The sequence below is a fragment of the Zea mays genome, chromosome 5, assembly GCF_902167145.1.
Source record: "Zea mays cultivar B73 chromosome 5, Zm-B73-REFERENCE-NAM-5.0, whole genome shotgun sequence".
NCBI lineage: Eukaryota > Viridiplantae > Streptophyta > Magnoliopsida > Poales > Poaceae > Zea > Zea mays.
In genome coordinates, this window is record NC_050100.1 from 80,880,322 (window position 1) to 80,951,324 (window position 71,003).

The window sequence follows — 71,003 nt, forward strand, 5'->3', positions numbered from 1 at the left end:
CTTACATGGTTTCAAGTCAATATTTAATCACATAGATAAAAACTAGAGTTAAGAATAGGAGCCTTTTCTCCTTTTATTAATACATCATTGTGTTGCCTTCTTGATGATGAACCTAGCTTGACCTTGGGTGCACTTAGCTTATCAAGGTTTGTCGCACAAGCATTCATATCATGAAGACAAGTTATGCATGGAATTTACAACTTAGTGATCCATTTCAATGTGAAGCATATGGATACCGATTTAAGTAGATTTCTAAGATATGAAAATACGGGTTTCCAAATTTTAGAGAGAATGGGTCACTAATTGTACCTTTTACAGTTTAAAAATCATATCCATGTTAGTGCATATGTATGTCATGAATATCAACAAAAAGATTCTTATGCACTTTTAGATTTAACGATAAGGGAATTTTAAACTGCATCAAGAGTAGCTATTTAGAAAACAAAGATTACAATCCATATGAATGAGATACAAATTTACCATTTTGGATTGTCTTAGTATAGTTACTCAAGGGAAACTTATTCTCTACGACACAAGATATATATAATATGCTCCCACTAGATATGTGCATCAAGTATTTGAATGACTTATCAAATGCACTTTCAATTCAATGAAGATTCTCAAGAGGAGTACATTACATATATTGGTCAAGGCATGAAAAATTTGCAATGAATTAACTTATGCCTAAGAATACTTACCACCATATAGAATGTACCATTTGTTATATCAATTAAAAGATCTTACTATATGAGATGGTGTCATCTAAGTATTCTTCTTTTCTTCAATGGTGGAGACTTCCTTCTTTAGCTTGTTATCTCTTTTCCTTTTAAAACTAGTAAAAAAAGCACTTTGAAAAGAGGTATTAGTAGTACAATGAAGTATTTAATGAATGATGATATTTATATATGAATGTCAAATAAATCATCATTTATGAGGCATAAAGGCATAAATTAAATTCCTTTTAAGTTAATGCACATGGATGAGTGAATTAACAATATGCACCAATTTACAAATTTAATCCAAAAAGGAATTTAACCTTCATATTGACATTTCTTTTCATAAAATAGATTATTACTAATTGAAAGTATGCCACTTGAAAGGAACTACTATTGATCAACTACCAATTGAAGCAATTACTTCCATACCTTTGCCTTGAGCATTCCTAATCTTTCTTTTAGGTGAAGATTAACCTTTAAAGCTTGTGATTTTACCAATTGGAAGAGCACAATCTCTACTTATGAATTTCATGAAATAGCTTAAAAGAGATTGCATTAGTAACACAAGCAATAGTTTCCTATTTAGCAACCTCTAGTATATGAATGACAAGAAGGTTACTAAAATAAGGAAACCCCATGATATGAACTAAATTACCCTTACAAGCATCATGCATAACATCAATTGAAAAAAGATGAAAGTAGCATGATTATTTAATTAAGTTTATAGGGCAACTCTAATTCATAACATGGTGAGTGATTAATGGAGAAGACTCAAAACCAATTTAAACAAGAATGAATACATCACATAGTATTGGTTCGATCTTCTTTGAATGTTGAATGGTACACTCCATTTGGGAAACACATTCTCATGTTGTGAGACTACATAAACACTTAGATAGAAACATTAGTCTCACAACTCTAGTCATATAGAGAATTCCCCATTTGGTAAGTGCTATAAGAATTTGAATTTCTTACTTAGCACTCTATTCATTTAAGAACATGGGATAATCCTCTTTATGTCTAGGTCATGGCAATAACACGATAATTAATTTGAAATATGCCACAAGATACATATAATCAATTTAAAGCATGTAGATTGTCACAATATAAAAATATGAACTTGCAATCTACCATATAATTAGATCCTTTCCAAAGCAAGGTAAAATCTCTTAAGTTCATTCTCAAGTGCTTCATTTTTCCTATGTGGCTACAAAAGACACAAAGGAATATACCAATTAAAAGCAATGTGCACTTAAGAATTAATTGTTACCATCCTTTGGATATCACTTGGTTGTAGGCCTTTTGCTTGATTCCCACAAAGGTTAATCCTTATTCCCTACAACACAAGTTCTTGCTAGAGATAAATATGAAGTTAGTGATATAACAACTCAATTCATCTCTGGGTCAATCTTAAAGGATAGACAATGTAAGATTGATAGCTTGAGATAAGAATTGAGTTAAACCACTCAAGCACCCCAAAGCTTCATATCATCTCTGGGTACCTGCAAAACTTATTAAGTACATTTTGGTACCCATTTTTGGATGGGTCCACCAAGGTTAGCTAATAAATACTTAGGCACCCAAATGGCCTTTGTGCTAGTTTTAGGTGAACTAATTACCTTTCTAGCACAAGTGTCATTTTTGGGTCTCCTAAGTGAGTATGAATGAATTGACATGGTAGGCTTAGGATACTCACTAATGGGACAATCCTTGCATAGGTGTCCCTTTCTTCGGCAAGTGTAGCAAATCTGATTTTTAATTTTGCAAGACTCCTTTTTGCCTTGCTTCTTGTTTGCTACATGGTTAGTGAGCCTCTTTCTTTCTAAAGTTAAGCCATTATCCTTTGTGTAGGGACATGACTTAATCTCATGTCCCTTCTCATGACATTGATAACACTTTCTAGTGCATCTTCTCTTATTTGGAAGAGTGACTTGTTTGTTACCTTGTGTGGAGCATGTGGAGGCGTGGTTGAGGCACTTGTCATGAGCTTTGGCTTTCTTCTCTTGATGTTTGCTCATGTCCTTCTTGGAAAGCTTGATATTCTTTTGAAGGGGTTTTGTGCATGCTACTATTGTCCCCTTCTCAAGCTTTTTCACCATATTATCACGGTTATCTTGAGAAGGTTGAGCATGACACTTTCCCTTCAATTGAATCAAGCTCCTTTTTAGCCTCTCATTTTCTTCCTTGAGCTCATTGTTTTCTTTTGCATAGGAAACATTACTTGTTCCTGAAAAATCTAGCTCAATGGAAGATTGGCTTTCTTGAGAGCAACATTTGTTAGCACATGATAATATAGTTTCTATTTGAGTACATGTGCATATGTGAGGTTGGTATGATTTCAAATTAGTTAACATAACCTCATGAGCCATTTCTAACATGATATGTGAATCCATAAATTTATCATGAGAGCACACAAGCAAATCATGTTTTTCTTGCAAAGCTAGATTTTCAATATTTAGCTTTTCTATCGTGTTCTTGAGCATAGCATTTTTATTTTCTAATTGAGCAATATATGATGAATTATTAACAACTTTAATTTGCTCAATTGAAATGTCTTCATACCTTTGGACCAAATCATCATGAGAGCACTTTAGCTTCTCATGCTCTTTGGTCAACTTCTCTAAGTCTTCGATTTTTCTGATGAGGAAGTCTTCTTGCTTATGAAGCATTTCTTTTTGTTCTTCCGCTCTTTTCATGAGTTTGAGCAAGCTCATCCGATGTTTCTTGCTTAGCTGAGCGAAGAATTGTTGAAGATCATCCTCATCTTCACTATCACTTTCTTGCTCCTCCTCATCCTCACTTTCGCTTTCACTGTCACTCCCATTAGCAATAAAGCACATATGAGAAGTGGATTTGAAAGACGAACCTTGTGAAGAGGTGGATTCGTCGTTTGGTCTCCATCGATCATTTTCTTCTTCAATTTTGTTCTTCGCCTCATCTTCCTTCATTTTGAGGAACATCCTTTCGGCGATTTTCATGGCAAGATCTATTGCCCTAGGATCAACATCTGCACCAAAAGATAAAGTCGAGGCAACCTCAACTTTTTCAAGCTTAGAAGCACTTTCGTTTCTTAGTCCCCCCGACATGATCTTTCCTCACGCGGTTAAGCGTTAGAACGAGGATTAGGCTCTGATACCAATTGAAAGTTGCCTAGAGGGGGGGGTGAATAGGCAAGTTAAAACTTTTTCAACAGAAACTAGAAGCAAACTGGGTAAAACTGAATTGATCTCGAAATTCACCCAGTTAACTTTGGAAGTGAGATGTTCTAAATGATCCACAGGGTTCAAAGTAGTAGATCTGAGAAGGGAACTTCTCAAAATCCACACACCAAATATATATAAACAAATCTTCCACGCAATGGTGAGAGAACGAAGAACACAAACAAACACAATGAGCAAGAACACAAGAGACACAAGATTTATCCCGAGGTTCGGTCACACCACCAAGGTGCCCTACTTCCTCGTTGAGGCGCCCACAAAGAGCCGGGTCTCTTTCAACCCTAATCCTCCCTTTGCCAACCACAGAGGTCAAGCCCACACAATAATCTTTGCTCAAACAAGCGGGTAATACAAACTTTCTTGTGGTCTTCCACAAGATTTGGAGACTCACAAGAGACACCTAGTCGTCTAGGAGCTAGAAGCTCCAAGAGTAATGAATCCACAAAGAACTCGATGTAGTACCAAAGCTCGAATCAAGAAGAGCAAGAGAGATTTGGAGATGAAGCACAAAAACTGCAGCTCTCAAACTCACTCAAAGATTTCTCTCCAAAGATTTGAAATGGGAGAGGCAAGAGGTGTGTGAGAGAGAGTGGGAGGTGTTTCTCAGGTTGGGAATGAAGTTTTGTGCGTGCTCTGCTGTGGGGAAGAGTGTGGGAGGTGTATATAAAGGTGCCCCCAAAAGCTGGTGGCCGTTGGGGAAAGTTGGCCAAAAACCGGTTGAACCGGTTTGTAAACCGGTTGAACCGGTTTCCACCAGGAAGAACTCGGTTCACTGACCTACTCAGCCGGAGAGTCAACCGGACTCAAAACCGGTTGAGCCGGGCTCAAATCCGGTTGAACCGGTTTTCCCAAAATCTGCACACGACTTTTTCTGACAGGACTGACTGGCAGACTGGCAGTGACAGAGCGGAACAGTGCAGAAACCGGTTGAACCGGTTTAAGGTCCGGTTGAACCGATTTTTGAACTGCTGCACAGATTTTGAGAAAACAGACGTGAAACTAGGGTAAAATGGAAGTTTTAGATCAAGGATTTTGAGCTTTAGTACCAACACCAACCTTCTTTTTGGATCCCCCTTGATAGTACGACGATTCCTATACTCAAGTTAAATAAAATATAATTAAGTAAACTCCTTGAGTCATTGGTGTCTCAAGTGTGATTTCTCCATGGTGTTGCTTCATAAGGATCACAAACATCTTTGTCTCACCTTTTGAAGCAAACACAAATCGAGCCTATGACTTGTGCCATTTCACCATATATGAGTTCAAATCATGGCTTCAAGTCACCTTACTGATGCATCAACATGTTGTAACTCTTCATAGCTGATTAGTTCATCGACTTAGTGCAAGTACTCTCTTCTTCACCTTAGCCTTGGTACCTCGGTCTACAAGCCGTCGCTTGGCCTTCACCTTCGCTTAGTTCCTCGAAGCCCTTTCCTTGCTATCTTCACCCTATCAAGCCATTCTTGAGTCACATCCTATTGAGCAACCATTGAGAGAATCATTTCTTCAATATTGTGAACCTTGCTTGAATGTCATCTAGATATAACTGCTAAGATCAATCAAGCTCTAGTTTGATTCTCATATATTCATATATGGACTAATAGTAATATGGTCAAGCCAATTCACGATTCCTCATATCTTATTCACTTTGGCTTGACCAATCCTCTTAATCACTTCAATCTCCATTATGATCATATTTATGCATAGTGATTTCTCAGGACTTGTCCATATATTCAAACCAATATAGAGACCATATTATATCCATTTGCATTGTCTCACTGGTTATTTGACCTTGTGTTGAGCCTTGTTCACTGATCATTATACACTATTCAAGTATGTTCATCATACTGAATTTCCTGTTCAACACTTAGCAAACTTGTTAGACCTTTAAATGTGTTGTTATCCAAATCACCAAAACTCACAAAAGGGATGAATGCACTTTCATTGAGGATTTGGCGGAAGCTCTTGATGACAAGCGCCATTTCCTCATTGTCGAGCTTGGAGGCGTCTATTGGTTGTCGACTTGGTGTAGACTCCTCCTTCTTCTCCTCCGTTGCCTTGAATGCAACGGGTTGGGCTTCGGATGGGTCGCCAAGCTCGTTGATTTTTCTCGAGCCTTCTATCATGCACTCAAAACTTACAAAATGCCCGATAACTTCCTCGGGGGTCATTTTAGTATATCTAGGATTACCACGAATCAATTGAACTTGAGTGGGATTAAGAAAAATGAGAGATCTTAAAATAACATTTACCACTTCGTGGTCATCCCACTTCTTGCTCCCGAGGTTGCGCACTTGGTTCACCAAAGTCTTGAGCCGGTTGTACATGTGTTGTGGCTCCTCCCCTTTGCGAAGCCGGAACCGACCGAGCTCCCCCTCGATCGTTTCCCGCTTGGTGATCTTGGTGAGCTCATCTCCTTCGTGCGCGGTTTTGAGCACATCCCAAATCTCCTTAGCGCTCTTCAACCCTTGTACTTTGTTATACTCCTCTCTACTTAGAGAGGCGAGGAGTATTGTCGTTGCTTGAGAGTTGAAGTGCTCGATTTGGGCCACCTCATCCTCATCATAGTTCTCATCCCCTACCGACGGTACCTGTGCACCAAACTCAACAACATCCCATATACTTTTGTGGAGCGAGATTAGATGAAATCGCATTAAATCGCTCCACCTAGCGTAATCTTCACCATCAAAAGTTGGTGGTTTGCCTAATGGGACGGAAAGTAAAGGTGTATGTTTGGAAATGCGAGGGTAGTGTAGGGGGATCTTACTATACTTCTTGCACTCTTGGCGCTTAGAAGTGACGGAGGGCGCATCGGAGTCGGAGGTCGATGTTGATGAAGTGTCGGTCTCGTAGTAGACCACTTTCCTCATCCTCTTGTGCTTGTCGCCTTTCCGATGCGGCTTGTGGGAAGAAGATTTCTCCTTCTTCTCTTTGTGGTGAGAAGAGGAAGACTTTTTCTCCTTCCGTTTGGAGGAGTCCTTCTTCTTCTCCTTCCTCTTGGTGCGGGACTCTTCCGATGAAGTGCTCCCGTGGCTTGTAGTGGGCTTTTCGCCGGTCTCCATCTCCTTCTTGGCGTGATCTCCCGACATCACTTCGAGCGGTTAGGCTCTAATGAAGCACCGGGCTCTGATACCAATTGATAGTCGCCTAGAGGGGGGGTGAATAGGGCGAAACTGAAATTTACAAATATAAACACAACTACAAGCCGGGTTAGCGTTAGAAATATAAACGAGTCCGCGAGAGAGGGCGCAAAACAAATCCCAAGCGAATAAGTAAGTGAGACACGGAGATTTGTTTTACCGAGGTTCGGTTCTTGCAAACCTACTCCCCGTTGAGGAGGCCACAAAGGCCGGGTCTCTTTCAACCCTTCCCTCTCTCAAACGGTCCCTCGAACCGAGTGAGCTTCTCTTCTCAAATCAAAGCCGGGAACAAAACTTCCCCGCAAGGGCCACCACACAATTGGTGCCTCTTGCCTTGATTACAATGGAGTTGTGATCTCAAGAACAAGTGAGAAAGAAAAGAAGCAATCCAAGCGCAAGAGCTCAAATGAACACGACAAATCACTCTCACTAGTCACTAGGGCTTTGTGTGGAATTGGAGAGGATTTGATCTCTTTGGTGTGTCTAGAATTGAATGCTAGAGCTCTTGTAGTAGTTGAGAAGTGGAAAACTTGGATGCAATGAATGGTGGGGTGGTTGGGGTATTTATAGCCCCAACCACCAAATGTGGCCGTTGGGAGGCTGTCTGTTCGATGGCGCACCGGACAGTCCGGTGCACACCGGACAGTCCGGTGCCCCCTGCCGCGTCATCACTGCCGTTGGATTCTGACCGTTGGAGCTTCTGACTTGTGGGCCCGCCTGGGTGTCCGGTGCACACCGGACAGGTACTGTTTGATGTCCGGTGTGCCAACATGGGCGATTCTGACTTCTGCGCGCGCAGACGGCGCATTAAATGCGCGGCAGAGAGCCGTTGGCGCGGAGACGACCGTTGCTTCGGAGTCGCACCGGACAGTCCGGTGAATTATAGCGGACTAGCCGTTGGCGTTTCCCGAAGCTGGCGAGTTCCTGAGGGCGACCTCCCTTGGCGCACCGGACACTGTCCGGTGTACACCGGACAGTCCGGTGAATTATAGCCGAGACGCCCTGAAAATTCCCGAAGGTGGCGAGTTTGAGTCTGAGTCCCCTGGTGCACCGGACAGGTACTGTTCACTGTCCGGTGGCACACCGGACAGTCCGGTGCGCCAGACCAGGGGTGCCTTCGGTTGCCCCTTGGCTCCTTTGTTGAATCCAAAACTTGGTCTTTTTAATTGGCTGAGTGTGAACCTTTTACACCTGTATAATCTACACACTTGGGCAAACTAGTTAGTCCAATTATTTGTGTTGGGCAATTCAACCACCAAAATTATTTTGGGAACTAGGTGTAAGCCTAATTCCCTTTCAGTTAGAGTTATAAACTTTTAGAATCCTTCAAATTTAGACTATTTATATAAGAGGACTATGTTAGATTCTGATATCCTGGCCCACGAGATGGTGATATTCTGGCGCAAGGCTTAATAGAATTAATAGAGTATCCATACCAACAAGGTGTATCTTCTTTTTCGGAAGCCTGTCTCGAAAGAACCTCCAATTTAAACGTGCTTGGCTTAGACCAATTTTGGGATGAGTAGCCGACCAGAAAGTTTCTCGGGTGCGCATGGGTGAGGACAAACTACGCACAAAAGGCTCGTGTTGGTCTGTGGGGATAATATATGATCCTATAGAGTTGATAGGAGTAAGTACCGCTGGTCTAAGGATTGGACGGGGTGTTACAAGTGGTATCAGAGCTGACCCTCGCAGTTTCACGGGCGTGTGTGAGTTAGGAGTTCGGGTATATGGCGCATGTTGGCCCATAGTGGTCGCAAGGCATGGCATATGACGACATTAGACACATAAACGTGGCTAAGAGGGGAGGTTTCTGGATTGTGGTTGATCGACGAGAACGTCGGTCTTATAAGGGGCTGGATTGTGATATCCTGACCCTTGGGATGGTGATATTCTGGCCCAAGGTTTAATAAAATTAATAGAGCATTCATACCAACAAGGTGCATCTTCTTTTTCGGAAGTCTGTCTCGAAAGAACCTCCAAGTAAAGCGTGCTTGGCTTGGAGCAATTTGGGATGTGTGATCAATCGTGAAGTTTTCTCGGGTGCACATGAGTGAGGACAAAGTGCGCACAAAATACTCGTGTTGGTCTGTATAGACAATATATGATTCTAGAGAGCTGTCAGGAGTAAGTACCGCTGGTCCAGAGATTGGATGGAGGTGTTACATAGATCTAGAGAAAAAATCGTGGATTGTGCCATACTGCCTGGCGTGCCTAAGAATGACTCTATGCATTAGACATATGAATGGCAAACGGGTAAGATATACCCGATAGACACACAAAGCAATAGCCATACTGACTAGGGAAAAATACCCCATACTCGTACATTCTCCTACGACCATACACACCACAGGTAGCGGGTAGCCATACCCACCAATATTTAAGTAGACATAATCATTTTAATCATAGTATGTATGAAATATAAAATATTAGAGCTCCATACCTCATCAATAATGAAAGATACTAAACTATCATATTATATTTGTGTTTAGCAGGACAAAAATCATCGAACCAACATGCCATAGGATATCGGGTTTTTTACACAATTTCGCATAAGGAATTAGGGTTTGAGTTTTGACATTTTTTTATATGGAGCATTTTTAATAATCAAGACTCATATGACATAGGTTAGAGGACCATTGAGGTAGCGGATAAATGGTAGGAGAGAACATATCTGTGTCCATTGTACCCGATAGATATAGTAAATTCGTGGATATAAAAATTCGTTATATCCATGTCTTCAAGCTGTTCTACTGTCTTCTTTTGAGCGCTGCAGCAGTAAAAAATAAACTAGACTACACTGTATATATATAACTGCAAACAGCTACAGTCGTGATCAGTCGAACAGCTTGTTTCGGTACCATTGCCTTCTCACATATCTAGCGCCGGCTACCCTACGACTGACAGGTGGCGACATTTGGTTCGCACGCGGACGCGGCACGCCTCCGGCTCCCCTCTCGAAATTCGGTTCCGATTCGGTTCCCACACCAGACCGAACCAAATACGCGCTCTCGTGCTCGTGCGCGCGCGTCGCCTCCCACCCCTTCGTCCGCCGTTGCCGCCCGCACTCTCCCTTCCGCCGTCGTGGGCGCGCGGCGACGGGGAGAGAGGCAGGTGAGGTCGGAAGCGGCGGCGGAGGCGGGCCCCCCTCCGTCTACTCTTACTCACGCACACCACGGCGCCCGCGAGCTAGCGCCCTAGCGGAGCGGAGGTAAACGCAAACGCCTTCTCATGCTTCGCCGCGTTGTCTGATCCGACAGGGTGCTCCATGCAACGAGTATTATCCCGTAATTTCGTGCGCCTGCACGATGCAGGTCGAGGCGGGAGAAAGGCGGTTGGGGCTCCCCGGTGGGCAGGGGGGGGGGGGGGGGGGGGTCGGAGGCGGGGATGGGGCTCGACGGCACGGTCTCGGGGGTGGTGTCGAGGAAGGTGCTGCCGGCGTGTGGTGGGCTCTGCTGCCTCTGCCCTTCGCTGCGTCCCCGCTCCAGGCAGCCCGTCAAGCGCTACAAGAAGATCCTCATCGACATCTTTCCCGCGGAGCAGGTTTCGCAAGTTCCCTTTCTTCCGCACGTCCGTTTATGTCAGTTATCAGTCCTATTATTCTCCTTGCTCGCCATCAGCTGCATTTTCGTGGGATTTTACCCGTTACGAGCTGGCATTTTTATGAGCATTTACATTGACACTGGCGCATTACCCGTTATGAGATGAGCTGCCTAGAGCCCCAATTAACTATTTCTGTCTCCATCACTGGAATCCTTCAACTGTTCACTAGATCTCCCCAATAAGGAGATGTCAACGGCATATATAATGGCCATCTTTCTGTTTGTTCACACAGCTCGGTTACTTTTAAACGGGCTGTGGTTTCCACGGATGGTTATGGACCATACTACATGTGGCAGCTGTTGGTTCTATCTGAAAACAGACTTAATTTCATCAACATTTGCCACAGGAAGACGGACCAAATGTGAGGAGGATTGGGAGGCTTTGCGAGTATGTTGCTAGAAATCCTCATCGCGTGCCAAAGGCGGGCTGTGCTTCTCACCTCAAGCGTCCTACAAATTGCATCTAATCTGTTACTTCCACTTCACTTGTTTTCTCATGCGTATTGGTGTCTGTGCAGATCACAGCTTACTTGGAGAGGAGGTGTTACAGGGAGTTGAGAAATGAGCAGTATGACATTGTGAAAGTTGTTGTGCTAATATACCGCAGGCTATTGGTCTCTTGTAATGAACAAATGTGAGTTTTTTGTTTTTTCACATTCATTTTACAATACATAACATCCATCTCATGTCTGGGCCAAGAGCCATAGTTAGTTGCTGTTTCCATTTGGTTTTTCTTTCTCGTTGTTGATACCGGCAAGACCCAGCCAGATGATGATGTCTGCTGGTTAGTAGTGAAAGGACTCTTAGTACCCGCAAAAAAGGGTGCTGGTGAAAAATCATGTGATTTAGTTTCTTGCTCTCCCTTAGCAGCAGGAAAGGAGTCTATCTATCTGCCTAGCTTTGGTAGATTCCGCCCAACGCAACCTCTTGATTGATGTTTGGATTATGTATGTAACTTCTATATTTGCATGCTGTAAGTTCATTTCAAACTGTTGTAAATCTGAAAGTGAATTTTCTCAGTGCAGGCCGTTACTGGCAAATAGTTTATTAAGCATCATACAAACACTTTTGGATCAATCAAGGCAGGATGACATGTGCATCATTGGCTGTGAAACCTTGTTTGATTTCATAGTCACTCAGGTATTCAATTTGTGCAGTGAACAGTGGATACATTTTCGATACTCAGGATGCTATTTCAGTGTCAATCAGTCACTGAATTATGTGTTGATTCCAGGTGGATGGTACATATCAGTTCAATTTGGAAGAGTTTATTCCAAGACTCTGCAAACTTTCTCAAATAGTAAGGGACAAAGAGAAGGCTAATGCACTCCGTGCAGCAGCTCTGCAATCACTCTCTGCTATGGTAAATCTCCTTCACAGTATGATGAACAAGTTATCATTGTATCTATTAACTATGCCACCATGTTCTCTGTTTCAGCTCAGATCAAACAACAGAAAGAAGTTGTTAGTGGGCCTACGATTTGACAAAGTTTCTTGTAGTGTTAAAACATAGCCTAACCAAACGTATTGTATGATTCTCATCACAATTGGATGCCCTTCTTAAAGCACTATTTATAGTCGTCGTTGTTTGGTGTTCAAGTAATCAAGTATAAGTGGTTTACCCACCTCTTTCCAATGACTTAAGCTTTTGGGTTCATGTGGTTGGTACATGAAACCTAACATTGTATCAAACCAAAAATCTTGAGTTTGAGTCCTGGCAGAGGCGTTATTTAAGTCATGCACTCCTTTATTTCCACGTTTGCGCCTTGTCTGCGGCTGCATGTGAGAGTGTTGAGGTATAACTGGATTGTCCACCTGTTCCCAATGGCTTAAGTTTTTGGATTCATCTGGTTGGTATTTACCTGTGGTTCCATTCTGCTAAAACTGGCTAAGAATCCCAATAAGAAATTCTAGCACTTTACAGCCTTGATTTTTTATGCTGCAGTTTTGTTTGTCTTGCATTCTTACTACAATAATGGGGACATGTTGAGTAATTTTGTGTCTTTCCAAAGATTGCTCCACTTTTGGTTTTCTTTTGTATTTTTATTGCAATACATATAGTTATTAACCCAAAAGCAATGCAAAGTACAAGCCAAAATATGCTCCAGCGCTGACATACTGTTCATTTTGTATGCTGAACAGATCTGGTTTATGGGTGAGCTCTCTCATATCTCCTCAGAGTTTGATAGCGTAAGTATCTTGCAGTAGTTCTTGTAGTTTCTCTGTTTTACTTATCTGTGTCCTTGAAACTTCAGACCGTCATTATTTACCTTGTGTTAGATGTTTGGTCATGTATGACGACCAGAATATCATGCTGTACATTCTAGGAATGCTGCTTAGTTACGCAGATCTGCTCATGTTTTCAAGCTGTAATACAATTCCTACACCTGTAATAATACTTTTGGTTCTATATGTTTGCTGAATGCTATACTTGTTTGCTATGAGCAGATGTTTTTTTTTGCGTTAATATATCGTGCTCTTAAACTTTTTTTTTCACTACGATTGTCAGGTTGTCCAAGTAGTATTGGAAAGCTATGAGCCTCGACAGGTGCAAAGTGACAATAGTGCCACTGAAAATCCAGGTTGTCAGTTGGTTGAAGAGGTCCTTAAACCCGAGGGTCATGCCTCTCCATCGACATTTATATTTTCTGTGATACCTTCTTGGGACAGCATAGTTAGTGACTATGGAGGAATTCAACTGCTTATGTAATAACATTCTTTGAACTTAAGTTTGTTATTTCCTCTTGTTTTTTTAGTTCTTAACTGAATCCTGTCTTGTAGGGATGATGCCAAGGATCCTTATTTTTGGTCAAGGGTCTGTGTGCATAACATGGCCAAGCTGTCCAGGGAAGCAACTACATTCCGCCGTGTTATGGAGTCCCTATTTTGCCACTTCGATAATACTAATTCATGGTCATCCAAAAATGGTCTTGCACTTTGTGTTCTATTGGACATGCAAATGTTCATGGAAAAGTCAGGTGCTCTATTCACATTAACTCAAAGTAAACCTTTATCAACATGACCACTTTATTTATTAGCTACAAGTCTACAACTGGATTTTGCAGGGACAAACATTAATTTGATGATATCAGTACTAGTTAAGCATCTCGAACACAAGGCCATACTGAAACAACCTGAGATGCAACTCAGCATTGTCGAAGTGATAACTGCTCTTGCAGAACAATCAAGAGCTCAGGCTTCAGCAGCAACCATAGTTGCTATAAGTGACCTTGTGAGGCATATGAAAAAGACACTGCATTTAGCTCTTGGCAGCAACGATTTGGAGGTGGTAAAGTGGAATGACAAACTCCGCATGGCTTTTGATGAATGCATAGTCCAGCTGTCAAAGAAGGTCAATTTCTCTCCAATTAAAGCTTAGCAGTGATTTGTACTTGCTGGTCTTTGCCTTTACTTCCCTTGCTAATTTGATGCCAGTATAATGCTTCTTTTCTCGAAAACGCAAGAGAGCTGTGTGTCATTGTATTAAGAAGAAATATAGAGAGGTCCTAGTGGACCAGTACACATCCAAAAGAGGCCTCCTTACGGCTTCCACCAACAAGTGTACAAGAATTCATCCATAACTAACTACAAAAACAAAGAAACGACCAAACAAAGCGCAAAACAAACCAGCCAAAATCTAGAGATCATGCACGCCAGGGATAGGGCTAGTTAACAAGGATAACTTCCTTGCTCCGACCATCACCCACAAATCTTCTTCCTGGTCTGCAGATCAATGTTTTCAAGTCGGACGATTTGCTAGTCGTTCTGGCTGACCGACTAGGGCGATTAATCGCGATTAATCACGATTAGTCAGACGACTTGGACAACTAATCGTGATTGGTCCAAACTGACTTGTATGAATCGCGATTAATCGGACGACTTGAAAATAGTGCTGCAGATTCAAGAACAACCTCCATGCTAGGTCTCTTTTTGTCAAAGACACATTCATTACGGTGCTTCCACAAGGTCCAAACCCCAAGGATGATCAACGACTTCAATCCTTCCTGTGCCACACCATGGACCTGACTACAGATCTTATGCCACCACTCCATGAAAGCTCCATCGCCTAGCTGGGGGGCCATGTTTTGGATATTCACTTCAGATAACGACTTAAACCAGAATTCCCTAGCAAAGACACAACCAATCAGCAGGTGATCCAAAGTTTCTTGTGCCTGATCACATAAGGGGCATCTTTCAGGGTGGCACATGCCCCTTTTTTGCAGCCTATCAGCCGTCCAAACTTCCCTTTCAGCCACCAGCCACAAAAAGAACTTGGTCTTTGGGGGAGGGGGGGGGGGCAAGTTTTGCATATCCGGTGTAAAGGTTCAAACTTTGTCGACACAATGAAAAGACCTTCATAAGCTTCTTTTACAGAATATTTCCCATTGGCCGCAAGGCAGAAAAAAATCCAAATCCTCTACTCCTGGCCGTGGCTGAACTGAGGCAACCAAGTCCCACAAAGTTAAATACTCAGAAATAACTCCAACAGTGAGACCTCCTTGTATGTTAGAAATCCAGCTCTGGTTTGTGAGAGCCTCCAAAACTGTCGTCTTGTGCACCTTCTGTTTAGGGATAGTCTCATATAGGCGGGGTGCCAGGTCCCTAATTCTGTGTCCCATCAGCCATCTATCCGACCAAAATAGAGTGTGGGCTCCATTACCAATTTCAGTTTGCATAGCCACCGCAAAGAATTCTCTTACAACCAGGTACCTGAATAATTAAGGAAGCCCGTGGTCGATCCAGTTCTGTTTTTGCTAGCCAAAGCCAGCACATTCTGAGTGCCCAAGCAATATCCCTAAGGCTGGAAATGCCAAGTCCGCCTAGCTCAAGAGGCCGACAAACCTTTCCCCAAGCCACATGACAATGTCCTCTTTTCGCCTTCTTGCGACCTCACCAAAGATAACCCCAGCGAATCTTATCAATAGCTTTAAGCGCCCAAACTGGTAAGTCCACTGCCATGGCTAAATAAATGACCATCCCAGTGAGGACAGCCTGGACATGGACTTTCCTTCCTGCTTTAGGCAACAGATCAACCTTCCACCCTTGTAACTGATTAGCAATTTTGTCAATGCTTGGTTGCACTTGAGCCTTAGTAAGTTTCAAGTGTCAATGGCAAACCCAGATAGCGGCATGGAAACTCAGCCACCTCACAAGGCATCATGTTCTGCAGCAGGTCCAAATCTTGAACTCCACATCCTATTGGAAAGACACTGCTTTTCTGGACATTAGTATGTAATCCGGATGCATGCCCAAAAAGGTCAAGAATATCCATTATAACATTGATGTCCATGGCTGCCGGCCGAAGGAAAATGACCACATCATCGGCGTAGACAGAACCGGTGCTGCGCTACTCTTGAGGCGATGGGTTGTAATAGACCTTCTTGCTCAGCCTTGGTAATTAAAAATCCCAGCACATCCATAACCAGAATGAATAGCATTGGAGACAGTGGATCTCCTTGTGGAAGTCCACGGCGATGTAGAATCTGTTTTCCAGGTGACCCATTGAGCAATACTTGAGTTGAGGAGGTCAGAAGCAGCCAGCTGATCGCGTCCATCCAGATTTCACCAAAACCCAAATGTTGCAGCACTTCGAGAAGGAAAGGCCATGAGACTGAATCAAAGGCCTTTGAAATATCAAGTTTGAGGAGCAATCTGGGCTGTTTTTGTTGATTAAGCAAACAGGCTGTTTGTTGTACCAGCATGTAATTATCCTGAATAAAGCAACTTTTAATGAAGTCACTTTGATTTGGAGAAACCATGTCGTGTAACCTGCTAGCTAAACGGTTAGCAAGAATTTTGGTGATCAGTTTTGCAAAACTGTGTACAAGACTAATGGGTCTAAAATCCTTCACTTGATCAGCCACTTCCTTTTTCGGGAATAAGGTGATAAAAGCAGTGTTGAGCACATGGAAATTCATACGTTTTCTGCTTCCCACTGCTGCCATTATGTCTTGGTTTGCGTAATATTATGATTATATAGTTCATATGAGCTCACAACTTAGTTGGTGTTGTTGATCAGGTAGGTGATGCTGGACCAGTTCTTGACATGATGTCTGTGATGCTAGAGAACATATCACACACTCCTCTTATTGCTATAGCAACTACTTCTGCTGTTTATCGCACAGCTCAAATAATTGCTTCAATACCAAATTTGTCATATAAGAACAAGGTATGTTGTTGGAGCACAAACATTGAATTCATTTTATCAGTAATTATTAGTGATTTTTCAATAGTTTATCCTATGTTATACTTGTCAGGTATTTCCAGAAGCACTTTTTCATCAATTGCTGTTAGCGATGGTTCACCCTGATCATGAAACACGTGTTGGTGCACACCGCATATTTTCTGTTGTCCTTGTCCCATCTTCTGTTTCTCCTTTTCCCAATTTGAAATCCCTAGATCAGTGTAGAAAGCATGATGTCCAGAGGACACTCTCGAGGGTTGTATCTGTCTTCTCATCTTCAGCTGCTTTATTTGATAAGCTGAGAAGGGACAGAAACTCCTTTAGAGAATATTTACATGAAGGAAGCATGAACAGAATTTTGCATGGTATTGATGATGAAATTGCTACCCCTAATGACTTGCCAGGCTCGCAAAGCTTGAGACAAAGCCTCAGACTTTCTTCAGTGTCTCACAAACATTCTTATACTTCTTTAAAGGAAGGTCAAAGTCCCTTGACAGAGTCAATCAACGAAATGGTATGTTCTACCATGAACAACTTGTTTGTTCCCCTCCATAGAAAAAAATCCAACATGCTGAGCCTTGTGCTCAGAAATTTACAGGCTAGTATAGTAACAATTGAACAAAGTATTTGTACTATTCACATCCTTTTATCTAACTTTTGTATATCTCAGGAAACAATTGTGTTAAGACTAAGCAGCCAGCAGGCCACTCTTCTGCTCTCATCTATTTGGCGTCAAGCACTTTCTCCAAAAAATGCTCCTCAAAACTACGAAGCTATTGCTCATACATATAGTTTGCTTCTATTGTTTTTGGGATCAAAGGTACTTAATTTTATGAGCTGCCATTTGTTTTGTGTCTATTGTTATCTGAGTTGCAGAGAATTGCTATTTTTCCTGCAATTTGTTTGATTTGATTATTTATCATGATATTGTATATCACTACGCATGATCTTTCTCGTAAGGCTTATGGCTTATTGTTTTCTCTTTATTTTGTAGTCATAGTCACCACATATTTTAATCCTCAGGTTCTTAGGGTGTGGGTAGTTTATTTGGTCGTGTTAGTGTCCCGCGGGGAGTCTTGCGTTTTGTATTCCCTTGTGCACTGTTTGACCCTCAAGGCTTTGTACCCTTGTTTTCTTAATGAAATGACGCGCAGCTCTCCTGTGTGGTTCAGAAAAAAATGATGCCCTTTTGGAATGGATATCACTGAGAACATTATTTCTCTTTTTTTTATTCTTCCAGACACCAATTTTTGAGGTTCTTGCTCCCAGCTTTCAGATTGCATTTTCTTTAATGAGCCATTCACTTGGAGGAACAGGTGAGCAATTTACTATTTGCCTAGAGTTAATCAAAACACATGTTAGTTTGGTTTCTGATAATTACCTAACCATTTGTTTAGATTCATTGCCACCATCTCGCCGCCGGTCATTATTTACTCTGGCTACATCTATGATTGTTTTTGCCTCAAGAGCTTTCAATGTGGCACCTCTTCTCCCAATTTGTAAATTAATGCTCAATGATGGAACGGTGCGTCCAATCGTATTCCTCTCAATCATCTCTTTTTTTGTTTTGAGGAAATAGGAGGGCCCTCTACTGGTTAATATATATTAATAATAGATGAAAAAGATGTGTGCAAGCAACAGAATTCAAGAAACAAAAAGGACAAAAAGAAAACAAGAAATATCATAATTGGTGCTCTAGCCAGTCTTCTATAAGAAGGAAATACTTCAATCAAGCCTCCTTGAACATTTTGTTTTTTTGTTGGGGGTGGAGGAGGTAAACATCGCACACTCAATGACAGGTGCAGTAAATGCCAGCTGCGACTGATTAGATATCACATGAAAGTAGGCCTTTTGTGCTTTGACTCTAGTCTATCCTAATTAGCTTGAGATTAAAAAGGCTTTCTTGTTGTTGCAAAGCATACAATTCACATGTTTACATTGTACATTAATAGCGCATTATCATTGTTCATGTCATTTGTGTTGCTTCCATATGTTTTTTTTATAATCAATGAAGGTCCTAAGCTTTATGTGCCACAACTAATCGTAGATGGATCCATTCCTTCATCTGGTACATGAGAACAAACTTCAGGCTGTGAAGGACTATACGGAAGATCCATCAACATCCTATGGCTCACCCGAGGACAATCAGAATGCCTTGAAATCTCTTTCAGTGGTGGAACTAACAAATAGTTGCTCCCGAGAATCCATGATTTTAACCATTATGAACTCCATAAGAGATTTACCAGACGTAATTTTCGATCCATTCTTCGTAAGCACTCCTTATATTTGCCTGAACTGAATACCATGGAATGTGTGGATTAACGTCCCCATAACTTTTGCAGTTGGAGTTAGAGAATATAAGGAGTCAACTGCTGCGTGATTTCTCCCCTGATGACGTGTGCCCAAGTAGCGCTCACTTTCTTGAATCACCTGGCAAGATTGCACCGCCATGTTCTGATGATGACACCGACTACGACTATCAAGAGGTATATGTATATCTATGGGTGGTAATGGATTATGATCCAGATGTCTCTTCATAATTAGTTTGAGCCCTTAATTAATTTTAGTTCAAAATTGAATAGAAACAGTGCTCGATCCTAATCCGACCCGTTCCTTAATTTTTATAGTGTAAATTTTAGAGCCCATTACCATCCGTATGCATATCACCTATATATCTGCCTCACTTTCTTCTCCATCCTAAAGGTACACGGAAATTTTGAGCAGGCTGAACTTATCGATCTGAGAAATGACAACAATACTTATTTGGAAGCCTCTGCAACTACACTGGCGGCTATAGCTATTCCTGTGCCCACAACAAATCTTCTCAGTATCGATGAACTTCTAGAAACAGTATGTCCTTTTTTTTCTCAGTTCATTGTTCCAGCCTTCTCTCTTTGTTTGTTTATACCGCCATCTGTGTGCACATTACAGGTCGTGAATGATGTGTCATCTCAGACCGGAGGGCAATGTTTGGTGTCAATGGCCGGAGACATCCCATTCCAGGAGATGACTAGCCACTGTGAGGCCTTTTCGATGGGAAAGCACCACAAGATGTCCCTGCTCATGAGCTTCAAGCAAAACAAGCAAGCGGCCATGGTCGTCGTGCCTGACAATCAGGTTAGCCACGCTGAAGCAGCACATACCTCCGACAAGCAGGTGCATGGACCAGCTTAGTTTCGAGCTCGTAATCTGCATTTTCACAAACGCTTAACTGCAAATCGGGGCGGAAATATCTGGGTGATGAGATGGGTTGGGGAATTTCAGATGGGTGAGATGATGAGGCTGACTGTTGCCGATTTGTTTTCAGAGCACAAACCCGTTCCTCCTGCAGAGCATCAGTGCCGGCGAGGCACAGGTTGCTGGCGACGTCCAGCAGCCGTTCCTGAGGCTGCCACCGTCGAGCCCCTACGACAACTTCCTCAAGGCTGCTGGCTGCTGATTTCCACTTGCAGAAACCCTGCCGTGTAACCAACCGAATGTATCGTGTGTGTACAGTGGCCGTCTGCCTCAATCTTATTACAAACTAAACAAGGGTTTGGATATTACATGCTGACTTGTTTTCGGATCATGCCAGGGTCAATCCAAAATTCATTTAATTGTAGGATTCCAAAGCAAAGGGAATGATAGATATATAAGGAGAAAATGTTGAAATCTAACTTAGATCGTCTCCAACGGCTTATCTATATGGCCGTACTAACACTGTTTTACATTGTATACTGTATCGTTGGTAGAGTGAAGGTTAAATATAAGAATAAAGAAGATAGTGGTAGTGTGAGATCAGTTGTTTTTCATTAAGTAGAAAAATATATGCACTTAAATTTCATCAGATAAACGATTCGAACATGCGTTGTGGCTAGGTAGATAGCTACAGCCACGCACCCTGGTGAGTGAGTGGTGACACCACTTGAATCTAAAGAACTAGCGGACATGGACGGCACGTCGTGTTCTGAACGCCGAGAAGGTCCATCATTAACTTGCAAGTCTGAGCTGGAACGGAAGGAATCAAGCCCGCTGGGATTTGCCGGTAAAAGTTACTAATACTGGTTTGGTGACCACTGACCAGGAATCTATTAGGAAGGAATTTATTTTTGGCTTTGTTTGAATACTTTAATATTCGTTCTAATTCACATGTATTAACGTGTATTTATATGTAAATTAATTTATTTTACATCTTGAGTCTTGTTCGCTTATTCCAATTTCATGTGAATTGAGGTGTATTGGAATGTATTGAAATAGATTTTAACTTGTTATGCATTTAAACCAACTCAATACCACCCAATCCATATGGATTAACGGTGAAACGAACAAGCCCTTATCAATTTCAATACATGTGGATTAAGATAAATACTAAAGTATTAAAAAAACCCTTCTCGGAGATTTTCTTATAGACCCCTTTATTTCTCTGGTTACCAAATTAACCCTAATTAAGTTAGGACAAAAGATAGGATAGACGTTGGAAGGTGTCTGACCACGTAATTTTATGTTCGACTGCCCTACTGCCTACAGCCGTAGTTGCTGTAGCTATTCGGACTACTGCAGATGTAATATATAAAGATAAAATATTTTAGAATTTACAGCCACAGCAAGCCACACCGAACATGGTGGACCATCCATACTACGTGCGATAAATAATGTCATTTCTCTCGCTCGTCCTATGCTTCCCACGTGCAGACAAAGAACTAAAAGAAGTAGAGACAAATAAAGTCGGCCAGAATTTATAAACAGGTGGTTTTTAATCCGGCGGCTCACATGGAAATAATTTTATGTCGAGAACACAATACGTATATATCACAAATATACTGTATTAGTTGGTAGTCAGGGCTGAACTTTCCTAATAACTGAACTGAATTGGACACTGAACACAAACAAAGAAGCTAAAAGAGCGCAGGACGACAGTTACCACCTCATCATTGCAAAGAGCCGAGCGAGGAGGGATGCATCAACTGTGTCTACAACTATACGTACTGAAAATTCAGAAGTACTGTTTGTTTTATTACTTCATTGTGGCCAGAAAAGTGTGAACTCCCATTGTTGCATCAGATTGCATGACTGAAGACTGAAGTACCTGTTCCTCCCTTCTTCGTGACACATTTGGTCACTCACATGGGCTCTGAAATTCTAGCGTCCGAGCAGATCGATTCGCTTCAGATTAAAGCCGTTTGTTTGGATTGTTACAACTGCAATACATAGAGATAGAAACATTTGGACTGTTACAGTTACAATATATAAAGATAAAAACACTATAGAAACAGTAGAAGTCGGTACGGATTAAATCAAAGCAAACACGAAGAACAGAGCAACAGAGTGCAAATGGTTGCACATGTCATGGTATCAACAATATGGAGCAAGCTGACACATTTGCCAGATCTAGTATCATGGCCTCACGGACGGTGGAAATGGCATGTGCATAAGCAATGTAAGCATATTGTCATGCCACCCTTCACATGCATGTTTTTGGGTGATCGTCACTGGAAGTATGCAAGATGAAAGTGAACAAAAACAAATTCGCAGTGTTTAGTGGTAATCTATGTTAGAAGTTTAGCACTAATATACAAGGTCAGGAAGGACTTTATAGCACCTGCCTTTTCTGCCAGATATCCAAATTTATACATGAAATCTGAAATAAACACAGTGGGTAGCTCGTCTGTCAGATAACTTGAGAACATATCAACTCATGATGATAAGGTAGGGGTATTGGATGCATCCAAGATGAAAACATGCTCTACTTTATATTTTTTAGGGGAAGATGGCCACTTCCAAGAATCCAACATATCTATGCAACCAACCAATCAGGAAACTTTGGGCCAGAAGATTAAGGTCCGATGATTAACATGGTATGGACGTCATACTTGTCCAAGGAGACTTTTCATTTTGTTCCTTCCAAGCATACACAACTCAACAACAATTTCAGTTAGATAATAGTGTTTGTACTTCATTCTTTTTTTTCTTGAACGCGCAGAAGAGGTGCACATCATTAATACTAAGAAGATGAGAAAAAATATCCAAAATGGACCAATACAAAGGGAAGGCACCTCAGGATAGCCAAAAACGAAAATACAAAAAACAGCTCATAACTAATAAAACAACCAACAAGCAACTACAACCCTAGGATAGTAGGAGAGCCAAATCCTTGGCCCTAGCAAGCACCCACATTTCCCTTTCTTCCCTAGCTTTTCTAATAGCTGCTCCCAAATTGGGAGGATTTTTGTCGAAAACACATCCATTCCTGTGATTCCATAAAATCCATAGTTCAAGGGTCATATGAGAATTAAACCCTTTCTTGGCAATACCCTGCAGCTGATCACTACTCCTTTGCCACCACTGCATGATGCTTCCTTCTCCAAATTAGGAGGCAATGGCCTAAAGGTTGACCTTTGCAAGCAGCTGAAACCAAAAACTTCTGGCAAACACACGGCCCACAAGGAGATAGTCTATAGTTTCAAGCTCCTGATCACATAAAGGGCATATTGAGCCCTCTTCTTTGCAGCCTATATGTTGTCCAACATCTTCCTAAAGCAGCTAGCCACAAGAAAAAAATTACATTTGGGGCGACCAAGACTTCCAAATTCTTTCTGAGTGCTCAAATTGAGTTGATCCAATAAAGAGACCCTCATATGCTACTTTGGCTGAATATTTTCCTTCCGGAGCCAATCTGAAGATATGCTTATCCTCTCGATCTGGGTGTAAAGCAATTGCCTCAAGAGAATACCATGGGTCAAATAAGTCAGCAAGTATCCCACTGTCAAGGTCCCTTTAATATTTGTCAACCACTTCCTGCCTGTTAAAGCCTCTGGAACTGTTCTACTACTCTTGATCCGCTTAGGGACTGCTATTATTAATCGTGGAGTGAGGTCTTCTATTTTCTTTCCATCTAACCACCGGTCTTGCCAAAATAAGGTTGATGAACCATTTCCAATATCAGTAATCATAGCTATAGAGAGAAGAGACTGCTGAAATTTCAAGGTTTTTCAGGAGAAGTTTTGGACAGCCACATCCATCGCATCCTCAAGGCCCATCCAAGCTCTTTGGGGCTAGCAATACCTAGGCCACCAAGCTCAAGTGGTCTGCAGACTCTACCCCAAGCCACTAAACAATGACCCTCTCTTACACCCTATCCTACCCGTCAGAGAAAATCCTTTTCTAATTTATTAATGGTTTTTAGAGCTGCTAGGGTTAGGTCCAAAGCCATGGCAAGGCTCCCATAATAAAATATCAAAAAGGCTGATGCAATCATAGTACTCTACTGCGAATGGACAGAAAAACTAGGATGTCTTGCACAATAACTCTGACTAATATAAGACTTGTTGTGTAAGCCTGGTGAAAGGTCCTCTAGCGTAATGGTTAAGACTTCCGAGTAGCACCTCCAGCTCCGGGTTCGATACCCACGGGGACGAATTTCGGGCTTGGTTAAAAAAATCCCTCTTGCTGTGTTCTGCCCGCTTCCGGGTTACGTCCTGTGCGCCACCCTCCGGCTGCCCGTTGCAGAGTGGACGGTGACGGCCCGCTAGTGATTGGGGCCAGAGTTCAGGAATTTTCTCTTCTGGACCATGTTTCGGTCTCTTTTTAATAATAATACTGGGAGGGTGGTCTTGCCCTCTCTGGCCGAGTTTTTGTTGTTGTTGTGTAAGCCTGGTTACCAGATACGAAAAATTGAGCAAAGCAATTCCATGATGTGGCACAAGACAGGACAGTCGATAGGGTTTGTAGGATTTTGAATCTGTAATATGTTTCACAGCTATCAATAATAAGTAAAGAAAAAAAACAGAGCCACTCAGCAAAAACTGTATATGTAAATTGATGCTTTTAATTAAGATGCTATTTTAGCATTCTTATATGCTATTATTAGGCTGAAGATAACTCCAAACTTCAGAGAGCAATATCACTTCAGTTTCAGTGATAGTGTTACATTTTACTAATCTGGAGCTTTTTAGGTGAAACCTAGGATAAAGCAAAAGTGACAAACGTGTTGTGACTTGTGAGATATTTGAACTAGGCATATTTCATCTGGAATTGCTAAACAAAGTATGTTGCATCAATAAATTAGCTAATACAATATATGCAAACTTTTGCTGCTTCTTTTAAAGCTACACTTCAGAATTTAATTGAAGAAACGGCATAGCTGTACTCAAATAACTTTCAAAAGTATACTCGGAAACGGTTGCAAATCATAAATCACATAGAAAAAAACATTGGAAAACTACTTTTACTAATTCTCAATTATGCTTTGGTGGTATTCTTTTAGTTGAGTCCTTTACCTTCATAACAACATCCAAAAATATGATAACATATCAAAATAATTGATTGGCAAATAATGCTGAAACTCATCAATACGGTTATTCTGGTCTAGTAACAAGCAAACATAAATGAGAGCATTTTCTCACAGATAGCCTTTCAGCAGTTACCGCGAACTAGAAACATCAAGATATCAAACACTGCTTCAACAGAAGATATTCCAGCACAAACAATAACAAGCACAGAAACTATTAAGAATCTAATCGACAGAGCTAGTACACTAGATCGTATAGCTTGTTTGCTTCAGTGATGATCCAGGAAAATGGAATGAATCACGTTGTATATCATGAGGATATCTTGCAAATGTCCTCGTATTCGACAGCCCTGAGAACCTTCCCATCATAGAGGCCTTTCTCAACCTGCACTTTTGCACAGAATTTCTCAGTGTCCACTGAAAGCAACCTGGCATTTGACCCCCGATAAGCCCCATTGACAATCCGCACAAGTCCACCAATCTGAGGGATCACGGTCTCAAGCTCATCTTGGTCGACCCTGAGAACATGCTTGCTCTCCAACATCTCAATCTCCCCAACATATTTATCAATAACTTTCTTCACCACCCCTTTCTGCTTGTAGTACCCCTTCTCTGCCAATGACTTGCTCATCACTTTGACCACAATCCCAGGGCACAGCCAGTAGTCCTTCCTATTGCTCCTCTCCTTGGCCTTCTCCTCCTCCTTCATCAGCTCGTCCAATGCTGACCTCTTTGCCTCTGCTGCCTTCACATCCTTTCCCATCTTCTTGGTCAACTCATTCTTCTCCTGGTCTCGGGTGCCTGAGCCATCCTCCTCATCAAAACCAAATTTCATCTTCGGCTTATCGTCAAAAGGATTAACCTTGGGCCCCGGCACAGCCTTCTGAAGCGCAATCGCAATCTTACCTGTTGCCTTATCTGCCTCTTTCGAGTCATCCTCCGGCTCCTGCTCATCATCATCCGAACCTGAATACTCTCCTTCACTGCCAGACTCAGGCTCGCCCTCGGCAGCACCACCACCATTGGGTTTAGCTAAGGACTTGTGCGCACGCTCAATCTGGCGGGCAATCATGCGCTCCTGGCGCTCGTCGTCAGCCATGTCTGACTTGATCCTCTTGCGCTTGAGGCGTTCCTTGACGGCCTGCTCCGAGTCACGGTCGATGTAGGTCATGAACCACCCCTTGGGCGTGTCCTCGACCTTACAGTACCCCTCGCGCCCCAGGAACTTGACGAACTCGGTGAGCGTGGCCCACCGCGTGGAGTTCATGTGGACGTGGTGCCGGTCGGCGATGTACTCGTTGTAGACGACGGTGGCGGCGACGCGGGAGTGGCGGTGCGCGCGGCGGATGAGGGAGAGGAAGGACTCGAGGAACTCCTCGGAGAAGCCCTCGACGACGCGGTCGGGGGCCATGCCGAACACCTGCATCTGCCTCTGGTGCGACTCCGACATGCAGTGGCACTTGAACCCGTTCTCGTCGCGGCACTGCTTCTGACACATCTGACAGTACCACCGCAGCTTCTGCAGCCCCTTCGCCTTGATCCGGTTTGCGATCGCCTTCGGCGTCAGGAACTCGTGCTTCCCCATCGTGCGGGAGAGGCCCTTGCCGCACAAGCAGGATGGGAATTACAGGTAGAAGAAGGGGGGAGCACGTTGGTCAAGGAGACGGACGCGAGGCGACGAGGAGTGGATTATTATTGTGGAGAGAGGCAGCGGCGGAGGCCGGAGAGGAGGCCGGCGACGGCGAGATTGGGGAGTGCGTGAACGGATTGGGGATCGATTGGATTGGGGCGAGGGCTTTGTTTTTTTTTGTTGCTTTTTTTGTTTTTTTATTAGACAGGCGAGGGCTTTGTTGGGACTTGGGAATAAGTCCAAGGCTAGCACCACAAATGAACGATCCGGATCGCGTAAACGATCAATCAACGGACGAGATCCAGCCACCGTGCCAGATTTTTCAACCCAACGCATGTGAAGGGCGCGCATCGTATCTTATCTTCACTCTCCGTCCACCAAAGCAAACCCTACCCGCTCCCTTCCCGCGCCGCCGCCGCCATGGACTCGATCGACGCAGATCTCGCGCGCACGCAAGAGGAGCGGCGCAGGATGGAGGAGGCGCTGGCGGCTGGCGCGCCCATGGCCGTGTCCTCCGTCACCTTCGACACCGACCTCTACGGCGGCGGGGGCGCCGACCCCAACCGCTTCGCGGGCTACGACACCTCCATCCCGGCCTCCGAGGACGACGCCGCGGAGGACGACGCGGAGGCCGCCAACCCTGCGCCGCGCCGCCTCGCGGCCTACACGGGCCACGCCATCGCCGCCGCCGACATCCCGCGGTCGGCCGACGACGACGACGGGCTGCCCAAGAGGTCCCAGCGCATCATCGACCGCGAGGACGACTACCGCCGCCGCCGCCTCAACCAGATCATCTCGCCGGAGCGCCATGACCCGTTCGCCGCTGGGGAGGCCACCCCGGACCCCTCGGTGCGGACCTACGCTGACGTCATGCGCGACGCGGCGCTGCAGAAGAAGAAGGAGGACCTGCTGAGGGAGATTGCCAAGAAGAAGAAGGAAGAGGAAGAGAAGGAGAAGGAGAGGAAGGCTGCCGCTCCTGAGCAGCCTGCCGCCACAACAAAGCGGCGCAACAGGTGGGATCAGTCGCAGGACGGCGACGCTGGTGCCGGTGCCAAGAAGGTGAAGACATCCTCGGACTGGGATGCCCCTGATGCGACTCCTGGGATTGGCCGTTGGGATGCCACCCCCGGACGTGTTGGAGACGCCACACCCTCCGTGAGAAGGAACAGATGGGATGAGACACCGACTCCAGGGAGGATGGCCGATGCTGATGCTACGCCTGCAGCTGGCGGTGCCACCCCTGGGGCTACTCCTTCTGGGGCTTGGGACGCGACTCCAAAGCTGCCTGGTGGTGTCACGCCAACCCCTGGTAAGAAGCAGAGATCAAGGTGGGATGAGACACCAGCAAGTATGGGGAGTGCAACCCCTGGTAGTCTTGGTGCTGCAACACCTGCTGGTTATACTCCTGGTCCAACGCCATTTGGTGCAGAGAACCTTGCCACACCAACTCCTAGCCAGATTGCTCGTGGACCGATCACTCCGGAGCAGTACCAGCTCATGCGGTGGGAGCGGGACATTGAGGAGAGGAACAGGCCTCTCACTGACGAGGAGCTTGATGCCATGTTCCCGCAGGAGGGCTACAAGATTCTTGAGCCCCCGGCTTCCTACCAGCCCATCAGGACCCCGGCAAGGAAGCTCCTTGCGACACCGACACCTCTGGGGACACCACTTTATGCTATTCCAGAGGAGAATCGTGGGCAGCATTTTGATGTGCCCAAGGAGCTGCCTGGTGGGTTGCCACTCATGAAGCCCGAGGATTACCAGTACTTTGGAACTTTGCTGAACGAGGAAGAGGAGGAGCAGCTATCGCCAGAGGAGCAGAAGGAGAGGAAAATCATGAAACTGTTACTCAAAGTGAAGAATGGCACACCCCCACAGCGTAAAACAGCACTTCGGCAACTGACAGACAAAGCCCGTGAATTTGGTGCAGGACCGTTGTTCAACAAAATACTGCCCTTACTCATGCAGCCAACACTGGAGGACCAGGAGAGGCATCTTTTGGTGAAGGTCATTGACAGAGTACTTTATAAGCTCGATGAGCTGGTCCGTCCTTTTGTGCACAAGATTCTTGTGGTTATTGAACCACTGTTGATTGATGAGGACTATTATGCTCGTGTTGAAGGCAGGGAGATCATCTCAAACCTTAGCAAAGCAGCTGGGCTTGCTACTATGATTGCTGCTATGCGACCCGACATCGATAACATTGATGAGTATGTGAGAAACACCACTGCTAGGGCGTTCAGTGTGGTGGCTTCTGCTTTGGGTATCCCTGCCCTTTTACCATTCTTGAAGGCTGTCTGTCAGAGTAAGAAGTCTTGGCAGGCTAGGCACACTGGTATCAAAATCGTCCAACAGATTGCTATTCTCATGGGCTGTGCTGTTTTGCCACACCTCAAGTCACTAGTTGAGATCATTGAGCATGGGCTGAGCGATGAAAACCAGAAAGTTCGTACAATTACTGCCCTTTCTCTTGCTGCACTTGCTGAGGCTGCTGCACCATATGGTATAGAAAGTTTTGATACTGTATTGAAACCTCTGTGGAAGGGTATCAGATCTCACCGTGGGAAGGTCCTTGCTGCCTTCCTAAAGGCCATTGGTTTCATCATCCCTCTTATGGATGCTCTGTATGCTAGCTACTACACAAAGGAGGTGATGCAGGTCCTCATTAGGGAGTTCCAGTCTCCAGATGAAGAAATGAAGAAAATTGTTCTCAAGGTGGTGAAACAGTGTGTCAGTACAGAGGGTGTGGAGGCTGATTATATCCGGAATGACATCCTTCCAGATTTCTTCAAGCACTTCTGGGTGAGGAGAATGGCTCTAGATCGCAGGAACTATAAGCAGCTTGTGGAAACTACAGTTGAGATGGCAAACAAGGTTGGAGTTGCTGATATTGTTGGGAGGGTTGTTGAGGATCTGAAAGATGAAAGTGAGCCCTACAGAAGAATGGTGATGGAAACAATCGAGAAGGTGGTAGCCAACTTGGGTGCATCAGATATTGATGCTCGTCTGGAGGAGCTGCTTATTGATGGTATCTTGTATGCTTTCCAAGAGCAGACTAGTGATGACGCAAATGTTATGCTAAATGGTTTTGGAGCTGTGGTTAATGCACTTGGACAGAGAGTTAAGCCCTACCTTCCTCAGATTTGTGGTACTATCAAGTGGCGATTGAACAACAAGAGTGCAAAAGTTAGGCAGCAAGCTGCTGATCTGATCTCCAGGATAGCCATAGTAATGAAGCAGTGCCAGGAGGAGCAGCTTATGGGTCACTTGGGTGTTGTGCTGTATGAGTACTTAGGAGAGGAGTATCCTGAGGTGCTTGGTTCAATTCTTGGAGCCTTGAAGGCTATCGTCAATGTCATTGGTATGACTAAAATGACTCCACCAATCAAGGATCTTCTTCCTCGTCTGACCCCCATTCTTAAGAACAGGCATGAGAAGGTCCAAGAGAACTGCATTGATCTTGTTGGTAGGATTGCTGATCGTGGAGCAGAATTTGTGCCAGCAAGGGAATGGATGAGGATTTGTTTTGAGCTGCTCGAAATGTTGAAGGCTCATAAGAAGGGTATTAGGAGAGCAACTGTGAACACATTTGGTTATATCGCAAAGGCTATAGGGCCACAGGATGTGTTGGCCACCCTGTTGAATAACTTGAAGGTGCAAGAACGACAGAACCGGGTCTGTACAACTGTAGCTATTGCTATAGTTGCTGAAACTTGCTCACCTTTCACAGTTTTACCTGCCCTTATGAATGAGTACCGGGTCCCAGAGCTCAATGTCCAAAATGGTGTTCTGAAGTCACTCTCTTTCCTCTTTGAGTATATTGGTGAGATGGGCAAAGATTACATATATGCCGTCACCCCCTTACTTGAAGATGCTTTAATGGATAGAGATCTGGTTCACCGGCAGACTGCTGCATCTGCTGTTAAGCACATGGCTCTAGGTGTTGCTGGCTTGGGTTGTGAGGATGCTCTTGTTCATCTGCTTAACTATGTTTGGCCCAACATATTTGAGACATCTCCCCACGTTATAAATGCTGTCATGGAGGCAATTGAGGGGATGAGGGTCGCACTAGGTGCGGCTGTGATTTTAAATTATTGCCTGCAAGGTCTCTTCCATCCAGCAAGGAAAGTACGAGAAGTGTATTGGAAGATATACAACTCTTTGTACATCGGCGCGCAGGATGCACTTGTTGCTTCTTATCCTGCCCTGGAAGACGATGGGGATAACATCTTTAGTCGTCCAGAGTTGGCAATGTTTGTCTGATTAACGTGAGTCTTCCTTACTCCCAAATTTGTTTACAATGATATTAACACATCTGTTTTGAGTTTTTTTTTCTGTATCCTTAGATCGTAGAGTGTAAATGTTTTGGGCTGCTGGTCGTACACACTTGACTGTTTGGGGCACTTGCTACCATTTCAGCAAGCATTATCAACCAGTAGTTGATCTGTATTGTGTTTACTTTGTCTTCTGTTTTCTCCTGCTCCTTATCTATGCAAAGGAAGAATCTGATATGCAAACACATTGACAGGCTGGATGTGCATGTCCATGTGTCTTCATCCATATTCTTATGAAGCTTGAACTGGGTGGTACTCTGAGTTAGAGCTTTGTATTTTACTTGGTGACACCTCTTGTGATGCATGTAATTGAAGTTGCATCTATTTTTTTGTATTTGCAGGATTGTTCCTTCTGAAGGGGGTGCAATGTTTAGGAATTTTTTTTCCTGGTTTACTATAATGCAACTCAAAATCTCTATCATAGTCTGGTCTTACTAACGATTTGGGAACTGTTTTGTTTTCAGGGTACCTCATGTTGCAGCTGCTGAAGCGTTACACTGGATTTAGGACCAATCCTAAGGCTGCAGCATGCCAATTAATCCATCAAGATCCTATATTGTGAAGGACAAATGACAATCCTAGCGCGCTGTCATCTTTTTATGAATATTAGGCGTTGGGCATTTACCGTGTTTTAAAACTTTGTATTACACATGGATGTTGTATTATGTGGTGTGGACAATGGAACGTTGCAAGCTGACCTGAACCTGATTCCTTACTGTATTACTGAGATGTTGATATGCATGTCATGTTAGTGTACGTTGTGTTCTCCTTGTCATTTTGTTTGTGATATCGACATGCTATGTTTGTTGCTGAAGTTGAGCACAAATGATTTGTTGGTCACGTCTTTCCCCGGGTGCCATTCTTACCAGAAAGGAAATTCCGGAACGAATTTCAATCATTTCCTTGACTTGGCAATGGGCACCAAATGTTTCCTCTGCCCTCTTGTTCGAAGATGCATCCAGATGCTTGATGTGACGTGGATAATACTTTGGTGCTGATCTGGTGTCGTTGTAGATAACACCTTGGTGCTATAGATCTCGGTGTCAAGCCGTTAATCTTATAGATCTTGATATATAGGGAATGTTCGGGGCTCTGCCTCTACTCCACTCTAAAGCTTCTGTTCTAGAGTTTAGTTTGTTTTTCTCGTAACCAGTGACAGAGGGACAGGTAAAACACCTACAAATTCTATTTAGGGTAGGAAAAAAGAAACATGCAATAACTTTGTTTGTTGCAGTATAGTTAGTTAAGGGACTCATGTTTGATTTTTAAAAACACTACATAGTGGTATTTGTCCAAAACGATCCTCACATTAGCGTTATATTCTTATTTTCTATAATATCCACAATATTTTCTTTTCTAATAATGTACTTCCTGAAAGTCGCCTAGAGGGGGTAGATAGACGAAACCTGAAAATTATAATACTAAATCCAAACTAGATCCCTTGATTAGTAGTTAGAACAAGATTCACAATTATCGGAGTATAAAACTAAGTCCTTTGCTTGCAACGAGTATTGTTTACAAAGAGTGCGGAATTTAATCAATAACAATATTACTAGAAATGTTAGTTGAGAATAATGCAAGAGGGCTTAGATAAGAAGAGAATAAACACAAGTTCTTTCTTGCAAGGAGTTGCTTCTCTAAATGAGAATTTAACTTGAAGCAACACAATATAATATAAGAAAAGAGTAGCGCAAGAGAACTTAGAGAGGGAGAGAACAAACAAATCACAAGCAATAAACACAAGGGACACAGGTGATTTGTTTTACCGAGGTTCGGCCCTCGAAGGCCTAGTCCTCGTTGAGGAGTCCACTAAGGACGGGTCTCTTTCAACCCTTTCCCTCTCTCTACCGATCCCCAAGATCGGCGAGCTCTTCTTCTCAAGGATCACTTAAGACCCCGCAAGGATCACCACACACTTAGGTGTCTCTTGCTAGCTTTACAAGCCTCCAAAACTTTGGAGGAAGTTCAATGGGAGTCAAAACTCCACGCACAAATGAACGCAAGATGTAGTACACACTCTCTCTCAATGAATCTCACAAGGCACTTGTCGGCGTTTCGACCCCGGGGGGTCCCTGGACCGACGAGTAAATTGTCGCTGCGTGCCCCAGCCCAGATGGGTCGGCGCGAGATGGAACACAAGGGGGAAAAAGAGAACCGCGACTCGTGTTATCCTGCGCCCAGGGCGGATGCGCTTGCAGTAGGGGGTTACAAGCGTTCGCGAGAGAGGGAGAGAGCCTGCTCGTCAGCCCGTCCTCCCGCGCGGCCACCTTCCCGTACGAGGGCCCTGGACCTTCCTTTTATAGATGTAAGGAGAGGGCCCAAGTGTACAATGGGGGGTGTAGCAATATGCTAACGTGTCCGGCAGAGAGGAGCCAGAGCCCTATGTACATGCCGACGTGGCTGTCGGAGAGGTGTTAATGCCCTGTGCATGTGATGTCGTGGCCGTCGGAGAAGCGCTTGAGCCCTGTAGAAGCACAGCTGTCGGGGCTGTTGGGTCCTTGCTGACGTCTCCTTGCTTCCGTAGGGGGCTGAGAACCGCCGCCGTCATGGGAGCACGCGGGGTGCCATCATTACTTGTTTACCGGGGCGAGCCAGATGGGACGCCGGTCTAGTTCCCCGTAGCCTGAGCTAGCTAGGGGTAGGGTAATGATGTACCCCCCTGTAACGTGGTCGGTCCGAGCCCAAGGTCGGGCGAGGCGGTGACTCCTCCGAGGTCGAGGTTGAGGCCGAGCCCTGGGGTCGGGCGAGGCGGAGACCGTCTTCCGAGGTCGAGGTTGAGTTTGAGCCCTGGGGTCGGGCGAGGCAGAGACCGTCTTCCGAGGTCGAGGCGGGGGCCGAGCCCTGGGGTCGGGCGAGGCGGAGCTTCCTATGGCGCCTGAGGCTGGACTCGGCTGCTGTCAGCCTCACCCTGGCGGGTGGCACAACAGTCGGAGCAGGGCAGGCGACGCTGTTTTCCTGTCAGGTCAGTAAGTGGGGGGGGGGCAAAGTGACTGCGGTCACTTCGGCCCTGCCGACTGAGGAACACGCTTCAGGATAAGGTGTCAGACGATCCTTGCATTGAATGCTCCTGCGATACGGTCGGTTGGCGATGCGATCTAGCCAAGGTTGCTTCACTGCGAAGCCTGCCCGAGCTGGGCCTCGGGCGAGTCGAAGGTGCGCCTGTTGCTTGAGGAGGCCCTCGGGCGAGACGTGAATCCGCCTGGGTCTACTGTTCCTGCCCGAGGCTGGGCTCGGGCGAGGCGAGATCGTGTCCCTTGAGTGGACGGAGCCTTGACCTGAATTGTGCCCATCTGGCTTTTGCAGCTTGTGCTGATGGTGATTACCAGCCGAGTTTAGGAGTCTTGGGGGTACCCCTAATTATGGTCCCCGACAGTAGCCCCCGAGCCTCAAAGGGAGTGTTGGTACTCGCTTGGAGGCTTTGTCGCACTTTTTTGCAAGGGGACCGGCCTTTCTCGGTTACATTTTGTTCCGGTGGGTGCGCGCTTGCGCACCCGCCGGGTGTAGCCCCCGAGGCCTCGGAGGAGTGGTTTGGCTCCTCCGAGGTCTTAGTGCCTTTCGTGACGCCTCGACCGGTCTGGTTGTTCCCTCATGTGATCTGATCGTAGCCCGGGTGCATGGTCAGGTTCCGAGTTCTCGGGCTGGTATGTTGACGCTATCAACGGTTTGGCCGGAGCCGGGTTTGCGAGAGCAGCCCCCGAGCCTCTGCACAGAGCGAGAGGACGGTCAAGGACTGACTTGGCTTTTATCATACGCCCCTTCGTCGCCTTTCCGCAAGGAGGAGGGGGAAAGCGCCATGTTGCCCTCGGAGGGCGCCGAACATGGTGTCTCCAGTGAGTTGCTAACAGGTGATCCGAGTGGACGCCTGTGCCCCGTTCGATAAGGGTCGGCTAGTGGCCCAGAGGTGCGCTCCAAAAGTACCTGCAGGTGATTTGCCGGACCTGGTCCCGTTTGATAGGGTTTGAGGGCTCGATGCCTCCCTCTGATGGGATTCCGTTACAGAATCGCTCCTGCTGGTCTCAGAAATGTCCTAGGGTACCTCGGGAGCGTAGCCCGAGCCTCGGCCATGTATCAGACGTACCTAGAGTCATCCCTCGCTCTACGTGTTCTGGGGCGGCTGTCGAACCCTTCGGGGGGCCAGCCTTCGAACCCCTGATTAGTAGTGGGCGCGAAGCCCGAGTGCTCTGAGGCAGCTGTCGAACCCTTCCGAGGGGCCAGCCTTCGAACCTCTGATCAGTAGTGGGCGCGGAGCCCGAGTGCTCTGGGGTGGCTGTCGAACCCTTCCGAGGGGCCAGCCTTCGAACCCCTGATCAGTAGGAGGGCTCGGGGCCCGTTTCCTTCGCGGAGAAGGATCCCTTTCGGGGTATCCCCTTTCCCGGTCCCTATAGCAAGAGAGAGAAAGGGGAAGGAGAAAAGGATACGAATTTAAATGATGTGGCGCACCTTTTTTGACGCGGTCATCATGGCGGAGGTGAAGCGTCGCCCGCTTCGCCTGCCAAAGGTGTCGCCTGCCCTGCCGCGAAGTTAATGCGACGGGACGGGTGGTTCGTGGGGCAGCCGTTGCGCGAGCCATTCGAGGGACGGATCACGGGCGCGTCGTCTTCACGCCGTGGGAGATGGCTCCCCTGCTGCTCCAGGAGGGGACATGAACCTGTAGACGGTTTAACTGCTGCCTCCGCCCGCTTGCTGCCGCCATTACTGCCGGCCCACTTTTGGCCATATCGACCGTCGCGCCTCCTCCCGCGGCTGACTGACCTGTGACCGATGTGCTTGGTTGGCACTGTTGGGTCATGCACAGGGTTGCCTCCAGTCACGACACCGGTTCCGCAGTCGAGAAGGCGCGGTACTGGCGCAAGTGGCGGTGCAGTTTTTCGCACGTAGTAACCGGTGCGCCGGTTACATGACGTGTGGGCCTGGGCCTCCATGCTGGATGCATCGAAGTCGAAAGGGTGCATCCCCGTGGTGCAGTTGCATGCCGCCTGCATGGCGGTCCGCCCTTTCACCCGCTGGTTTAGGCGAAGGTGGAGGAGTGCTTGTAACCGCTGGGCGGTTACACGCTCTGCGCGCGGCGGTCTGGCTGCTTCTGTCCCGGGCCAGCTTGCATGATGTGTGGGACCCAGCCCCCGTGTCATAGGGGGAGGACCCTGGAGCGCGTTGGTGAAGACTTAGTCCGTGACGCCTGAGGACGCGAGTGGGGGAGTCGCCTTTAAAAAGGGATCGTCCCCCTGGGTGGTAGCCACGCCTTCGCACTCCCCTCATGCATTGCGCCCTTCCACCTTCTGAGCCCCCGGATGGGGAGTGCCCACGTTGCTTTCGTCTTGCTGTTGTTGGAGGAGCGCAACTTCGCGGAGGTTGGCACCTTTCAGCCATCGCTCGGCTTCAAGGATTTTCATCAGGTAGCCTGGCTGCATCCCCTCACCAATGGTCACCCAGGACGGTGACCACCAGTTCGATGGTGGGGAAAAGCAAGCCGGGCTGCGGCCTCTGCCCCGCCCTCAGCTTCAAGGATCTTCATCATCCTTGCTGGGGCGGGGGGCGAGTTGAGCCAGAGCTCTACCTCCCGTACAGGCCGGCGGGTCACCTCTTCCTTCAGCATTCAGGGGAGAAGGCGCTCACCGGCCTAGCAGAGGGGGCGGACTTCGACAACGCGGGGCCGATCGGCCGCAAGCGTCGTCAGCTCCAGCATGCCTGGTTCGCTGGCTCAGCTGGCTCTGGCGCAGCTTCCGGTGCCTCCTCCCACCGCTGGGCGGAGTGTGGCTATCTACCCGCCGTACGGGCGGCTGTTGCGCCGCGCGCACCGGGGGACCGCCCAAGACGTCGCACGCTGCTAGGGCGGCGTTCGTGTTCTTGGGTTGTCCTACCCTCGCTCCGGCACAACGCCTCCGCGCGGAGGTCGGTGCTCGCCCGTCCGGGAGGACTTGAGTGGGGATCTGCCAGTGGGCAGGTGGCTGCCGTCGTCGGTACTGTGGTGGTGGCCGCCGGAGAAGGTTTCTCCGCCGACGAGACCGTCAGCGCCATCCGCAGACCGACCTCCGGCTCTTTGGATTTGATAGCTTGTCCTCGCCCCTCGAGTGAGGACGCGGGCGAGGGCCTTGTCGCAGCAGCGTCTGCCCTAAGGTCATTGCTGCTGCTGTTTAGCCGCCTGGAGCGGAGGTCGTTGTCGCTGCTGACGGAGCGGGCGGCGGCGAGCCACCTAGAATTTGTCGTCCCGTAGGCCCTCCGATGTGGGGGGGGGGGGGTTGTTCGTACCTGCGGGAGTGGAACCGGATTTCCGTTTGTAATGGCACCTTGAGTGCCGGTGTTTGTTCATTGTGGCTGTCGGGGCCTGAACATCTAGGTATTTGAGTGCAATACCGTGTTTCTTCCTCATTTCGAGCACCAGGACTCGCCTGTCGGCTAGCTGAACCGCTTAACCAAGTGTGAGTTGCCCTGTGCGGAAGGTGACGAGTGAGGTATCCGTATCCCGGAGGCGTAGGAGTCCCTCAGCTCGGTCGGCCTTGCCACCAAGGCTTCTCTTGCTCAGTTAAAGAAACCCTCTGCTGCTCTGCGATGAGCAGGAGCCAGAGGCAGCGGTGTCAGCGTGGACAGAGGCGGAGTCGGCTCGAGAAGAAGCTTCGTCGGCCTAGGAGCAGGTGACTTCCCAGGCCGAGGAGGCGTGGCAGCGGCAGCTGGAACCTAGCTAGGTCGTCCACTGGTGGGTCCGACCCCGGAGTCGGGCTGCCGAGGCCATGAGCCAGGCTGATGTCCTCAGGGGACAGCTGGCTGAGGCTACGGAGCAGCCGGTCAAGCCGTCTGCTCGGGCCGGGTTCCTAGAGGAGACCCTGGCGGCGATGGCCCAGGCGCGGTGCTGACATCTTCCTTCGAGGTGGAGATCCTCCGACCGTGTCGCCGTCCGAGGCTGGGCCAGATTCCGCCGAAGGTGGAGTCGACGTCGAGGGTGCTGCTGCTCCCTCTGTTGATGTCTGAACCTGCAGGAACAGTTTGTCTGTAGTGTGCGTATGTTTTTTGCGGCCGCCGAGGCCCAAACATATCATTGTCGTGTTCTAAAGCTGTGTTTCTTTTCCCCTTGTTTCGAGTATCAGGACTTGTTTGTCGGTAGCAGAATCGCTCATCCGAGCGAGAGTTACTTATCGCGGAAGGTGATGAGTGAGGTATCCGTATCCCGGAGGCGTAGGAGTCCCTCGGCTCGATCGGCCTCGCCGCTTACGTGTACTCTTGCTCGTCCACAGGATTCTGTTATCGATATAGTCGAGAAGGCACGAAAAATTGTTTTGGCAGAAAAGTTTTCGAGCGTCAAGACTTGTTCGGTCAGCAGAATCGCTTATCCGAGCGTGAGTTACTTATCGCAGAAGGTGATGAGTGAGGTATCCGTATCCCGGAGGCGTAGGAGTCCCTCGGCTCGGTCGGCCTTGCCGCTTACGTGTACTCTGTCGTTTTCAGGATCCCACTATCGAAGTAGTCAAAAAGCGCGAAAGATGTTCTGGCAGAAAGACTTTTTCCGGGGAAAATTTTGACGCAGAGGGGGTTCCCCCATTCTAGCCCCCGAGGGAGGGTCGGGCTTTGCCGAGGCAAGGCTGACCCTTCCTTGACGGTTAGACTCTATTTGTGTATGTAAAGAGAACGAGGCATATGAACGACTTGAAAACATCTTAAGGGTAAAAGCGACGTAGCTGTCGGATGTTCCAAGCGTTGCCGTAGACCTCGCCTTGACTGTTGGCCAGCTTGTATGTTTCGGGCTTCAAAATCTTGGCGATGATGAACGACCCTTCCCAGGGAGGTGTGAGCTTGTGGCGCCCTCGGGCGTCTTGTCGTAGACGAAGCACCAAGTCTCCCACCTGGAGGTCTCGGGACCGAACCCCTCGGGCATGGTAGCGTCGCAGAGACTACTGATAACGTGCCGAGTGTAGTAAGGCCATGTCCCGAGCCTCTTCTAGCTGGTCCAGTGAGTCTTCTCGGCTGGTCTGGTTGCTTCGGTCGTCGTACGCCCTTGTCCTCGGGGAACCGTATTCTAAGTCTGTGGGCAAGATAGCCTCGATCCATAGACTAGAAAAAATAGCGTGAAGCCCGTGGCTTGGCTTGGTGTCGTCCTCAAACTCCAGACCACCGAGGGGAGTTCCTTCATCCATCGCTTGCCAAACTTGTTGAGGTTGTTGTAGATCCTCGGCCTAAGTCCCTGCAGAATCATGCCGTTGGCACGCTCTACCTGCCCATTCGTCATGGGGTGAGCTACGGCGGCCCAGTCCACCTAGATGTGGTGGTCCTCGCAGAAGTCCAGGAACTTCCTGCCAGTGAACTGGGTGCCGTTGTCGGTGATGATGGAGTTTGGGACCCCAAAGCGATGGATGATGTTGGTGAAGAACGCCACCGCCTGTTCGGACCTGATGCTGTTTATGGGTCGGACCTCAATCCACTTGGAGAATTTGTCGATAGCGACCAGCAGGTGCGTGAAGCCCCCGGGTGCCTTCTGCAAGGGACCGACGAGGTCCAGACCCCACACAGCAAACGCCCAGGTGATGGGTATTGTTTGCAGGACCTGAGCGGGCAGGTGTGTCTGCCTTGCGTAGAATTGACACCCTTGGCAGGTGCGTACAATCCTAGTGGCGTCGACCACCGCAGTTGGCCAGTAGAAACCCTGTCGGAAGGCATTTCCAATGAGGGCTCGAGGTGCTGCGTGGTGACCGCAAGCCCCTGAGTGTATTTCTTGCAATAGCTCCTGACCTTCGGCGATGGATATGCATCGCTGGAGGATGCCTGAGGGGCTGCGGTGGTAGAGCTCCTTCTCGTCACCCAGTAAGACGAACGACTTGGCGCGCCGCGCCAGTCGCCGAGCTTCGGCTCTGTCGAGGGGTAGCTCTCCTCGGTGGAGATATTGCAGGTACGGGGTCTGCCAGTTTCGATTAGGCGCGACCCCATTCCGCTCTTCCTCGACGCGCAGTGCCTCACCCGCTAGGCTGAGGCCTCCTCGGGCTCGGGCGTGTCGTTTGTCTTGACGGAGGGTTGATGTAGGTCTCGGGAGAAGACGTCCGAGGGAACCATTGTCCGTCCCGAGGCTATCTTAGCTAGCTCATCTGCAGTCTTATTGTACCGTCGAGCGACGTGGTTGAGCTCGAGCCCGTAGAACTTGTCTTCTAGGCGCCGAACCTCGTCGCAGTAGGCCTCCATCTTCGGGTCGTGGCAGTGGGAGTTCTTCATGACTTGGTCGATGACAAGCTGTGAGTCGCCACGAGCGTCGAGGTGCCGAACCCCTAGCTCGATGGCGATGAGTAACCCGTTAATCAAAGCCTCGTACTTGGCCACATTGTTTGACGCTGGGAAATGGAGGCGCAACACGTAGCGGAGGTGCTTTCCGAGGGGTGAGATGAAGAGCAGGCCCGCACTCGCTCCTGTTTTCATCAGTGACCCGTCGAAATACATGGTCCAGAGTTTCGGCTGGATCGGAGCTGCTAGAAGCTGGGTGTCGACCCATTCAGCCATAAAGTCCGCCAAGACTTGGGACTTGATGGCCTTCCGAGGAGCGAACGAGATTGTCTCGCCCATGATCTCCACCGCCCACTTTGTGATCCTACCCGAGGCCTCTCGGCACTGGATGATCTCCCCCAGGGGGAAGGATGACACCACAGTCACCGGATGAGACTCGAAGTAGTGTCGCAACTTTCGCCGCGTCAGAATTACCGCGTACAGTAGCTTCTAAATTTGCGAGTAGCGGATTTTGGTCTCGGACAGTACTTCACTGATGAAGTAGACCGGCCTCTGGACGAGCAATGCATGCCCTTCTTCTCGTCTCTCAACCACGATCGCGGCGCTGACCACCTGAGTGGTCGTGGCTACGTAGATCAAGAGGGCTTCTCCGGCAGCGGGGGGCACCAAGACGGGCGCGCTTGTAAGGAGCGCCTTTAAGTTCCCGAGGGCTTCCTCGGCCTCGGGGGTCCAAGTGAAGCGCTCGGTCTTCCTTAAGAGGCGGTACAGGGGTAGGCCTCTTTCGCCGAGGCGCGAGATGAAGCGACTCAGAGCCGCAAGGCATCCCATGACCCTCTATACTCCTTTCAAGTCCTTGATAGGCCCCATGTTGGTGATGGCCGCGATTTTCTCTGGGTTGGCCTCGATGCCCCGCTCGGAGACGATGAACCCCAGGAGCATGCCTCGGGGGACTCTGAAGACACACTTCTCGGGATTGAGTTTTACACTTTTCGCCTTGAGACACTTGAATGTCATTTCAAGGTCAGATAGGAGGTCGGAGGCTTTCCTCGTCTTGACTATGATGTCATCGACGTAAGCCTCGACCGTTCGGCCAATGTGCTCTCCGAACACGTGGTTCATGCACCTTTGGTATGTCGCGCCTGCATTCCTCAAACCAAATGGCATAGTAATATAGCAGTACATGCCAAAGGGTGTGATGAAAGAGGTCGCGAGCTGGTCAGACTCTTTCATCCTAATTTGGTGATACCCTGAGTAGGCATCGAGGAATGACAGGGTTTCGCACCCAGCAGTGAAATCCACGATCTGATTGATGCGAGGCAGAGTGTAGGGAACCTTCGGACATGCTTTGTTTAGACCAGTGTAGTCTACACACATCCTCCATTTCCCACCTTTCTTTTTCACAAGCACAGGGTTGGCTAGCCATTCGGGATGGAATACCTCTTTGATGAACCCTGCAGCCATCAGCTTGTGGATCTCCTCGCCTATGGCTCTGCGCTTTTCTTCGTCGAATCGGCGCAGAGGCTGCTTCACGGGTCGGGCTCCAGCTCGGATATCCAGCGAGTGCTCGGTGACATCCCTCGGTATGCCAGGCATGTCCGAGGGACTCCACGCAAAAACCTCGGCGTTCGCGCGGAGAAAGTCGACGAGCACTGCTTCCTATTTGGGGTCGAGCTCGGAGCCGATCCAGACTTGCTTGGAGGCGTTGTTGCTGGGGTCGAGAGGGACGGACTTAACCGCCTCTGCTGGCTCGAAGTTGCCGGCGTGGCGCTTCGCATCTGGCACCTCCTTGGAGAGGCTCTCCAGGTCGGTGATGAGGGCCTCGGATTCGGCGAGGGCCTCAGCGTACTCCACGCACTCCATGTCGCATTCGTACGTGTGTCGGTACGTGGATCCGACGGTGATGACCCCGTTGGGGCCCGACATCTTGAGCTTGAGGTAGGTGTAGTTGGGGACGGCCATGAACTTGACGTAGCATGGTCTCCCCAGCACTGCGTGGTAGGTTCCTCGGAACCCGACCACCTCGAACATGAGGGTTTCCTTTCGGAAGTTGGAGGGAGTCCTGAAGCAGACGGGCAGATCGAGTTGCCCGAGGGGTTGGACGCGCTTCCCGGGGATGATCCTGTGAAAGGGCGCTGCACCGGCCCGGATCGTGGACAGATCGATCTGCAAGAGCCCGAGGGTCTCAGCGTAGATGATGTTGAGGCTGCTGCCTCCGTCCATGAGGACCTTGGTAAGCCTGACGTTGCCGATGACGTGATCGACAACGAGCGGGTACTTCCCTGGGCTCGGCACGCGGTCGGGGTGGTCGCCTTGGTCGAAGGTGATGGGCTTGTCAGACCAGTCTAGGTAGACTGGCGCTGCCACCTTCACCGAGCAGACCTCCTGGCGCTCCTGCTTGCGGTGCCAAGCCGAGGCGTTCGCCACTTGCCCACCGTAGATCATGAAGCAGTCATGGACCTCGGGGAACTCCTCTGCTTTGTGGCCCTCCTTCTTGTCGTTGTCATGGCCTTTGCCACCTTCCGCCGGGGGCCCGGCCTTATGGAAGTAGCGCCGAAGCATGACACACTCCTCAAGGGTGTGCTTGACGGGACCCTGATGATAGGGGCACGACTCCTTGAGCATCTTGTCGAACAGGTTGGCCCCTCCGGGAGGCTTTCGAGGGTTCCTGTGCTCGGCAGCGGCGACAAGATCTGCGTAGGCGGCGTCGCGTTTCGCTTGCGACTTCTTCTTGCCCTTCTTCTTCGTGCCGCGCTGAGCGGACGCCTCGGGGACGTCTTTCTGCTGGCGTCCCTGAGGCTGCTTGTCCTTCCGGAAGATGGCCTCGACCGCCTCCTGACCAGAAGCGAACTTGGTGGCGATGTTCATCAGCTCGCTCGTCCTGGTGGGATTCTTGCGACCCAGCTTGCTCACCAGGTCACGGCAAGTGGTGCCGGCGAGGAACAGGCCGATGACATCTGAGTCGGTGATGTTGGGCAGCTCGGTGCGCTGCTTTGAAAATCGCCGGATGTAGTCTCGCAGGGATTCTCCTGGCTGCTGGCGGCAGCTTCGGAGATCCCAGGAGTTCCCAGGGCGCACGTATGTGCCCTGGAAGTTTCCGGAGAAGGCTTTGACCAGGTCGTCCCAGTTGGAGATCTACGCAGGAGGCAGATGCTCCAGCCAGGCCCGGGCGGCGTCGGAAAGGAACAGGGGGAGGTTGCGGATGATGAGGTTGTCATCGTCCGTTCCACCCAGCTGGCAGGCCAACCGGTAGTCCACGAGCCATAGTTCTGGCCTTGTTTCCCCTGTGTACTTGGTGATGGTAGTCGGGGCTCGGAACCGGGTCGAGAACGGCGCCCGTCGTATGGCCCGACTGAAAGCTTGCGGACCGGGTGGTTTGGGCGAGGGGCTCCGATCCTCCCCGCTGTCATAGCGTCCCCCACGCCTGGGATGGTAGGCTCGGCGCACCTTCTCGTCGAGGTGGGCTCGACGGTCGCGGCGGTGGTGCTCGTTGCCGAGGCGACCCGGGGCTGCAGGCATTGCGTCCTGCGTGCGCCCGGTGTGGACCGAGGCTTCCCGCATGAATCGGGAAGTCGCGGCGCGATGCTCCGGGGGGTACCCTTGCCTTCGGGAGGCAGAGCTTTCGGCCCGTCGGACCGCGGCATCCTCCAGGAGATTCTTGAGTTCTCCCTGGATACGCCGCCCCTCGGTGGTGGATGGCTCCGGCATCGCTCGGAGTAGTATTGCTGCTGCAGCCAGGTTCTGGCCGACCCCACTGGAAGCCGGGGGCAGCCTTGCCCTGGCATCGTCAGCGATGCGGTGCTGGACGTCCTGGGCCGGATGACGCGCTTCTCCGGCTAGTGCTCGGCCTGCCCACTCCTGCCCGATGTTCTGCCGGAGCTGCACAAGTTGTCCTGCTTCCTCGTCGAGCTTGGCCTGCATCTCGCGGATTTGCTCGAGCTGTGTGTCCTGACCCCCCGCAGGGACTGGGACCACAACTAGCTCCCGAAGGATGTCAACGCGAGGCGCAGGCCTAGGGGGATCGCCGTCCTCCGGCATACCAAGGTGGTTTCCTTCGTCGAGACCCCCTAGATCGACGTGGAAACATTCGCGACTTGGGCCACAGTCCTCGTCGTCAAGGCTGTGGCCACCATCGGAGTAATCGGAGAGGTAGTAGTCACATGCGGTCATGAAGTCTCGCATGGCACTCTTGGTCGACGGATGGTGACGAGGTCGCGTCGGGGACGGACTGCACCATTATCTCAGGTACGAGGCTAACGCCCAGCAAGTCCTTCGCGAGCGTGCTGGCGTCATCCGTCAGCTTGGGGTTGGCGTCTTGCGGGGAAACGGCACTCGTCTTCGTCTCAGACGCGAGGTCAACACCCGACGTGTCCCCCGCTGGGGCGCCGGCGTCGTCGACTCGCTCGACAGCCAATGAGGTGTCGCCTCCTGCTTGGCCATGGTTGCCCCGCCTCCTCCTCCTGCGGCGGGGAAGGTGACGGGACAGACCCGGATGCTGCTCTTCCGCCATGGGGGAGACGTCGTCGATTCCGCCGCCGTCGGGCGGGCTGACGGCCGTCGTTGTCGTTGTCGCGTGGCGGAGGAAGGAGTACCATGTCGTAGCTGCCATCGAGGGACATGAACTCGAGACTCCCGAAACGGAGAAGCGTCCTGGGCTGGAGAGGTTGCTGGAGACTACCCAGCTGGAGCTTGACGGGAAGCTGTTCGTCAACACGCAGCAGGCCCCTACCTGGCGTGCCAACTGTCGGCGTTTCGACCCGGGGTCCCTGGACCGACGAGTAAATTGTCGCTGCGTGCCCTAGCCTAGATGGGTCGGCGCGAGATGGAACACAAGGGGGGAAAAAGGGAACCGCGGCTCGTGTTATCCTGCGCCCAGGGCGGATGCGCTTGCAGTAGGGGGTTACAAGCGTTCGCGAGAGAGGGAGAGAGCCTGCTCGTCAGCCCGTCCTCCCGCGCGGCCACCTTCCCGTACGAGGGCCCTGGACCTTCCTTTTATAGATGTAAGGAGAGGGCCCAGGTGTACAATGGGGGGTGTAGCAATATGCTAACGTGTTCGGCAGAGAGTAGCCAGAGCCCTATGTACATGCCGACGTGGCTGTCGGAGAGGTGTTAATGCCCTGTGCATGTGATGCCGTGGCCGTCGGAGGAGCGCTTGAGCCCTGTAGAAGCACAGCTGTCGGGGCTGTTGGGTCCTTGCTGACGTCTCCTTGCTTCCGTAGGGGGCTGAAAACCGCCGTCGTCATGGGAGCACGCGGGGTGCCATCATTACTTGTTTACCGGGGCGAGCCAGATGGGACGCTGGTCTTGTTCCCCGTAGCCTGAGCTAGCTAGGGGTAGGGTAATGATGTACCCCCCCTGTAACATGGTCGGTCCGAGCCCAAGGTCGGGCGAGGCGGTGACTCCTCTGAGGTCGAGGTTGAGGCCAAGTCCTGGGGTCGGGCGAGGCGGAGACCGTCTGAAAGGGAATTAGGCTTACACCTATTTCCTAATTGATTTTGGTGGTTGAATTGCCCAACACAAATAATTGGACTAACTACTTTGCTCTAGTCTATAAGTTCTACAGGTGCCAAAGGTTCACAATAAGTCAATAAAAAGACCAAGAATGGGTTCGAACAAAGTGAGCAAGGGACAACCGAAGTGTGCCCTGGTCTGGCGCACCGGACTGTCCGGTGTGCCACCGGACAGTGTCCGGAGCACCAGGGAACTCTAAGCTGAACTCAACACCTTCGGGAATTCTCAGAGGCGCTCCGCTATAATTCACCGGACTGTCCGGTGTACCACCGGACAGTGTCCGGTGCCCCAAGGGAGAGCGACTCTGAACTCGTCAGCTTTGGGAATCCGCTCTGCTAAAATTCACCGGACTGTCCGGTGAGTCACCGGACAGTGTCCGGTGCACACCGGACTGTCCGGTGTGACAACGGAGCAACGACTACTTCGCGCGCAACGGTCGACTGCAACGCATTTAATGCGCGCCTGCGCGCGCAGAGGAGCGGAGCACGCGAGGGTGGCACACCGGACAGCCTACAGGGCCTGTCTGGTGCACCACTGGACAGCCAGGCGGGCCCACAAGACAGAGTTCCAACGGTCGAACCCCAACGATCTGCTGACATGGCTGGCGCACCGGACAGTGTCCGGTGGCGCACCAGACTGTCCGGTGCGCCATGCGACTGCAGCCTTCCAACGGCCACTTTGTGGTGGTTGGGGCTATAAATACCCCAACCACCCCACATTCATTGGAATCCAAGTTTTCACACTTCTACACCTTACAAGAGCTATAACATTCAATACTAGACACACAGAATAGATCAAATCCTCTCCCAATTCCACACAAGACTTTAGTGATTAGTGAGAGAGATTTGTTGTGTTCTTTTGAGCTCTTGCGCTTGGATTGCTTCCTTATTTCATTCTTGAGAGCACCTAGAGGGGGGGGGGTGAATAGGTGATCCCGTAAAACCTTGAAACTTAATCCACAAAACTTGATTAGGGGTTAGCACAATTAAGCCAAGTGGCTAGAGAGAAGAACTTGCACAAAACGATAGCCACAAAGAGATCAACACAGAGATGGCACAGTGGTTTATCCCGTGGTTCGGCCAAGTCCAACACTTGCCTACTCCACGTTGTGGCGTCCCAACGGACGAGGGTTGCAATCAACCCCTTTCAAGCGGTCCAAAGACCCACTTGAATACCACAGTGTTTTGCTTTCACTTTACTATATCCCGCTTGCGAGGAATCTCCACAACTTGGAGCCTCTCGCCCTTACACTTTGATGATCACAAAGAAGCACGGAGTAAGGGAGGGATGAGCAACGCACACAAGACACAAAATCAGAGCGACAACACGCACACAAGTCGCAACAAGAGCTCACAACACAACCCGATGAGTTCACAACTCAAATGAAGCTCTAGTTGCTATCACAAAGAATCAAATGCGCGAAATCGAAGTCTTGGTGCTTAGGAATGCTTAGAGAATGCTTGGTGTTATCCTCCATGAGCCTAGGGGTCCCTTTTATAGCCCCAAGGCAGCTAGGAGCCGTTGAGTGCATTCCAGGAAGGCAATTTTTGCCTTCTGTCGCCTGGCGCACCGGACACTGTCCGGTGCACCACCGGACTCTGTCCGGTGCGGATTTCTTTCCTTCTTTGGTGAAGCCGACCGTTGGCGCTTTGGAGCCGTTGGCGCACCGGACACTGTCCGGTGCACACCGGACAGTCCGGTGCCCCTTCCGACCATTGGCACTTGCCACGCGTCGCGCGCGGATTCCGCGGCCGACCGTTGGCCCGGCCGATTGTTGGCTCACCGGACAGTCCGGTGCACACCAGACAGTCCGGTGAATTATAGCCGTACGCTGTTAATCACTTCCCGAGAGCAGCAAGTTCGCCTGAGCCAGCCTGGCGCACCGGACACTGTCCGGTGCACCACCGGACAGTCCGGTGCACCCAGACCGAGCTGCATTTTGGCTGTACTTAGCCAACTTTTCTCCAAAACAATTTCTCCTGTTTCTAGCACTTAGACACAATACATTAGTCTTCAAATCAATGTACCAAGTCTAGAAACATACCTTTTCTCTTGATTTGCACTTTGTCCACCATTTAACACTTGGGCACTTGTGTTGGACACTAAATCACCAAAATACTTAGAAATGGCCCAAGGGCACATTTCCCTTTCAATCTCTTCCTTTTTGGTGATTTATGCCAACACAACATAAAGCAAGTAGAACAAGTGCAAAATCAATTCTAATAAGAACTCAAAATTCTTTTGATTCAAATTTGACATATATGGATCATTCTTTGCCACCACTTGGTTTGTTTTTGCAAATCAAACTCAATTTCCTATCTCTAAGTCAAACACGCTTGTTGAAACATAAAGAGAGATATTTCAAGAGAAATTTATCAAAGATTTCAAAAACTCCCCCTTTTTCCCATAATTAAGCCTTCTCCCCACAAAAAACCAACTTTGGACAATAAGAGACAAACAAGAGTATTTTGACTAACAAAAACTCTAACTCTACTATTTTCAAAATTCTCAAGTGGTAGCTGATCCATTTTTTGTTGCTTTGGCCTCATTTTCTCCCCCTTTGGCATCAAGCACCAAAACAGGATCAATTTTGGCCCTTTAACCCCATTGCCTCACCAAAATCTTCAACTAAGAGTTAAAAGGCAATAAGAGTACGAAGATGAACTCGGAATAAGTTATTCTTTCATTGGAATGCAGTGGAAGTCTTGCATGGTCCAAGTCCACCTTTTCCCTTTCAAACCTCCTTTGAGACTAAATTAAGCAAACTCAAGCACACAATTAGTCTCAAAGGGTCAAGTTGTAGCACATCTCCCCCTAAATATGTGCATTACTTGCAAATGGACTTGTGAGGTCCGGGAGTGCTTGTACAACTTGAGCACTATAAATAAACAACAAAATGTATTAAGGAACATGATCAAGGCATAAACACATGTATGCTATGAATCAATCCAAGTTCCGCGAATCTAAGACATTTAGCTCAGTACGCAGCCTGCAAAAGGTCTTCTCATCTAGAGGCTTGGTAAAGATATCAGCTAGCTGGTTCTCGGTGCTAACATGAAACACTTCGATATCTCCCTTTTGCTGGTGGTCTCTCAAAAAGTGATGCCGGATGTCAATGTGCTTTGTGCGGCTGTGTTCAACAGGATTATCCGCCATGCAGATAGCACTCTCATTATCACATAGGAGTGGGACTTTGCTCAGATTGTAGCCAAAGTCCCTGAGGGTTTGCCTCATCCAAAGTAGTTGCGCGCAACACTGTCCTGCGGCAACGTACTCGGCCTCAGCGGTGGATAGGGCAACGAAAGTTTGTTTCTTAGAACCCCATGACACCAGGGACCTTCCTAAGAATTGGCACGTCCCCGATGTACTCTTCCTATCGACCTTACATCCAGCATAGTCGGAGTCTGAATATCCAATCAAGTCAAAGGTAGACCCCCTTGGATACCAGATCCTGAAGCAAGGCGTAGCGACTAAATATCTAAGAATTCGCTTCACCGCCACTAAGTGACATTCCCTTGGATCGGATTGAAATCTAGCACACATGCATACACTAAGCATAATATCCGGTCTACTAGCACATAAATAAAGTAAAGACCCTATCATAGACCGGTATGCCTTTTGATCAACGGACTTACCTCCTTTGTTGAGGTTGGTGTGTCCGTCGGTTCCCATTGGAGTCTTTGCGGGCTTGGCATCCTTCATCCCAAACCGCTTGATCAAGTCTTGCGTATACTTCGTTTGGGAGATGAAGATGCCCTCCTTGAGTTGCTTCACTTGGAACCCAAGGAAATAGCTTAACTCGCCCATCATCGACATCTCAAACTTTTGAGTCATCACCCTGCTAAACTCTTCACAAGACTTTTGGTTAGTAGAACCAAATATTATGTCATCGACATAAATTTGGCACACAAAAAGATCACCATCACATGTCTTAGTAAAAAGAGTTGGATCGGCTTTCCCGACCTTGAAAGCATTAGCAATTAAAAAGTCTCTAAGGCATTCATACCATGCTCTTGGGGCTTGCTTAAGTCCATAGAGCGCCTTAGAGAGCTTACACACGTGGCCGGGGTACCGTTCATCCTCGAAGCCAGGGGGTTGCTCGACGTACACCTCCTCCTTGATTGGCCCGTTGAGGAAAGCGCTCTTCACATCCATTTGGAACAACCTGAAAGAATGGTGAGCGGCATATGCTAGCAAAATACGAATGGACTCTAGCCTAGCCACAGGAGCAAAAGTCTCCTCAAAGTCCAAACCTGCGACTTGGGCATAACCTTTTGCCACAAGTCGTGCCTTGTTCCTTGTCACCACCCTGTGCTCGTCTTGTTTGTTGCGGAACACCCACTTGGTTCCCACAACATTTTGCTTGGGACGAGGCACCAGTGTCCAAACTTCATTTCTCTTGAAGTTGTTGAGCTCCTCCTGCATGGCCAACACCCAGTCTGGATCTAGCAAGGCCTCCTCTACCCTGAAAGGCTCAATAGAAGAGACAAAAGAGTAATGTTCACAAAAATTAACTAATCGAGACCGAGTAGTTACTCTCTTGCTAATGTCACCCAAAATCTGGTCGACGGGATGATCTCTTTGAATCATCGCTCGGACTTGAGTTGGAGGTGCCGGTTGTGCTTCTTCCTCTATCACATGAACATCTTGTGCTCCCCCTTGATCATACGCCTCCTCCTGTCCATCGTCTTGAGTTGGGGGATGCACCATTGTTGAGGAAGAAGGTTGATCTTGCTCCTTTTGTTCCTGTGGCCGCACATCTCCAAACGCCATGGTGCGTATTGCGGCCGTTGGAACGTCTTCTTCATCTACATCATCAAGATCAACAACTTGCTCTCTTGGAGAGCCATTAGTCTCATCAAATACAACGTCGCTAGAGACTTCAACCAAACCTGATGATTTGTTGAAGACCCTATACGCCTTTGTATTTGAGTCATAACCTAACAAAAACCCTTCTACCGCTTTGGGAGCAAATTTGGAATTCCTACCCTTCTTCACTAGAATGTAGCATTTACTCCCAAAAACTCGAAAATACGAAACATTGGGTTTGTTACCGGTTAGTAGCTCATACGAAGCCTTCTTGAGGAGGCGATGAAGGTAGACCCGGTTGATGGCGTGGCAAGCCATGTTCACGGCTTCCGACCAAAAGCACTCGGGGGTCTTGAACTCTCCAAGCATCGTCCTCGCCATGTCTATAAGCGTCCTGTTCTTCCTCTCTACCACACCATTTTGCTGTGGTGTGTAGGGAGCGAAGAACTCGTGCTTGATTCCTTCCTCCTCAAGATACTCCTCCACTTGAAGGTTCTTGAACTCGGACCCATTGTCGCTCCTTATCTTCTTCACCTTGAGCTCAAACTCGTTTTGAGCTCTCCTTAGGAAGCGCTTGAGGGTCCCTTGAGTTTCAGATTTATCCTACAAAAAGAATACCCAAGTGAAGCGGGAAAAATCATCAACTATAACAAGACCATACTTACTTCCTCCTATGCTTAGATAGGCGACGGGTCCGAAGAGGTCCATATGAAGTAACTCCAGGGGTCTTGATGTTGTCATCACATTTTTAGCATGATGAGAGCTTCCCACCTGTTTCCCTGCTTGACAAGCTGCACAAGGTCTATCCTTTTCGAAAGTAACATTAGTTAGACCTATCACGTGTTCTCCCTTTAGAAGCTTGTGAAGTTTCTTCATCCCCACATGTGCTAAGCGGCGATGCCACAACCAGCCCATGCTAGTCTTAGCAATTAAGCATGCATCTAGACCGGCCTCCTCTTTTACAAAATCAACTAAATAGAGTTTGCCGTCCAATACACCCTTAACAGCTAATGAACCATCACTTCTTCTAAAGACAGACACATCTACATTTGTGAATAGACAATTATATCTCATATTACATAATTGACTTACGGATAACAAATTATATCCAAGCGACTCAACTAAGAATACATTAGAAATAGAGTGCTCATTTGAGATTGCAATCTTGCCTAAGCCTTTAACCTTGCCTTGGTTCCCATCACCGAATATGATTGAATCTTGGGGATCCTTGTTCTTGACGTAGGAAAAGAACATCCTCTTTTCCCCCGTCATGTGGTTTGTGCATCCGCTGTCGATAATCCAGTTAGAGCCCCCGGATGCATAAACCTGCAAGGCAAATTTAGGCTTGGGTCTTAGGTACCCAACTCATGTTGGGTCCTACAAGGTTAGTACAAATAGCTTTAGGGACCCAAATGCAAGTTTTATCTCCCTTGCATTTTGCCCCTAATTTTCTAGCAACTATCTTCCTATCCTTTCTACAAATAGCAAAGGAAGCATTTAAAGCATGATAAATTGTAGAAGGTTCACTATTTGTTTTCCTAGGCACATGAACAACATTTCTTCTAGGCATGTGATTAATAACATTTCTCCTAGCAATATTTCTATCATGCATAATAGAAGAACTAGAAGCAACCATGGCATGAGAATCAAAAGCATCATAACTTTTATAAACATTTCTAGAATGTCTCCTATCATGATACATGAAGGCATGGTTCTTTTGAGCACTACTAGCCATAGGGGCCTTCCCTTTCTCCTTGGCGGAGATGGAAGCCTTATGGCTTGTTAAGTTCTTGACTTCCATCTTGAAGCCAAGACCATCCTTAATTGAGGGGTGTCTACCAATCGTGTAGGCATCCCTTGCAAATTTTAGCTTGTCAAATTCACTCTTGCTAGTCTTAAGTTGGGCATTAAGACTAGCCACTTCATCATTTAATTTAGAAATGCAAACTAGGTGTTCACTACAAGCATCAACATTAAAATCTTTGCACCTATTGCAAATCATAACATGTTCTACACAAGAGTTAGATTTATTTGCTACTTCTAGTTTAGCATTTAAATCATCATTAACACTTTTTAAAGTAGAAATGGTTTCATGACAAGTAGATAGTTCACAAGAAAGCATTTCATTCCTTTTAACTTCTAGAGCAAGAGAATTTTGTGCACTAACAAATTTGTCATGCTCTTCATATAAAAGGTCCTCTTGTTTTTCTAGTAATCTATTCTTATCATACAAAGCATCAATCAATTCATTAATCTTATCAATCTTAGTTCTATCTAAGCCCTTGAATAAGCATGAATAGTCTATTTCATCATCATCACTAGACTCATCCTCGCTTGAAGAAGCATAAGTAGTATTGTTTCGAGTACATACCTTCTTCTCCTTTGCCATGAGGCATGTGTGATGCTCGTTGGGGAAGAGGGATGACTTGTTGAAGGCGGTGGCGGCGAGTCCTTCGTTGTCGGAGTCGGACGAGGAGCAATCCGAATCCCACTCCTTTCCAAGATGTGCCTCGCCCTTCGCCTTCTTGTAGTTCTTCTTCTTTTCCCACTTTCCACTCTTCTTTTCCTAGTCACTATCATTGTCGGGACAATTAGCGATAAAATGACCAATCTTACCACATTTGAAGCAGGAGCGTTTCCCCTTCGTCTTGTTCTTGTTGGGGTGCTCCTTGCGACCCTTTAGCGCCGTCTTGAACCGCTTGATGATGAGGGCCATTTCTTCTTCATTAAGCCCGGCCGCCTCAACTTGCGCCACCTTGCTAGGTAGTGCCTCCTTGCTACTTGTCGCTTTGAGAGCAACGGTTTGAGGCTCGTGGATTGGGCCATTTAACGCATCATCCACGTATCTCGCCTCCTTGATCATCATCCGCCCGCTTACAAATTTCCCAAGAATTTCTTCGGGCGACATCTTGGTGTACCTAGGATTTTCACGAATATTGTTTACCAGATGTGGATCAAGTACAGTAAAGGACCTTAGCATTAGGCGGACGACGTCGTGGTTCGTCCATCGCGTGCTTCCATAGCTCCTTATCTTGTTAACGAGGGTCTTGAGCCTGTTGTACGTCTGGGTTGGCTCCTCCCCTCTTATCATCGCGAATCTCCCGAGTTCGCCTTCCACCAACTCTATCTTGGTGAGCATGGTGACGTCGTTCCCCTCATGTGAGATCTTGAGGGTGTCCCAGATTTGTTTGGCATTGTCCAAGCCGCTCACCTTATGGTACTCGTCCCTACACAACGAGGCTAACAACACAGTAGTAGCTTGTGCAATTTTATGAATTTGCTCATTAATGAACATGGGACTATCAGTACTATCAAATTTCATTCCATTCTCGACTATCTCCCATATGCTTGGATGGAGAGAGAACAAGTGACTACGCATTTTGTTACTCCAAAATCCGTAGTCCTCTCCATCAAAGTGAGGAGGTTTGCCAAGAGGAATGGAAAGCAAATGTGCATTTGAGCTATGTGGAATACGAGAATAATCGAAAGAGAAGTTTGAGTTAACGATCTTCTTTTTCTCGTAGTCGTTGTCGTCGTCCTTTTGGGAAGAAGAGGACTTGTCGCTGTCGTCGTAGTAGACGATCTCCTTGATGCGCCTTGTCTTCTTCTTCTTTCCATCTTTTCGTTTGTGGCCCGAGCCCGAGTCAGTAGGCTTGTCATCTTTCGGCTCGTTGATGAAGGACTCCTTCTCCTTATCATTGATCACAATCCCCTTGCCCTTAGGATCCATCTCTTCGGGCGATTAGTCCCTTTCTTGAAGAGAACTGGCTCTGATACCAATTGAGAGCACCTAGAGGGGGGTGAATAGGTGATCCTGTAAAACCTTGAAACTTAATCCACAAAACTTGATTAGGGGTTAGCACAATTAAGCCAAGTGGCTAGAGAGAAGAACTTGCACAACACGATAGCCACAAAGAGATCAACACAGAGATGGCACAGTGGTTTATCCCGTGGTTCGGCCAAGTCCAACACTTGCCTACTCCACGTTATGGCGTCCCAACGGACGAGGGTTGCAATCAACCCCTTTCAAGCGGTCCAAAGACCCACTTGAATACCACGGTGTTTTGCTTTCACTTTACTATATCCCGCTTGCGAGGAATCTCCACAACTTGGAGCCTCTCGCCCTTACACTTTGATGATCACAAAGAAGCACGGAGTAAGGGAGGGATGAGCAACGCACACAAGACACAAAATCAGAGCGACAACACGCACACAAGTCGCAACAAGAGCTCACAACACAACCCGGCGAGTTCACGACTCAAATGAAGCTCTAGTTGCTATCACAAGAATCAAATGCGCGAAATCGAAGTCTTGGTGCTTAGGAATGCTTAGAGAATGCTTGGTGTTCTCCTCCATGCGCCTAGGGGTCCCTTTTATAGCCCCAAGGCAGCTAGGAGTCGTTGAGTGCTTTCCAGGAAGGCAATTTTTGCCTTCTGTCGCCTGGCGCACCGGACAGTCCGGTGCACCACCGGACACTGTCCGGTGCGGATTTCTGTCCTTCTTTGGCGAAGCCGACCGTTGGCGCTTTGGAGCCGTTGGCGCACCGGACACTGTCCGGTGCACACCGGACAGTCCGGTGCCCCTTCCGACCGTTGGCACTTGCCACGCGTCGCGCGCGGATTCCGCGGCCGACCGTTGGCCCGGCCGACTGTTGGCTCACCGGACAGTCCGGTGAATTATAGCCGTATGTCGTTAATAACTTTCCGAGAGCACAAGTTCGCCTGAGCCAGCCTGGCGCGCCGGACACTGTCCGGTGCACCACCGGACACTGTCCGGTGCACCTAGACCGAGCTGCATTTTGGCTGTACTTAGCCAACTTTTCTCCAAAACAATTTCTCCTGTTTCTAGCACTTAGACACAATACATTAGTCTTCAAATCAATGTACCAAGTCTAGAAACATACCTTTTCTCTTGATTTGCACTTTGTCCACCATTTAACACTTGTGCACTTGTGTTGGACACTAAATCACCAAAATACTTAGAAATGGCCCAAGGGCACATTTCCCTTTCAATTCTTTCTTGCGAACAACTCAATTGTAACCAAGGCAAGAGACACCAATTGTGTGGTGGTCCTTGCGGGGAAGTTTGTTCCCGTTTGATTGAGAAGAGAAGCTCACTCGGTCCGAGGGGCCGTTTGAGAGAGGGAAAGGGTTGAAAGAGACCCGGTCTTCGTGACCACCTCAACGGGGAGTAGGTTTGTGAGAACCGAACCTCGGTAAAACAAATCCTTGTGTCTCACTTCTTATTCGCTTACGATTTGTTTTGCGCCCTCTCTCGGACTCGAATTTATTTCTAACGCTAACCCTGTTTGTAGTTGTGATTAAGTTTGTAAATTTCAGCTTCGCCCTATTCACCCCCTCTAGACGACTTTCAATTGGTATCGGAGCCCGGTGCTTCATTAGAGCCTAACCGCTCGAAGTGATGTTGGGAGATCACGCTAAGAAGAAGATGGTGACTGGCGAGAAGCCCGTTACAAGCCACGGGAAGGCCCCATCGGGAGAGTCCTACAACAAAGGGAAGGGGAAGGAAAAGGAATCCCCTTCACACAAGTCGAGTCGGAGCGGTGACAAGAAGAAGAAGATGAGGAAGGTGGTCTACTACGAGACCGACTCCTCGTCGCCATCCACCTCCGGCTCCGACACGCCGTCCGTAACTTCTAAGCGCCATGAGCGCAAGGAGTTTAGTAAGATCCCCCTACGCTATCCTCGCATTCCTAAACATACGCCTTTACTTTCCGTCCCATTAGGCAAACCACCAACGTTTGATGGTGAAGATTATGCTAGGTGGAGTGATTTGATGCGATATCACCTAACCTCACTCCACAAAAGTATATGGGATGTTATTGAGTTTGGTGTACAGGTACCATCCATAGGGGATGAAGATTATGATGAGGACGAAGTGGCCCAAATCCAACACTTCAACTCCCAAGCCACAACTATACTCCTCGCTTCTCTAAGTCGAGAGGAGTATAACAAGGTGCAAGGATTGAAAAGTGCTAAGGAGATTTGGGACACGCTAAAGACCGCGCACGAAGGAGACGAGGTGACCAAGATCACCAAGCGGGAGACGATCGAGGGGGAGCTCGGTCGCTTCCAACTTCGCCAAGGGGAGGAGCCACAAGACATGTACAACCGGCTCAAAACCTTGGTGAACCAAGTGCGCAACCTCGGGAGCAAAAAATGGGATGACCACGAAATGGTTAAGGTTATTCTAAGATCACTTGTTTTCCTTAACCCTTCTCAAGTTCAATTGATTCGTGGCAATCCTAGATATACACTAATGACTCCCGAGGAAGTAATCGGGAATTTTGTGAGCTTTGAATTGATGATCAAAGGCTCAAAGAAGATCAACGAGCTTGATGGCCCCTCCACGTCCGAAGCACAACCGGTCGCATTCAAAGCGACAGAGGAAAAGAAGGAGGAGTCTACATCAAGTAGACAACCAATCGACGCCTCAAAGCTCGACAATGAGGAGATGGCGCTCATCATCAAGAGCTTCCGCCAAATCCTCAAACAAAGGAGGGGGAAAGATTACAAGCCCCGCTCCAAGGAAGTTTGCTACAAATGTGGTAAGCCCGGTTATTTCATTGCTAAATGTCCATTATCTAGTGATAGTGACAGGGGAGACGACAAGAAGGGGAGAAGAAAGGAGAAGAAGAGGTACTACAAGAAGAAGGGCGGCGATGCCCATGTTTGCCGGGAGTGGGACTCCGATGAGAGCTCCACTGACTCCTCCTCCGACGAGGACGCCGCCAACATCGCCGTCACCAAGGGACTCCTCTTCCCCAACGTCGGCCACAAGTGCCTCATGGCAAAGGACGGCAAAAGGAAGAAGGTAAAATCAAGATCCTCCACTAAATATGAGACCTCTAGCGATGAGGATAATGCTAGCAATGAGGAGGATAACTTGCGCATCCTTTTTGCCAACCTAAACATGCAACAAAAGGAAAAATTAAATGAATTGATTAGTGCTATTCATGAGAAGGATGATCTCTTGGACACCCAAGAGGACTTCCTTATTAAAGAAAATAAGAAGCATGTTAAGGTTAAAAATGCTTACGCTCTAGAAGTAGAAAAATGTGAAAAACTATCTAGTGAGCTAAGCACTTGCCATGAGACCATTGACAACCTTAGAAATGAGAATGCTAATTTAATTGCTAAGGTTGATTCAAATGCTTGTGATGTTTCAATTTCCAATCTTAGAAATGATAATGTTGATTTGCTTGCTAAGATTGAAGAATTGAACATTTCTCTTGCTTGCCTTAGGATTGAAAATGAAAAATTGCTTGCTAAGGCTAGAGAATTAGATGTTTGCAATGCTTCCATTTCTGACCTTAGAAGTAAAAATGATATCTTACATGCTAAGGTTGTAGAATTAAAATCGTGCAAACCCTCTACATCTACCGTTGAGCATACTTCTATTTGTACTAGATGTAGAGATATTAACATTGATGATATTCATGATCATATGGCTTTAATTAAACAACAAAATGATCATATAGCTAAATTAGATGCTAAAATTGCCGAGCATGACTTAGAAAATGAAAAGTTTAAATTTGCTAGAAGCATGCTCTATAGTGGGAGACGCCCTGGCATCAAGGATGGCATTGGCTTCCAAAGGGGAGACAATGTCAAACTTAATGCCCCTCCTAAAAGATTGTCTAATTTTGTTAAGGGCAAGGCTCCCATGCCTCAGGATAACGAGGGTTACATTTTGTACCCTGCCGGTTATCCCGAGAGCAAAATTAGGAGAATTCACTCTAGGAAGTCTCACTCTGGCCCTAATCATGCTTTTATGTATAAGGGTGAGATATCTAGTTCTAGGCAATCAACCCATGCTAAATTGCCTAAGAAGAAAACTCCTAGTGCATCAAATGATCATAATATTTCATTTAAAACTTTTGATGCATCTTATGTTTTAACTAACAAATCCGGCAAGGTAGTTGCCAAATATGTTGGGGGCAAGCACAAGGGATCAAAGACTTGTGTTTGGGTACCCAAAGCTCTTGTGTCTAATGCCAAAGGACCCAAAACCATTTGGGTACCTAAAGTCAAGAACTAAACTTGTTTTGTAGGTTTATGCATCCGGGGCTCAAGCTGGATCATCGATAGCGGGTGCACAAACCATATGACAGGGGAGAAGATGATGTTCTCCTCCTATGAGAAAAACCAAGATCCCCAACGAGCTATCACATTTGGGGATGGAAATCAAGGTTTGGTCAAAGGATTGGGTAAAATAGCTATATCACCTGACCATTCAATTTCCAATGTTTTTCTTGTAGACTCTTTAGACTACAATTTGCTTTCCGTTTCTCAATTATGTCAAATGGGCTACAACTGTCTATTTACTGATATAGGTGTCACTGTCTTTAGAAGAAGTGATGATTCAGTAGCATTTAAGGGAGTGTTAGAGGATCAGCTATACTTGGTAGATTTTGATAGAGCTGAACTCGACACTTGCTTAATTGCTAAGACTAACATGGGTTGGCTTTGGCACCGCCGACTAGCCCATGTTGGGATGAAGAATCTTCATAAGCTTCTAAAGGGAGAACACATTTTAGGATTTACAAATGTTCATTTTGAGAAAGACAGGATTTGTAGCGCATGCCAAGCAGGGAAGCAAGTTGGAGTTCATCATCCGCATAAGAACATCATGACGACTGACAGGCCACTGGAGCTCCTACACATGGACCTATTCGGCCCGATAGCTTACATAAGCATCGGCGGGAGTAAGTACTGTCTAGTTATTGTGGATGATTATTCTCGCTTCACTTGGGTGTTCTTTTTGCAGAAAAAATCTCATACCCAAGAGACCTTAAAGGGATTCTTGAGACGGGCTCAAAATGAGTTCGGCTTAAGGATCAAGAAAATTAGAAGCGACAACGGGACGTAGTTCAAGAACTCTCAAATTGAAGGCTTCCTTGAGGAGGAGGGAATCAATCATGAGTTCTCTTCTCCCTACAGGCCACAACAAAATGGTGTAGTGGAGAGGAAGAATAGAACTCTATTGGACATGGCAAGGACCATGCTTGATGAGTACAAAACTTTGGATCAGTTTTGGGCCGAGGCGGTCAACACCGCTTGCTACACCATCAACCGGTTGTATCTACACTGAATCCTGAAGAAGACATCATATGAACTCCTAACCGGTAAAAAGCCCAATATTTCATATTTTAGAGTCTTTGGTAGCAAATGCTTTATTCTTGTTAAAAGAGGTAGAAAATCTAAATTTGCTCCTAAGACTGTAGAAGGATTTTTACTAGGATATGATTCAAACACAAGGGCATATAGAGTCTTTAACAAGTCCTCAGGACTAGTTGAAGTTTCATGTGACGTTGTGTTTGATGAGACTAACGACTCTCAAGTAGAGCAAGTTGATCTTGATGAGATAGGTGATGAAGAGGCTCCATGCATCGCGCTAAGGAACATGTCCATTGGGGATGTGTGTTCTAAGGAATCCGAAGAGCCTCCAAATGCACAAGATCAACCATCCTCCTCCACGCAAGCATCTCCACCAACTCAAAATGAGGATGAGGCTCAAGTTGAAGAAGGAGAAGATCAAAGAGATGAGCCACCTCAAGAAGACGACAATGATCAAGGGGGAGATGCAAATGATCAAGACAAGGAGGATGAAGAACCAAGATCACCACGCCCAAGAGTCCACCAAGCAATTCAACGAGATCACCCCGTCGACACCATCCTCGGCGACATTCATAAGGGGGTAACCACTAGATCTCGGGTTGCACATTTTTGTGAGCATTACTCTTTTGTTTCCTCTATTGAGCCACACAGGGTAGAGGAAGCACTACAAGATTCGGATTGGGTGGTGGCGATGCAAGAGGAGCTCAACAACTTCACTAGGAACGAGGTATGGCATTTAGTTCCATGTCCTAATCAAAATGTTGTAGGAACCAAGTGGGTTTTCCGCAACAAGCAAGATGAGCATGGTGTGGTGACAAGGAACAAAGCCCGACTTGTGGCTAAGGGGTATTCACAAGTCGAAGGTTTGGATTTCGGTGAAACCAATGCACCCGTAGCTAGGCTTGAGTCAATTCGTATATTACTTGCCTATGCTACTTACCATGGCTTTAAGCTTTACCAAATGGACGTGAAAAGTGCCTTCCTCAATGGACCAATCAAGGAAGAGGTCTATATTGAGCAACCTCCCGGCTTTGAAGATAGTGAGTACCCTAACCATGTTTATAAACTCTCTAAGGCGCTTTATGGGCTCAAGCAAGCCCCAAGAGCATGGTATGAATGCCTAAGAGATTTTCTTATCACTAATGGCTTCAAAGTCGGAAAGGCCGATCCTACTCTATTTACTAAAACTCTTGACAATGATTTGTTTGTATGCCAAATTTATGTTGATGATATCATATTTGGGTCTACTAACGAATCTACATGTGAAGAATTTAGTTGGATCATGACACAGAAATTCGAGATGTCTATGATGGGAGAGTTGAAATACTTCTTGGGATTTCAAGTGAAGCAACTCCAAGAGGGCACCTTCATTAGCCAAACAAAGTATATTCAAGACATTCTAACCAAGTTTGAGATGAAGGATGCCAAGCCCATCAAGACACCCATGGGAACCAATGGGCATCTCGACCTCGACACGGGAGGTAAATCCGTCGACCACAAGGTATACCGGTCGATGATAGGCTCTTTACTCTATTTATGTGCATCTCGACCGGATATTATGCTTTCCGTATGCATGTGTGCAAGATTCCAAGCCGACCCTAAGGAAGCTCACCTTACGGTCGTAAAACGAATCTTGAGATATTTAGTTTATACTCCTAAGTTTGGGCTTTGGTACCCTCGGGGATCCACATTTGATTTAATTGGTTACTCGGATGCCGATTGGGCGGGGTGTAAGATTAATAGAAAGAGCACATCGGGGACTTGCCAGTTCTTGGGAAGATCCTTGGTGTCTTGGGCTTCAAAGAAGCAAAATTTCGTAGCTCTTTCTACCGCCGAAGCCGAGTATATTGTCGCATGTCATTGTTGCGTGCAACTACTTTGGATGAGGCAAACCCTTAGGGACTATGGTTACAAATTAACCAAAGTTCCTCTTCTATGTGATAATGAGAGTGCAATCCGCATGGCGGATAATCCCGTGGAGCATAGCCGCACTAAACACATAGCCATTCGATATCATTTCTTAAGGGATCACCAACAAAAGGGAGATATCGAGATCACATATATTAACACTAAGGATCAATTAGCCGACATCTTTACCAAGCCACTTGATGAACAAACTTTTAACAAACTTAGGCATGAGCTAAATATTCTTGATTCTAGGAATTTCTTTTGATGTTTTGCACACATAGCTCATGAATATACCTTTGATCATGTCTCTTTCATATGCTATGACTCATGTGTTTTCAAGTGAATTTCAAACCAAGTCATAGGTGTATTGAAAGGGAATTGGAGTCTTCGGCGAAGACAAAGGCTTCCACTCCACTCCATAACTCATCCTTCGCCATCGCCCCGAACAACTCTCCAACTTTGGTATAATCTTCACTCATATGTCTTTTACCAAAGGGGGGGAAAGTAGTTACAAGGGCTTATATTTCACTCAAAGTATCCGTTTTTGGCGATTCATGCCAAAGGGGGAGAAAGTATTAGCCCAAAGCAAAAGGACCGCACCACCAACTAATTTTAAAAAGAGTTTTTCAATTGGTATGATTTTCAAATTGGTATCTCATTGTGTTCAAAAGGGGGAGAAAGTAGTATATTCAAAATTTAGTATCTTAAAACCCTCTTGAACACTAAGAGGAGGAATTTATTGAGAGGGAGTTTTGTTTAAGTCAAAGGAAAAGCATTTGAAACAGGGGGAGAAAATTTTAAATCTCGAAAATGCTTCTCAAACTTTTATTCATTTACCCTTGACTATTTGCAAAAGAACTTTGAAAAGAATTTACAAAAGAATTTGCAAAAAACAAAACATAGTGGTGCAAGCGTGGTCCAAAATGTTAAAGATAAAGAAACAATCCATGCATATCTTATGAAAATTTATATTGACTCAATTCTAAGTAACCTTTGCACTTACAATTATGCAAACTAGTTCAATTATGCACTTCTATACTTGCTTTGGTTTGTGTTGGCATCAATCACCAAAAAGGGGGAGATTGAAAGGGAATTAGGCTTATACCTATTTCCTAATTGATTTTGGTGGTTGAATTGCCCAACACAAATAATTGGACTAACTAGTTTGCTCTAGTCTATAAGTTCTACAGGTGCCAAAGGTTCACAATAAGTCAATAAAAAGACCAAGAATGGGTTCGAACAAAGTGAGCAAGGGACAACCGAAGTGTGCCCTGGTCTGGCGCATCGGACTGTCCGGTGTGCCACCGGACAGTGTACGGTGCACCAGGGAACTCCAAGCTGAACTCAACACCTTCGGGAATTCTCAGAGGCGCTCCGCTATAATTCACTGGACTGTCCGGTGCCCCAAGGGAGAGCGACTCTGAACTTGTCAGCTTCGGGAATCCGCTCCGCTAAAATTCACCGGATTGTCCGGTGAGTCACCGGACAGTGTCCGGTGCACATCAGACTGTCCGGTGTGACAGCGGAGCAACCACTACTCCACGAGCAACGGTCGACTGCAACGCATTTAATGCGCGCCTGCGAGCGCAGAGGAGCAGAGCACGCGAGGGTGGCACACCGGACAGCCTACAGGGCCTGTCCGGTGCACCACCGGACAGCCAGGCGGGCCCACAAGACAGAGTTCCAACGGTCGAACCCCAACGGTCTGCTGACGTGGCTGGCGCACCGAACAATGTCCGGTGGCGCACTGGACTGTCCGGTGCGCCATGCGACTGCAGCCTTCCAACGGCCACTTTGTGGTGGTTGGGGCTATAAATACCCCAACCACCCCACATTCATTGGAATCCAAGTTTTCACACTTCTACACCTTACAAGAGCTATAGCATTCAATACTAGACACACCAAATAGATCAAATCCTCTCTCAATTCCACACAAGACTTTAGTGATTAGTGAGAGAGATTTGTTGTGTTCTTTTGAGCTCTTGCGCTTGGATTGCTTCCTTCTTTCATTCTTTCTTGCGAACAACTCAATTGTAACCAAGGCAAGAGACACCAATTGTGTGGTGGTCCTTGCGGGGAAGTTTGTTCCCGTTTGATTGAGAAGAGAAGCTCACTCGGTCCGAGGGACCGTTTGAGAGAGGGAAAGGGTTGAAAGAGACCCGGTCTTTGTGACCACCTCAACGGGGAGTAGGTTTGCGAGAACCGAACCTCGGTAAAACAAATCCTTGTGTCTCACTTCTTATTCGCTTACGATTTGTTTTGCGCCCTCTCTCGAACTCGCATTTATTTCTAACGCTAACCCTGCTTGTAGTTGTGATTAAGTTTGTAAATTTCAGATTCGCCCTATTCACCCCCCTCTAGGCGACTTTCACCATCTTCCGAGGTCGAGGTTGAGTCCGAGCCCTAGGGTCGGGCGAGGCGGAGACCGTCTTCCGGGGTCGAGGTTGAGTCTGAGCCCTGGGGTCGGGCGAGGCGGAGACCGTCTTCCGAGGTCGAGGCGGGGGCCGAGCCCTGGGGTCGGGCGAGGCAGAGCTTTCTATGGCGCCTGAGGCTGGACTCGGCTGCTGTCAGCCTCACCCTGGCTGGTGGCACAACAGTCGGAGCAGGGTAGGCCGTGCTGTTTTCCTGTCAGGTCAGTCAGTGGGGGGGGGGGGGGCAAAGTGACTGCGGTCACTTCGGCCCTGCCGATTGAGGAACGCGCGTCAGGATAAGGTGTCAGGCAATCCTTGCATTGAATGCTCCTGCGATACGGTCGGTTGGCGAGGCGATCTGGCCAATGTTGCTTCACTGTGAAGCCTGCCTGAGCTGGGCCTCGGGCGAAGGTGCGCCTGTTGCTTGAGGAGGCCCTCGGGCGAGACATGAATCCGCCTGGGTCTACTGTTCCTGCCCGAGGCGAGGCTCGGGCGAGGCGAGGCTCGGGCGAGGCGAGATCGTGTCCCTTGAGTGGACGGAGCCTTGACCTGAATTGCGCCCATCAGGCTTTTGCAGCTTGTGCTAATGGTGATTACCAGCCGAGTTTAGGAGTCTTGGGGGTACCCCTAATTATGGTCCCCGACAGCACTAGAGCTAAACTCACATGAGAGGCTTTCTTGTGCTTGCTCTCTCTTTTGTGGCACTTGTGTGGGTTGTAGTGGTCTAAATCTTGTGTATAGGATGGATCAATGAATAGAGGTGGATGGGAGAGCTTGGATATGTCAACTATATGACTTGGAATGTTGCTTGGGCTCCCATCCCTTGAAGTGGCCGGTTGGGGTGGTATTTATAGCCACCAACCAAATTGTAGCCGTTGGAGAAGGCTGCTGGCGATGGGCGCACCGGACAGTCCGGTGCGCCACCGGACAGTGTCCGCTGCGCCACCTGACAGTGTCCGGTGTGCCACCACGTCATCTTGTCGTTAGGGCTTAGAGCTGGTCGACCATTGGAGGCTTTGTCCTCATGTGGCACCGGACAATCCGGTGTCACACCGGACAGTCCGGTGCCCCTCTGACCTGCTGCTCTGACTTCTGTCGCAGTACTGTGCTGCACTGTTCATCCGTTAGAGTCGACCGTTGCGCGCAGATAGCCGTTGCTCCGCTGGTGCACTGGACAGTGTGATGGCACACCGGACAGTCCGGTGAATTATAGCGGAGCTGCGCTTGGGAAACCCGAAGGTGCGGAGTTTGAGTTGATTTACCCTGGTGCACCGGACAGTCCGGTGCGCCAGACCAGGGCACACTCCGGTTTCCTTTTTTTGCTCCTTTCTCTTGAAGCCTAACTTGTTCTTTTTATTGGTTTGTGTTGAACCTTTGGCACCTGTATAATGTATAATCTAGAGCAAACTAGTTAGTCCAATTATTTGTGTTGGGCAATTCAACCACCAAAATCATTTAGGAAAAGGTTTGACCCTATTTCCCTTTGAATCTCCCCCTTTTTGGTGATTGATGCCAACACAAACCAAAGAAAATATATAAATGCATAATTGAACTAGTTGGCATAAGGTAAGTGCAAAGGTTGCTTGGAATTAAACCAATTTACATTTCATAAGATATGCAAGGATTGCTTTCTTCATTTTAACATTTTGGACCATGCTTGCACCACTTGTTTTGTTTTTGCAAATATTTTTGGAAACTCTTTTCAAAGTCTTTTTGCAAATAGTCAAAGGTATATGAATATGATTTTGAGAAGCATTTTCAAGATTTGAAATTTTCTCCCCTGTTTCAAATGCTTTTCCTTTGACTAAACAAAACTCCCCCTCAATGAAATTCTCCTCTTAGAGTTCAAGAGGGTTTTAGATATTAATTTTGAAGAGGTCATACCAATTTGAAATTATATCAAAAATAAGATACCAATTTGAAAACCTTTTGAAAAGCTTCTTTAATACAAATTGAAAGAACACATGTTTTGAAATTGATGGTGGTGTGGTCCTTTTACTTTGGGCTAATACTTTCTCCCCCTTTGGCATGAATCGCCAAAAACGGATACTTGTGAGTGAAATATAAGCCCTTTTTACTTTCTCCCCTAGTGGTACAAATGAATATGAGTGAAGATTATACCAACTTTGTAGAGATGGCGGAATACCGGCAAGGAAGGATAATACCAAAGGTGTAGAGTGGAAGCGATGTCTTTGCCGAATACTCCATTTCTCTTTCAATCTAAGACTTAATACACAAGATGCTCATGGAAACATATTAGTCTTAGCCTTGGCACAATAGAGATAGGAAATATGCAAGTGTACCAAAGGAAAGAGACATGATTAAAAGGATATGGCAATTAGGCGTAAACAGTTCTATATAATATAGATTGCTCCCCCTAAATATGTGCCTTGAGAGGAATACAAATTTTGGCCTTAAATGCCAAGTGCACATAATTAGGTTAATGAGAACATATCTTCATCATAGAAACTGTGAAGTGCAATGTGTCATAAAAAGTGTGATGCTCATGACAGACTTATGCACTTATGACAGCATGTTGGAATCATTTTAAGCAATTACCCTTAAGGATTTCAAAGAGACTTAAGGACCCTCCACCTTTGAAACAAAGGTAGCTTATCCTCGTTACAAGGTTAAGCTTTAAGCTCTTTGACAATAAAATCACTTCACCTAGTTTTAACAAAAATGCATTAATGCAAGAATGAATTTTTTTTTGAGGTTAAACTAGGTGTGAAGCAGGGATATGCATAGACATGCTTTCTCTTCCTTTTATACAAGATATGCAAAAAATGTATAGAATAGGAAGATTTGGGTACATGTATAAATGAGAGGAAGTAGTTTTACCCTTTTGTACCTTCACATAGACGCTCTCTTCATTGTGCTTTGACCTTAGTCTTAGTTACTTAAGATCTATAATCAAGACAGTGTATGAAAATATTTTGCACACGAGAGAGTTCTACAACTAGTGATCCTTTTCTAAGTCATGTTATTATATATCAAGTAGATCACAAATTGCATAAATATATCATGAATTCTCCTTTTAACTTAGTGCATATCAAGAGAGATATTGATTGAAATTATATGAGGCACTAAGAAACATAAGTGTTAATTGAAGTTATTCAATGATCAAACAAACAACAGATGCGATCAAAAGAACAACATAGGCATTAGATCATCAAACAAGCTTAAAACAGGAGAATCCAGTAAATATGCTACTTTAACAATGAAAGCTACAATCCTTGATAAAGGTGACATTACTTTACCAAGATGGATTGATATGTAGTAGCATACTTCATGAGAAAAATTGTTCTCATACATGAGACTATATGAGATTACTAAGATAAAGTGTTAGTCTCAATATAATCAAGATATAGAAATAGGCTCCCCCTAAAGATATGCATCAAGACATTGAAAGAATTGGATAGATGTACTCACTTTTAAATACAAATAGGGAGAAGCATTATTCATCTTGATCAAGGCTTACAAAATTTGCAATAAACAATTTATGCCTAGTATTCTCACAATGAAAAAGATTTAGAATGCTTACAACCACACCATTGATTGTTTTGAAGATCTCATTATCCAAGTAGGTGTTGTTGCTCTTGATGTCTTCCTTTTTCATTTGAGTGTCCTCCCTTTATAGTTGACTCCTTTTCCTTCCAAACTTATTGAAAATACTCAAGAAAAATGTTAATATCACAAGGGAGTATATGATGAAGAATGATTTCTTTTAGATAAGGAATATAAACAATTCATCATTCATAAGTCACACAGACATGAAGTAAAAATCCTTAACATTAGTGCACATTATTAGAAAAAGAGGAATAAGCACCTTTTAAATATCTTGATCAATCATAGGAATTTTACTTCTTCATATTGAATTTATTATCATGACTTAAAAGCATATCAATATGAGAACAGATATAGCAAAGACATGAATTAGATTCTAATGGACAAGTGTATTTTATGAAAATGAGATTGAATGCACATCTGGCTGACTTAAGTCCATAAAGAATCTATTCTTCACATACGTAGAATTTAGAGTAAATAACCATTGATGGGAACTATATTTGATTAAGAAGATGAGTTCTCATACCTTTGCTTTTACTTTTCTTCCTTTGGGTGAAGAGTAACCCTTGAGGCTTGCAGCTTGCACTTACTCTCTTGTAGATTTTCATAAGTAAGCTCAAGAGATATGTCATTAGTAACACAGGCACTAGTTTCCCTTTGTGTAATCATTTTGATAAGGAATGGAAAATAGATTACTAAAGCATGGAAACTTTATAATATGAACTAGGTTATTCCATGATGTATGCTTAATTTTGCTTACAAAACAAGCATAGATAATTCTTTAAGATTATGGGAATAAATCTAATTCATAACATGGAGAGCGATAAATATAGAAGAATTATATCCAAATTAAGCAAGAGGCAAAACAACATAAATTATTGGATTGACTTATGTTAGATTGCGCAACTCCAAAGAGAAACTCATTCTCTACACGTGAGACTACTTAGGTTATTTAGACAAAAACATTAGTCTCATGATTTCCAGATATAAAGAGAGATTCCCTTTATAAGTGTCCTAAGGAATTGAATTCCTTATGAGACACCTTATTCTTTTAAGAACATGGAATATCTCTCTATATCTATAACATGGCAATAATAGGATGATTAGTGTAAAGCATGCCATGAAATACTTACAATAATTTCAAGCATGTAGATTGCCATAGTATGGAAATGATGAATATGCAATCTACCATATGAGAGGAATTTCTTCAAAAAATGGTGACATAATTTATAAACATTTTAAGTGCTTTCTATGTGACTACAAAAGACACATAAGAAATGGTAATTTAAGATACTTGCTCTTTTAAAAGCATAAATGTTACCATCCTTTGGCTTTCCTTCATGTTGTAGGCCTTGATTTCTCCGCACAGGATAATTCTTTATTTCCTACAACATCAATATCTTCCCCGAGATGATATGAGTAATAGACATAATAATTCAAAGCAACTTTGGGTCAATCTTGGATATATAGATCATTGAAGATTGATAGCTTGAGTTAAATTGAATTGACTCTCTCAAGCACCCCAAAGCTTCATATCATCTCCTCCTGCAAAGCTTGTCAAGCATGTTTTGGTACCCATCGCTTGACGGGTCCATCAAGGTTAGTCAAAAAAATCTAGGAACCCAAAAGTCCTTTGTGTTAGCACTTGGTAAACTCATTACCTTTCTAGCACAAGTTGCAATTTTGGGTTGCCTAGTTACATGTGAAATAATTGACAAGCTAGAAGTGGGATAGTTACCAATGGGACAATCCTTGCATTGATGTCCTTTCTTTCGGCATATGTAGCAAAGACGATCTTCAAGTCTCGAAGATTTCTTCTTTCCTTGTTTCTTGCTTGCTACAGGGTTAGTTAGTATTTTCTTTTCTAACACTATACCTTTTTGTCTTAAATGGGGACAAGACTTAATTAAGTGTCCCTTCTTTGAGCATTTAAAACAAAGTTTATCATCCTTGTTAATAATCAAGCCATTTTTAATATAGGGACATGACCTAATCGAGTGTCCCTTTTCAAAGCATTCACTACACTTCTTACTTCTCTTAGTGTGAAGTGTGACTTGATTATTATCTTGGATGTTACCTTGCATGGAGGTATGGTTGAGGCTTTTGGCAGAGGTATTGATTTTCTTCTTTTGTTCCTTCCTCTTGACAATCCTCAAGTCCTTGACATTTTCTTCAAGGGATTTAGTGCATGCCACGGTTGTTCCCGTCTCAAGCTTCTTCACCATGTAATCACGATCGTCTTGAGAAGGTTGAGCAGTGCACTTCCCTTTTAGTTGTGTCAATCTTATTTTTAGCCTCTCATTTTCTTCTTTGAGCTTTTGATTTTTTGTTCCTACAAGTTCTAGCTCAAAGGAAGATTTGCTTGTCGACGGACAACAAGCATTAGCACATGGTAAAATAGTTTCAGTTTGAATACATGTGCATGAGTGAGGTTGTTGGGATTTTAAGTTTTCTATCACAACCTCTTGAGCAATATTTAACATGATATGATCATCCATAAGATTTTCATGAGAACATAGAAGCATATCATATTTTTCTTGAAAAGCTAGATTTTCAATTTTTAGCTTTTTCCTTTTGGTCCTTAAGCAAGGCATTCCTATTTACTAATTGAGCGATACAATGTAGAGAGTTATCTTGCTCAATTGAAATAGTTTCATACCTTTGGACCAAATCAACATGATAGCATTTTAGCTCCTCATGTTCTTTAGTCAACTCGTCAAAGCGTAGCATTTTTATGGAGAGAACATCTTCTAGCATTTGACGAGCTTCGCTTTGCTCTCTCGCTCTTGTTAGAAGTTTGAGCATGACTGCCATATCTTCTAGGCTTAGATGAGCGTAGAGTTGCATGAAGCTTCGTTCATCCTCCTCATCCTCATTTGTGCTTCCGCTATCATTTTCATTAGCCACACAACATATGTGGGAATCTGAAAGGGAAATAGGCTTACACCTTTTCCTAATTAATTTTGGTGGTTGAATTGCCCAACACAAACAATTGGACTAACTAGTTTGCTCTAGATTATAAGTTCTACAGGTGCCAAAGGTTCACAACAAACCAATAAAAAACCAAGAAAGGATTCAAATAAAGAGAGCAAAAGACAACCGAAGTGTGCCCTGGTCTGGCGCACCGGACTGTCCGGTGTGCCACCGGACAGTGTTCGGTGCACCAGGGAACCAGACTCCAAACTTGTCACCTTCGGGAAATATGGAAGCCGCTCCGCTATAATTCACCAGACTGTCCGGTGCACTAGCGGAGCAACGGCTACTTCGCGCCAACGGTCGTCTGCAGAGAGCAGTTAATGCGCTACAGTGCGCGCAGAAGTCAGAGCAGAGCCAGAAGGCGCACCGGACAGTCTATAGGACCTGTCCGGTGCACCA

The 71,003-nt window shown here is 46.6% G+C and overlaps 3 protein-coding genes across 16 annotated transcripts; 2 read left to right on the forward strand and 1 right to left on the reverse strand.

The window, feature by feature from the left end:
- The first annotated feature begins 10,063 nt into the window (after positions 1–10,063).
- LOC100501399 (uncharacterized) lies at positions 10,064–20,511 on the forward strand. 10 transcript variants are annotated; one of them, XM_035958771.1, is made up of 20 exons: positions 10,064–10,285; positions 10,389–10,617; positions 11,024–11,098; positions 11,195–11,310; positions 11,697–11,816; positions 11,911–12,039; positions 12,819–12,866; positions 13,186–13,382; positions 13,458–13,654; positions 13,742–14,028; positions 16,696–16,845; positions 16,934–17,374; positions 17,531–17,680; positions 18,101–18,176; positions 18,258–18,385; positions 18,908–19,108; positions 19,203–19,346; positions 19,564–19,710; positions 19,792–20,016; positions 20,168–20,511. In XM_035958771.1, exons 5-20 carry the CDS (start codon positions 11,769–11,771, stop codon positions 20,297–20,299), a joined length of 2,700 nt encoding a protein of 899 aa, XP_035814664.1. In that variant the 5' UTR covers positions 10,064–10,285; positions 10,389–10,617; positions 11,024–11,098; positions 11,195–11,310; positions 11,697–11,768; the 3' UTR covers positions 20,300–20,511. The 10 variants fall into 10 exon arrangements, with proteins under 10 accessions (XP_035814664.1, XP_008644200.1, NP_001335608.1 ...); XM_008645978.4 differs by having other exon boundaries at positions 10,070–10,285; positions 11,702–11,816; positions 19,792–19,977; NM_001348679.3 differs by having other exon boundaries at positions 10,072–10,285; positions 11,702–11,816; positions 18,950–19,108; positions 20,168–20,427.
- A 4,646-nt stretch (positions 20,512–25,157) lies between these two features.
- On the reverse strand, positions 25,158–26,925 carry LOC100283771 (antigenic determinant of rec-A protein). Its single transcript, NM_001156670.2, has one exon. It carries the CDS (start codon positions 26,709–26,711, stop codon positions 25,437–25,439), a length of 1,275 nt encoding a protein of 424 aa, NP_001150142.1. The 5' UTR covers positions 26,712–26,925; the 3' UTR covers positions 25,158–25,436.
- Positions 26,926–27,046: 121 nt separating this feature from the next.
- On the forward strand, positions 27,047–31,850 carry LOC100277544 (antigenic determinant of rec-A protein, mRNA). Of its 5 annotated transcripts, none has more exons than XR_552396.4 (3): positions 27,047–31,024; positions 31,285–31,395; positions 31,555–31,850. XR_552396.4 is itself a non-coding variant. In XM_020553248.3 (2 exons), the coding sequence occupies exon 1, from the start codon at positions 27,177–27,179 to the stop codon at positions 31,017–31,019; it is 3,843 nt and encodes a 1,280-aa protein (XP_020408837.1). In that variant the 5' UTR covers positions 27,047–27,176; the 3' UTR covers positions 31,020–31,024; positions 31,285–31,850. The 5 variants fall into 5 exon arrangements, 2 of the variants coding, with proteins under 2 accessions (XP_020408837.1, NP_001314687.1); XR_552394.4 differs by having other exon boundaries at positions 31,285–31,339; positions 31,432–31,850; XR_552395.4 differs by having other exon boundaries at positions 31,285–31,339.
- The last annotated feature ends 39,153 nt before the right edge of the window (positions 31,851–71,003 follow it).

Excerpts from the sequence above, each read along its gene's own strand:
- LOC100283771 (NM_001156670.2), bottom strand. The coding sequence starts at position 26,711 with ATGGGGAAGCACGAGTTCCTGACGCCGAAGGCGATCGCAAACCGGATC.
- LOC100277544 (XM_020553248.3), top strand. The coding sequence starts at position 27,177 with ATGGACTCGATCGACGCAGATCTCGCGCGCACGCAAGAGGAGCGGCGC.
- LOC100501399 (XM_008645973.4), top strand. The coding sequence starts at position 10,462 with ATGGGGCTCGACGGCACGGTCTCGGGGGTGGTGTCGAGGAAGGTGCTG. Across the intron at positions 12,040-12,818 it reads TGCAATCACTCTCTGCTATG|ATCTGGTTTATGGGTGAGCT; the intron begins GTAAATCTCCTT and ends TATGCTGAACAG. Across the intron at positions 14,029-16,695 it reads TAGTCCAGCTGTCAAAGAAG|GTAGGTGATGCTGGACCAGT; the intron begins GTCAATTTCTCT and ends GTTGTTGATCAG.